Source organism: Primulina huaijiensis, chromosome 18 (genome assembly GCF_012295235.1).
Source record: "Primulina huaijiensis isolate GDHJ02 chromosome 18, ASM1229523v2, whole genome shotgun sequence".
Lineage (NCBI taxonomy): Eukaryota > Viridiplantae > Streptophyta > Magnoliopsida > Lamiales > Gesneriaceae > Primulina > Primulina huaijiensis.
The window spans coordinates 18,983,607-19,055,695 of record NC_133323.1 but is presented as its reverse complement, the minus strand read 5'-3'; the positions used below and the strand labels follow the sequence as shown (position 1 = coordinate 19,055,695).

General features: G+C 35.6%; 3 protein-coding genes across 3 annotated transcripts in view; 2 read left to right on the top strand and 1 right to left on the bottom strand.

The window, feature by feature from the left end:
* Positions 1-2,227: 2,227 nt before the first annotated feature.
* LOC140963984 (gibberellin 2-beta-dioxygenase 6-like) lies at positions 2,228-3,862 on the top strand. Its single transcript, XM_073423462.1, has 3 exons — positions 2,228-2,694; positions 2,922-3,264; positions 3,614-3,862. Exons 1-3 carry the CDS (start codon positions 2,228-2,230, stop codon positions 3,860-3,862), a joined length of 1,059 nt encoding a protein of 352 aa, XP_073279563.1.
* A 16,327-nt stretch (positions 3,863-20,189) lies between these two features.
* On the bottom strand, positions 20,190-41,097 carry LOC140964015 (nuclear pore complex protein NUP155). The gene is made up of 13 exons (XM_073423494.1): positions 40,690-41,097; positions 38,722-38,891; positions 37,709-37,835; positions 27,098-27,360; positions 25,202-26,867; positions 24,909-25,121; positions 24,475-24,722; positions 23,975-24,377; positions 23,587-23,792; positions 22,456-22,807; positions 21,361-21,579; positions 20,885-21,213; positions 20,190-20,739 (listed from the first exon to the last, which is right to left on the bottom strand). Exons 1-13 carry the CDS (start codon positions 40,849-40,851, stop codon positions 20,622-20,624), a joined length of 4,476 nt encoding a protein of 1,491 aa, XP_073279595.1. The 5' UTR covers positions 40,852-41,097; the 3' UTR covers positions 20,190-20,621.
* Positions 41,098-61,839: 20,742 nt separating this feature from the next.
* The window catches only part of LOC140964321 (RNA demethylase ALKBH10B), an 11,534-nt gene continuing 1,284 nt past the window's right edge, over positions 61,840-72,089 (top strand). Inside the window, exons 1-7 of the mRNA XM_073423990.1 lie at positions 61,840-62,674; positions 64,746-64,814; positions 65,188-65,297; positions 65,825-65,942; positions 71,514-71,633; positions 71,779-71,891; positions 71,963-72,089. The exon at positions 71,963-72,089 is cut by the window's right edge and continues 28 nt beyond it. Of these exons, the coding sequence (XP_073280091.1) occupies positions 62,158-62,674; positions 64,746-64,814; positions 65,188-65,297; positions 65,825-65,942; positions 71,514-71,633; positions 71,779-71,891; positions 71,963-72,089 (1,174 nt within the window). The 5' untranslated portion in view covers positions 61,840-62,157. The remainder of the gene's footprint in view (positions 62,675-64,745; positions 64,815-65,187; positions 65,298-65,824; positions 65,943-71,513; positions 71,634-71,778; positions 71,892-71,962) is intronic.

Sequence of the window (72,089 nt, the reverse complement as noted above, 5' to 3'; positions counted from 1 at the left end):
ACAAATTAAATAATAAATCTAGTCGAGTAAATTTTAAATTCATCAACAATAATTCAACTATTATTTCAAAAATATTTATAGTTGAGTTATTTTCTAAAAAAATCCAAACTCGACGTATTATTATCCAAAATCTTTAACTTTCCACTTGCGATTTTTTTATAACTCAATAATCGTATTTAAAGTCTAAGAAATTCCATATAATCAACTTTCGTCATTTTTTACTTGTACCTAGTCTTATTTTTAAGGTCGAACGCATCATACACTTATCCAAAATATACTTACAATATATGGTTGGAATCCTAATTTGATTTCCCACATTTTCTCAGACAACATTAAATTGAAATTCGTTCATTTTGATAGGCTAATTCGTACAATATATAAACTTTGTATAGTAAGTTCTGAAACAGATTTTCAAGTTTGTCACTTGATATATAGCATAAAATTCATGTCTCATTCATTTTGAACTCAAATCAAGTTCCACAAATTGGAAATGAAAACTAACTTAATTATTTTTCCAGTTGAAACCAATTTCCAATTCTCATATGTGTATTCCTGGAATTCAATTGAATACACTGGTTTCATTCTCATCATGGATTTCCATCAGCTGAGCAGTTTCAGGCAAATGCACATAACTCTCTCAATTCTTGATAGAATTAACGATTTCAGTTTCATTACGACGATTACAAATAATTCTACAACTTTTATTTGAACCACAACTCGAGAATCTTAGTGCACACAAATCATATTCCCAAAATACATTAAGTTGTTCTCAACCATAGACACAGAAAATAGTTTTGACATGCTTCAATAGAAAATTCATATCTAATTCATATGTTATTGGAATTAAGTGATTTCAATGTCTAAACAAAGCCAACATGAACCACGAAAAATTTTATTTGGGCTATAACTTCAAATACCAAATGTAAAAATCGCATGAGAATATAAATAAAACACATCACAAGAAAATCTAGTCTTGAATTCTCGTCCCCTCTCTCTCTTGTCCAAAAGTAAAAATCAGCCACCCCTTGAGAAGCACCTCACATCCGAGCACCACCTTCCACCACCAAACACTGTCATGTCGCCGCCGTAGTACAACCAGATCACCACTACCTTCCAATCGTGGATGTCAACGCAGAATTTCGTCTATATATCTAGTGTGATCTAAACAAGGGAAACACTTTTCAATCGTGGAATTAATTCGGAGAATTGCAGAAATATATTTGATCCATTAGATCGTTCGTAGAAATTTACAAAAAAAAAAAGTATCTCCATTTAAAATCAGGAATAACTTGATGTCAAGCGTTTAGAACGCAAAGGTAAATCATATAAACACCTTATTATTGATATATAATTCATATTGTTGATATTTGAATTATACGATGCCCAAGAAAATTTTGATTATCAAAACTAAAATTTGAAAACTTCCACTACGTCTTAAGTACGAGAAATCGTTACATCAACAAATGTTTCCTACGATTAAGACATCTTATAATAACTTATTAATTCTTACAAATCGTTGTTATCAATTTATATGTTTAACCAAGTAGACATATTCCTAATCAAAAGTTGCAACCACTATGATGAGAATAATGACAAAATATATATAANCTTTCTCCTTGTATAATTTATTCTTTATTATTATTATTACTTGCCGCCTCAACTACATGTGAACCTGTGTTATCTTATATACGTTGAATAGATCTCTTATGGTATTACGAATTTTTATATGTGAGACGGGTCAATCTTACCGATATTCACAATAAAAAATAATATTCTTAACATAAAAAATTATATTTTTTCATGGATGACCCAAATAAGAGATCCGTCTCACAAAATACGACCTGTGAGACCGTCTCACACAAGTTTTTGCCATATATGTTACTCGATATTAAATTGTGATTTATATTTAAAAAGCAAAAGTTTAAAAAACATACTTTTGGACTGAAATTTTACATCAATCATGGATTTAGATTAATAACTTTTTATTGCACGTTTGCTAATATTTCTTGAATTTTTATTTAATTAAATTAACAAATCCGTACCCCTTCAAATTTTTTTCTTGAACTTAGATCAGTAGATTTCTTCACAACAATTTTTTTTTCCTTTTATGGTAAATAATTTTATATAATAATGATTGAGAGTAGTCCGGCCTTTGACGACTTAGCCTACAAATTAAATACCCCATGAACACCTCTTCTTTTCTTCAAACTACCCGTGTGTTTCCAAAATGATTTACGAGTGTAATCATCCAACATTAGACAAAGATTTCAACAAACTACTACTCAATCATAAAAATGATTCAAGAAAACTAGTACCGAACGATATTAATAGCGATCAAATTTACGACGTTGAGGAGCTTCCCTTAATTGATTTGAGAGGTTTAACAAGTGGTGATAATAGGGAGAGGGTCGAATGCGTTGAAGCGATAGCGAGAGCTTCTTCGGAATGGGGATTCTTTCAGATAGTGAACCATGGAGTAAGTGTGAAGTTGTTAACGGAAATAAGGAGAGAGCAAATTAAGTTGTTCAATGCACCTTTCAAGACCAAGTCGTCCCACGGGCTGTTGAATAATTCGTATAGATGGGGAAGCACGACCGCGAATTCCCCCGAGAACTTTTCATGGTCCGAAGCCTTTCATATATCACTCACAAAGATTTCGGATCCAGCATGTTACGGGGAGTTCGACTCTTTAAGGTACGTAACATAAATAATGTTTTTTGTATATATATATTTGTCTGTATGGAGATCAGAGATACCTTTTATTAGACCATTTAACGAAATTCAAAATGTCACAAGTTAAAAGTACGTAGAAAATGAAAAAACCACTCGAGAATATAAGATAGCTAGCATGAAAATCATTGTAATTTTTACAAATGTATTGTTAAAATCGATCACACTTAGGCACTTGAAATATGTTTCAGGGAAGTGTTGGTCGAGTACGCAGCAACAATGCAGAAACTAGCTAAACAGCTGACTGGGGTTTTGATGATGAATTTGAGCAGCAAAAATGGAGGAAGCTGGTTCGAAGAAGACACGATCTCTTGTGAAGAAAGCACGTGTTTTCTACGATTAAATCATTACCCGATCTGCACTTTGTCCGCTCAGCAACAAGTATTTGGTTTGGTTCCACACACGGACAGTGATTATCTTACGATATTACATCAAGACCGAGTCGGGGGACTTCAACTTCTGAAAGACTCCAAATGGGTTGCTGTTAAACCCAATCAAGATGCACTTATTGTCAATATCGGCGATCTTTTTCAGGTACTTCTTTGCATGCTTGGAGCCATGCCAATTATATCTAGATTAAATCATTACCCGAACATGCCATTCTTAATAATTGCACTAGCTTGTACATGAAAAACGAGCATGTGGTATTGACTCAATTACCAATTTTCCGACCACCATATAACGGCTAGCTGAAACATCATGTTTGAAACGGTCTCCTGTAGAGATGGATATTGCTTACTGTCTTTAACTCTTTAAACTAATTATGGAACGGGGAGTATAAAAGATATAAAAATCAATTAATCTTATTTGCATTTAGGTATTTAATTGACAATATGATTAATTACAATCTGAAATTTAAATATAAACATATATATTTTTGCAGGCTTGGAGCAATGATATTTATAAAAGCGTTAAACACAAAGTGATGAGCAATGCAACTATGGAGAGATTCTCGGTTGCTTATTTCATTTGTCCTTCCTATGATTCTTTTGTTGGGAGTTGTAAAAAACCTTCCCTGTATAAAGATTTTACCTTTGGAGAGTATCGAAGCCAAGTCCAGCAAGACACCAGAACTATTGGCTACAAGGTTGGCCTTCCAAGATTTCGGAGAGAACATAATTCGTACAATTAATGTTTCATTATTCTAGACTCTCCATTAAGATGAAGTCGGATTTCCTGTGGTTGCACGTCGGCAGCGGCAGATGTGCGGCTATAGAAGGAGGAGCTCGGCCGTGGAGTTTGTTGGAAGAAAGGTGGTCGAGTTCTTCAAGTATGAGAGAGAAGAAATAATCAAGACTAGATTTTCTTGTGATCTTAATTGTTTTGTGTGTTATCAATTTTGATTATGCATATTTAATCTCTCACAATTGTTGAATCTCAATCCTACTATAACTATCTAGCATATTTTTACCTTGTCAAAATTTCAATGTAGTATTTTCAACTTTTGATAATACATTATATAATTAAATAAATATTATTTAATTAATTGATTATAGATATTTCTAGAATAACTTTGACTAGAATATTTCATATTTAAAGTTGCACCAATTGTAGGACTGAGCGCTTGTCGCTTTACCAAAAGCTATAGCTAGTAGTAATGGTGTAACTCAAATATTTTAAACCGCACAGCAGCTCAAGCACCACGGTTCGATCGCTCCACCAAGCAGGGACAATTATTGCACCCAACAATCTCCCTCTCAATAATTGCACTCCTTGCAATCAATGGGAATCGAACCCATGATTTTGGCTCTGATAAAAATTGTAGGACCGAGCGCTTGCCGCTTTACCAAAAGCTATAGCTAGTAGTAGTAATGGTGCAACTCAAATCTTTTAAACCGCACAGCAGCTCAAGCACCACGGTTCGATCGCTCTACCAAGCAGGGAAAATTATTGCACCCAACAATCTCCCTCCCAATAATTGCACTCCTTGCAATCAATGGGAATCGAACACGTGACGTTGGCTCTGATACCAATTGTAGGACCAAGCGCTTGCCGCTTTACCAAAAGCTATAGCTAGTAGTAGTAATGGTGCAACTCAAATCTTTTAAACAGCACGGCAGCTCAAACACCACAGTTCGATCGCTCCACCAAGCAGGGACAATTATTGCACCCAACAAAAATTAATACTTTTTCATAGATGACCCAACTAAGAGATCCGTCTCACAAAATACGACCTGTGAGACCATCTCATACAAGTTTTTGCCTTCATCATAACTCCAATATATGTTCATTAATTGCCTATGTGACGAGGGGAAAAAAAATTCGTTACTAGTGGCAGCTGCTTTTTTTGGAATTCTCTTACTAAATTAGACATTTTCACTATCCTCACTTAATTAATCCCCAAGCTAACTTTCACAAATTACAAATATGAAATCTACTTATAAACTCTTTTATAAGAAATATTTTTTTATCTGTATCAAAGTTAATCATCAAATTCAACTCGTCGAATTACTATCTTAATGAGAACATAGAATCCAATACTTGTTTAACACCCAATGATTCAGTGATATACCTAACTGTGGGTTCACAATTCGTGTGATTTAAAACAACATTTGTTTCTTATTTGAGCTTACCCTTGTTAGCCACATTTTGTGCATCGACCCCTTGATCACAAGAATGTCAGAACTCAAGTCTGATTCAACTCATCGGCTCATAGTAAGAGCGTCTAGTAGTATCTTCCCATGATCACTTATGTATCACTGATGTTGCCTGCAATAACCAATAAGATATGGTTAACATACAGTATGATCCCTTCAACACATAAATACTGATCGAATATGCAACTATTGATATATTGAGAATCGCATATGAATTTGATAACTATGTGATGTATCTTTGACTAATCATAGTGACATCATATGTGCAACTAAGGAAATACCTTTCCATAAAGTACATGTATTACTCTGCCAGAGATTCCTTATACTATTAACTCATCATATTGTTAGAGTAGGAAGCCGCAAGCCAACTTGTGGCTCAGGTTTTTATTGACTCTAATATAAAATAATATTTTTTAATAATATTTTACGATTTCATTCGATTATGACAATATAATTTATCTGTATACCATGCAAGCTGCATAGTTAAAGTCCTTGAATATAAAATAGGTACCATGACGTCTGCCTCACAACGTAAGATCATAACACTCATCAGGAAGTGTACTGTATATTCTAAACAGGTTCCTTGTCAAATCAGCCGCCTAAAACAAAGATAATGGTCGCTTGAGCTCGAGACTAACATCTGTGATGTAAACACCAAGTTTCATTGACAAAGGCATGGAAACGTCCATTCACACAGATGAGTGATCATATGATGATGCACTGAACAACTCTTCCTCGGACTCTCCAAGTGCTTCTAACCTATCGAGTGGAATAGTCCGTGGTTATGGTTGTGCACCATTAGTCCTATGACTCGGGACAATGTAAGGACTATACGTATTAGCATGAACTTTGATCCGTTTATCGACTCTATTGAGGGTCATCGGGTGGCAAAGTTGGGTGTAGTTTTGAAATACGTAAGAGAAAATACATTGTATTCGGGGATTCATCGTTTGCCTACGGATAAAGATATCACATGTAGTCTAATAAGTTAATAGTGTAAGGAATATCTGGTCAGAGTAAGACATGTGCAGTTTGGAAAGATGTTTCTTCAGCTGCGCATACCATGATACTATTACTCAAAGATAAATCACACCGTTATCGAATTTATGCAAGTCTCGATATACCAATGGTTGCAGATTTGATCGGGATATATGAGGTGAAAGGACCGTCCTGTATGCTAACCATGACTAAATGTTCTTGCAAGCACTATCACTGATATCTAGGGGGTCATGGGGCAATTCTACTAGCCGTTCTTACCATGATCTAATGGGTGCAATCAAAAATGAGTTCTGCATTCTTGATCAAGAAGTTGATGAAAAAATCGGGCTAACTAGGGTAAGCCCGAATAAGAATAAATGTTATTATGAATCACCTGGAGATGTGAACGCACAGCAAACTGTATCCATGAACCATTGAGGGTTACATAAATATCGGATTCTGTGTTCTCATTGAGATAGTCAAATTTCAAGGAGTTGAATTTGGCGACTATAGTTTAATTGAGATCAAACAAGAAGCTTATAAAAGAGTTTATAAGCTAATTCCATAATATGGAAGAAATGAAAGTTAACTTAATTGTTAATTAAGAAAGGAGAGTGGAACTGCCTGTTTTGTAAAAGAGTTCACTAAAACTAGGAGTCGTCCAATATGGTAAGTGAAAATTTTGATCTTCGAAATTTCATCTTTGATATATCGGCACTCTCACATCGTCGATCGGGGTTATAATGAGTTCGAAATCATTTATTTAGTGAATTGAGAATTGACTAATTAAATTGTTGTGCTAGTAGTATTGACTATTAGTATGTACAAATTCCTATAAATAATCTAGAAGAGTCTAGAATTAAATTAACCAATGAGTTAATTTTATAAAATAAATAATGGTTATATAATTTAATTAATGTACTTATACATGTATATATTTTATATGGTGATATAAAATATTTGTATATATATATGGTATTAATATATCATATATTATTAAAAGTTAATAAATACATTATATATTAAATATATGGGAGTTCAAATATAATAATATATGCAGAGTCATAGTACCACAAGAACTAGGAACAACTCACGGCCAACTATAGAAAATTGGAGCAAAAATTTTCGGCCATATAAGCTTCCATCGTCGTCGCGCCGCCGTCGCTGCACCGTCTTCAGATTTTAGAAATTCGGATACCATAGTCTCAACGCATGAATTGTTTGGAATTGCTAGTGCAATCCAAGAAAGGAACTTGGTTTTCGATCGTGGACCTAATTAGGCGATCAAAGGAGTAATCCGTTAATTCGTAGAGATTTACAAGAATGACTATCTCCGTGTAAAAAGCGAAATAGTTTGGAGTCCAGTGTTTTATAAGTGCAGGTATAAATTCTAAACGCCATATGAATAGTTTGTTAAACACACGACGCCCAAGCAACGCTTCGATTGTCGAAAAGAAAAAATTTAAAACTTCCGTTGCGTCTTGGGTGCGAAAATACGATGAACCAACACAGATCACATAGGATATCCACAGTCGTAGGTAAGAGGTGAATCCTCGACTACAAAACATCGGCTCTTATGTATATCGGAACTACACTCAACCTCGCCACTGATGACCCTTTTGGAGTCGATAAACGAATTGAAGTGTAGTGCTAGTACGTAGAGCCTCCACGTTGTCGCAGGTCAAAAAACTAATGGTATACAACCATAACTACATACTTAACCACTTGACAAGTGATAACCACTTGGAAAGTCCAAAGGATGGTTACTCTGTGATTCATCATATGATCACTCATCAATATGTTTTGACATTTGTATCTCCTTACCAGCGAAACGTGGTACACCATAACACATATATTAGTCTCAAGCTCGAGCTAGCTTTATCCTCATTTTAGATGACTGAATCGACTATGAACACATTTAGAATATACAGTAACTTATAAATGAAATTAATGATCGTCATCGTATGTATTACCTCATAGTACCATATTATATTTAAAATATTTATATATGCATCTTATATGAGTATACAGTTAAAGTAAATGTCATGATTGGATAAAATTTTAAAATATTATTTTTACATAAGAATCGGTAAATCTCAAGCCACATGCTTGACTACTGGACACCAACTTTAACAACATATATTTTTTTCATCTATTTGTTGGTGTAAACTTGGTAAACAAAAATATGGGTCAATGCATTTTTTGCTTCATTGCATACGTTTTTCTAGCTAGTTGAAATATCTAAAACTTTTAGTAGAAATGAATAAAATTAATTTTATTCAATGTTTTATATTATATATTTTTTTATTTATTATTTAAGTTATATTATTTTAGAAACATATTTTATGTGTTTTGGGTGTTCAATTTATTTAAATTTTTTTTTGTCAAAAAATAAAATTAATTTATTAATATTATTTAGTTGTATTTTATTCCAATTCTTTAGACATCTTGAATAGGTTAATATATAAGTCAATTTATTTTTCTAGCTAGTTGAAATATCTAAAACTTTTAGTAGAAATGAATAAAATCAATTCATTAATCTCTTCCCCACCCTCCTTACGGTGGAAATCCCAAATTAGTAGTTATGAACAGAGATTTTTGTACTAACTATTCTTCATCTTATTGTGTGTTAGTGTTGCCGTAGAACGTGGATGGCAACCTAAAGAACCAATCGAGAGTTTGATCACTTGCTTCTTGAATCTTTTGAGACCTTTCCCTAAAGGTTTTACTCGTGTTTGCTAACGGAACTACACTATTTTTTTTTGGAGAATTTTAAAGAAATGTCTTGGATTTTTCTATTGACGTGGAAATTGTTTTTCCTCTTCTTGAATCTTGATATCGATTTCTTATGACTAATGGTTTTCAACACTATTGAATAAGTTATTTTGCGTTGCGGGGAACAAGAGTTTCATTAAGAAATTTTAAAACAATCTATTTAAAATCGGAATAAATTGTTGGAACAAGGTGGGAATAGAATTTTTACTTAGAGATTCATTTTTTCCCTCGAATGTGAGAACGAAACGAAGAAAATTTGGAAAACTGTCATTAATTGTTCTGGTGTTTTGTATTTTCTTGATCAGGAATTGATTGGATAAGACTGATCGGAAAAATTCAAACTTGAAAGCATATTGGTTCTGGTACTAATAAATTTCTTAATCCTTGAACTAGAACTCTATATATTATTTCTTTTGTAATAGGATGATTGCAGGATCAGCTGAGTGTTTAGAAAAAGGGTTGAATAAATACTAGACACAATTTGTACTTCTATTTTAGTTAATTTAGCTGGGTTGGTAAATAAATTATATATTCTCGAATGTGTATGTCAATTAATTAATAGATAAGTGCGGAAAGAAGCTAAATTGGCAGATTAGAAAAAATCACACAAGGGGTAGTCCGGGTAAAATGCACTGTAAATATACATAGGTTTATTTCTGGATATTCAGATAACTGAAGCTCCTACGTCATCCATTCTTCTTTTCGGAAGGCTCACACTAGAAGACTTTGGATAATACAAGTAATTTGCAAGATCTAAATTCAATTTGGACATAAACACTGTCAAACTGAAACCTCTATTATATCTCAATTGATAATGGACAGTATGCAAACTGCTATTCAAATGTAGTGAATTACAATACTATCTTAGCATTTAATTATCCTTACATGATCAGATACAATTCTTTTTAAGATGTGCTTAAATGACTGAGTTTCTTTTAGGTATATGAAAGCTTTGAATATTGAATCTTTGCAGTAGTAAGAATCTTTCCTATTTGGCTGAATACCTTCTCTATAGATAGTTTCTGAAATAAAAGACGTGTTCACAAAGAAAGCGTATGTTGGCTTATTTTTAGTCTATGTCAACATTTTTTGGACAATAGTACATGTAGCGATCAGTTCTGTATCGTACACTGTTTTGATCAATTTTTTTACAAACATCTTTAATTAATCATCAATTTAGTCTTCTGGTGTAAACTGATTCTAGATAAACTGAAATCCTTGAAACTGAATGAAGAAAATTGATAATCTGATAAGAGCTATTTCAGTTTGGGACCGTATCAGTTTTGTTCCACTAGATCAGTTCAGTTAAAGTAGTTTTTCCTTAATTATTTATTAACACCAAAACATATAAATTCTTGATCCAAAAATTTCTCTCTTTTTGGTGTTTGACAAAATAAAGAGAATCATCCAATGTAGGCTACTAAAACTGATAAGCAAATTCATAAACTGATAAAACTGATAAGAGCTATTTTCTGAAACTAATAAAAGAAATATGATAAAACTGATAATTACTGCTATCTCTTGTCTTCATTCTTGGATTCTGTTTCAGACTTTTCTTCCCTTTTTTTGTCAACACCATGAATAACTTCATCAGTTAGTTTCTGACCTATCTTGACTTGAGATAGAACGGCGTTTATTCTAGTCAGATTTGAAAAGATGTTGTCCATTGGAAAATCATCTCCTATCTCTAGTTTCGGTGATTCGGCAGTGACATGTGCTTTTGGATAAGAGAATACGGTCAATTGGTTGTTTGGCTCAGCAATGTCAACTGGTTCAACCACCTGAGCAGCTTTAGTTTCAGTCGCTTGATATTCCATCTGATCTGCTGTGGCAACTGAGTCTTTGATGATTGATGAAATTGAAGAAAGATGGGTTTTTAAAGATTCAGTGATGAAGAATGTCTCTGGAATTATAACTTTGGTAATTTTAGCCGACTCTTCCATTTTCGTTTCTTTAATTATCATCATAGTGGCATAAGAACTTTCAATTTTTGCAATTTTGTCAGTCATCAGTTTTACAATTTGATCAACATCAATCAGTGGTGCTTCCTCAACCTTGCAGTTGGCAACTGTATGTTTGAGGTTAAATTGATTGACAATTCAGTTGAGCTGGATGAAAGAACTAATGAATTCTTGGTTTCCGGTTGTTGATCTTGATTCAGTTCTGTCTAATTTTTGGTGGATTTTTTACTCTTTATGTCAACTGAACTGAACAGCTATTGCTCTGTCTCCCAGAACTTGACTTGTATTTGAAGTTGGCTCAAATCTACATCCAACTATGTAAATGTAGCTCTATAATCTTTTCAGTTCTTCACAAATCATATTCAGTTTCTTAATACGCGTGAGATCAAAAAAGTAGCACCTTATTTTCAATACATGAATTACTGACACAGCTTTCACAGGTTTTATTATCATTTTCTCAATAACAATAAATTTATACGGCGTCTCTGTTGGAATCAGAATTTTGGAATTTAGCAAATTGAGCATTTGAAGATTACCGAACTGATCAACTGAACTGAACGCAACGTAACTTAAATTATGTAACTGAAGTTGCCCGAACTGATTATTAATGCACTAAAAATCAAAGGCAACTGAACAGATAAAAACTAACTGAAACTGTATAGTTAACTGGATGATCAGTTAAGACTGATCAGTTACACATTCAGTTCATCTAATCTGCTATAGATTCAACTGATAAATCAGCTTGACATGTCATCAGTTATGAACGTAGCTAACAACCGACAGTTTGTACAAAAGCAACCTGAAACTTGTAGTGGGAACGCCGCATATCAGAATACTACAGTGTACTAGTGTCAGAAGAGTGATGACGTGTCTACTCAGGACAAATCAACAGATATATGATATTTAAGCATTCAATGTTACCGTTGGGAGCAAAGCCTATAAATAGCCGAGAAGTTCAGCTGAGAAGAATACTTTGCTCGCACATTCATTCTGAGTAAACTCTTGAGTTAAAAGCTTTCAAAGAGCTCACGCTTATCAGATATATTTATAGCATTCATGCTATATTTTGAGCACTAACACAAATACTTATTGTTGTTATATTCGATCTATTTTAGATCAGTTGTGCTTAGAAAAACACATCAGTTGCATACTGATAATATGGTATTGATACTAACAGTTTCAGTTTGGTAGTGTTAAGTCCAAACTGAAGTGGGTTATTACAGTTGCTGTAATTTAATCAAAGTCTTTTAGTGAAGATCTTATCCTTGAGATAGAAGGGGTGACATAGGAGCATTTGAAGTCTCCAAACATCCATAAATCTTTGTGTTCTTTGTTATCAAGTATTCAATCTGTCATTCAGTTTATTTCTGCACTATTTCAGTTAACTGATTGACATTGACTTCAAGATTCGCGAATTAAATTTATCACCAAACTGATTCATCCCTTAAAAAAGATTTGAAAATCTTGATGTCTTTATTCAACTCTCCCTTTTCTAAACATTTTCACTCATCCAACCGATCCTAACAAGTGATATCAGAGCAGTTTGAATCTTGTTCCTGAATACTTTTCATCTATAAATTTGATTATCATGTCTTCCTTCAATAAGATCTTAATGTTTTCAAGAGAGGAATTCGACGATTGGAAGATCATAATGCAGGCTCATTTAGCTGCACAAGATGATGATATGTGGTACGTCATAACTGGCGGACCAATGAAGATACTGAAAGAAAATACTGTCATTGCCTTAACTGATGGTGCTCCCCGTCACATCGAGAAACCACGAGAAGAATGGACAACTGAAGATAAGAAGAAAGCCAATCTGGATAATGTGGCTAAAGATATTTTGTACAAAATCTTGGATAAAATCACGTTCAGCAAAATAAAGATGTGCAGAACAACAAAAAAAATATGGGAGAAGCTGATTCAGTTATGTGAGGGAAATGAGCAGACAAAGGAAAATAAACTCTCAGTCGCAGTACAGAAATTTGATAATATCAAAATAAAGCCTGGAGAGTCGATGAATGAGTACGAAGAACGAGTAAGCAACATTATAAATGAACTGAATGCACTTGGGAAAGTGTATTCAAACAAAGAAATTGCTTTAAATGTAGTTCGAGGTCTTCCCAAAGAATGGGATGTCAAGACCATGGCTATGAGAGAATCTAAGGACCTGAACAAGGTTGAGTTACATGATTTTTTTTATGATCTCAAAGCCTATGAGTTTGAACTGCAAACAAGAGAAGGAGAGCCATCTACTCCACAAATCACAACTTCCTTAGTGCAATCAAACTGGAACCAACTGGTTCAGTTCAGAAGACTGCAGAACAACTGAGTAATGAAGCCATGTCATTATTTGTCAAGAAATTTAGAAAACTCATCAGAAGAAATCAAGGTTCCTTCTAAAGGCATTATCAGAAAAACAACTCAAAAGAAGAACCAAACTCTTGCTGCAACTGTGGCAAATCAGAACATTTCATTGCTGATTGTCCGAAGCTAAAAAAGATAGTCGAAATTAAACTGAAAAAGGAAAGAAGTCAGATGAATACAGAAGACGAGATAAGAATGACAAAAGATCATTCAAGAATAAACATAAAGTCCTGTTAGCTGAAGAAAGCAAATCAAAATGGGCAGAGACTGACAGTGAAGAGTCAGAGTCTGAAGAGGAAGTAAAGAGCCTAATGGCAGATGATGCAGAACAGGAATCAACAAATGAATAGGTATTTGATTTCAGTTCTACTGATTTTACACGAGAAGAACTCATTTTCACACTGCATGACATGGTTAATCAGTATCACAAGCTTGCTCTGTTATTTGAAAAAGCCAAAGCTAAGCAAACTGATCCACAGAACAACAAAACTAAAACTGATGAGTCAGTTGAATTGTTGTGTCTAATAAGGGAGATTGCGAAGCCAAAAGCTGAAATGACAGAAAATCAATCCTTGATTCAGCAGTTAAAAACTGAAATTTCAAAACAAACTGATCTGATTCAAGAATGGAACAAGTCATTAATCACTCTGACTAAAATGCAAGGTTTACAAAAATCAGTTACTGACAGAGCTGGTTTGGGCTTTAACAGTCATGATGAAACCACTGCAAGCGATATAATGCCAAAGTTGAATGAGAACAAAGGGAAGTACATTACTTTTGTGAAATCAACTGTGGTACATGAATTCTCATAACCAAATAAACATATTGTCCAATCGATTGAAAAAATGAACAAGACAAAATGGTATGGAATTGGATATAGCCCTGAGAGTCCAACTGATTCACGAAGCTGGTCTCCTAAACGGTTCAGCTACAAAAATCAGCACTCTAGGAATGATTATTACAATTATTACAACTGTAAGTCAGTTGAAAAGAGATATAGGAAGAACAATCAGTTGAAAATGGTTAACAATCATATTGTTTCATCTACACACAACACACCTAACACACACAAGCCGGGGGAAATCATTTAGAACACAGCGACTGAAAAGTCAATTAGACTGATCCAAGTTTAGGTTCTTAAAGGACTAATCAGTTCAGGTCCCAAATATATGTGGGTGCCAAAATCATCTATTGTGTGTGATTACAGGTGACAGGTACAACAAAAGAATCAATCTCGTATTTGGATAGTGGATGCTCGTGACATATGACAGGGGATGCAAATTTGCTATCCCAACTGATCAAATATTCTGGTCCAAACATCAGTTTTGGAGACAACTCCAAAGGTAGAATTGTGGGTAAGGATAAGCTTATCCGTGGTAATATTATCATTAATGATGTCTTAATCGTTGATAATTTGAAGTATAACTTAATTAGCATCAGTCAGTTATGTGACAATAATTTTTCAGTTCAGTTCAACAAGCACACGTGCACAGTTAAGAACTCAACTGATGAGATCATTATAGCTGGCAATCGTTGTGGTAATACTTAAAAATTAAGTTGGACTAATCAACCCAATGCACCTGTTTGTTTTAAAGCTTCAAAATTTTCTAAGAACTGGTTGTGGCATAAAAGATTTAACCAATTGAACTTAAAGTCCATCGCTCATCTGAGTAATCATGATCTTGTAACTGGTCTTCCTAAGATCGATTTTTCAAAATATAAAATTTGTTCAGCATGTCAGTTTGGTAAACAAATAAGATCATCTTTCAAAAACAAGGGTAGTAAATCTTCCTTCAGTTGCTTAGAACTGCTGCACATGGATCTTTCTGGTCATATATCAGTCATGAGTTTAGGGGAATGAAATACACCTTGGTAATCGTTGATGATTTTTCAAGATTTACTTGGGTTATTTTTCTGAAATCAAAAGATCAAACTGCTGCACAACTGATTAATCTTTTCAAAAGATTATTAAATTCAAAAATCAGTTGGAATTGACATAATAAGGTGTGATCGAGAGACTGAATTTATCAATTAAAATTTTTCTCAATTTTTAGAAAATACTGAAATTAGGCTTGAGTTCTCAACAGCTACAACGTCTCAGCAAAATGGTGTAGCTGAAAAAAGAAATTGTACGCTTAAAGAAGCAGCTAGAACAATGCTTGCCGATTCTGGTACATCTCAAAGATTTTGGGCAAAAGCAGTATACAATGTGTGTTATGCGAAGAACAAATCAATGATTAATATGAGATCTGGCATGGAAAGAAAAGTGTGGTGTCCTACTTCAGAATATTTGGCTGCATATATTTTATTCATGGTAATGGCAAAAATATTTGAAAACTTTTGATGCTAAATCTGCGGAAGGAATATTTCTGGGTTATTCATCAGTCAGCAAAGCTTACAGAGTTTTTAATAAGCATACTTTAAATGTTGAAAAATTGATTCATATAGTATTTGATGAATTTGCACTTACTGATAAGCCGACTGACCCAGTTTAGCTAACTGATCGCTTTACATAAATCAGTTTGAAGGATGATAGTGATGAATAAGTTCACATCAATTGAAATATCCTTCAAACAGCAGAACTAGAGATAGTGGATCAAACAGTTGAACAAGAAAATATTTCTAACACTCAATTGGTGGAGCAACGCGATGATATTCAAATACCAACGGAAGCTGTTGCAACTGAAACTGATGTTCAGTTACAAACTGAACCAGTTGTTGATATTGATTCAACTAATCTCAATTACAGATGGAAGAAATCACATCCACAAGAATTGGTGATACATAATCCATCTGATCCGGTAAGAACTGAAAACCAAATGTTTAATTTATTTGTTCATTCAGCATTTGTTTCTCAAATTGAACCGAAGAAAACTGACGAAGCTCTAGCTGATCCTAACTGGATAAATACTATGCAAAAAGAGCTAAATCAGTTTACCCATAACAATGTCTGAAATTTAGTTTCAAGACCAGTTTCTAAAACAATTATAGGTACAAAGTGAGTCTACAGAGACAAACTGAACGAAGATGGTTCAGTTGTAGCACAAGGATATAAGCAAGAAGAAAGAATTGATTACGATGAAATATATGCACCAGTTACACGACTAGAAGCAATCAGAATATTCCTCGCCTATGCATCCTTCATAGATTTCAAAGTATACCAAATTGATGTCAAAAGTGCAATCCTGAATGGTCAGTTGCAGGAAGAAGTTTATGTTGAACAACAACCAAGTTTTGTAAATCACTTTCTTCCTGATCATGTTTATCACTTGAACACAACTTTGTATGGTCTGAAACAAGCTCCCAGAGCTTGGCATGAGACTTTATCAAAATTTTTATCTGATCATGATTTTACTGTTGGAACAGTTGATAAGACTTTGTTCAAATTTTCAAAGAAAGATCATATTTTACTTATGCAAATTTATGTTGATATTATTTTGGGTCAACTAACCCCAAATTATGCGAGAAATTTGTCAAGTTAATGCAGGATAAATTTGAGATTAGCATGATGGGTGAACTGACATTCTATCTTGGTTTGCAAGTGAAGCAACTGGAAACTGATATATTTATCAGTCAAAAAAATATATACGAAGGAACTGCTTAAAAAGTTTGGCATGGAAACATGTTCAGCTGCAAATACTCCCATGAGTTCATCGATTAAATTAGATAAAGATGAATGGAGAATATCAGTTGAGTTGACAATCTATAGAGGTTTAATAGGTTCTTTACTTTACCTAACTGCTAGTCATCTTGGTATCGTATTTGCTGTTTGCATGTGTGCTAGATTTCAAGCTGATCCTAAACAATCGCATTTTTTGGCTGCCTAAGAATGTCATAACTCACTTCTGATTGCACCCATCGACTCGCATTACCATGATTCCCTAGATATCAGGGGTAAAGTCTACAAGAACCAGTAGATTATGGTTAACGTGCAGTACACTTCTTTCATATCACATATCCCGATCGAATCTGTAATCATTGGTAATCGAGGGTTGCATATGAACTCGTTAATGATGTTATGTACATTTGAATGATCATATTGGCATCGAATATACAACTAGAAAACCTCTTTACATTCAAGCACATCTTACACCCTGGACAGTTCTTGCATTATTAAAGCATCATATCATATAGAATATCAACACCCATAGGCTAGCAATGAATCCTTGACTACAATGCATGGATTCCTATGTTTGCCATCAATACACCGAATCTCACCACCTGATGATACTCACAGAAACACTAAATGTTTCGAAGTACGTCATTAATTTTTAATCCTCGTGTTGTCCTGGTCGTAAGGACTAATAGTGTATAACCATGACCGCTGACTTATCCACTAGATAAATGATAACTAATTAGAAAATACAAGGGAATGTTGTTCAGTGAACTCATCAGATGAGCATCCATCTATATGTCTCAACATCTCTATGTCTTTACTAATGAAACGTAGTACACAACGTCACATATACTAGTCTCGAACTCGGGCGATTTTTATCCTTCTTTTATGTGGCTGAATCGACTAGAAACATGTTTAGAATATGTAGTGATCGCCATCGTATTACGACTTCCTATTTATTATACTATAATATATTCAAAGTATTTATTTATATAGCTTGAATGAGTATACAGATAAAGAAATGACAGAATGAATAAAATGTAAAATATTATTAAAATAAAGGTCGTTTCATAATGTAAGTCGATAAACCTCAATCCAACAGTTGGCTTGCGGGGGACATCTACTCTAAGGCATAGTTTGGTACACATGATAGGATAACCATGTGATATATAATATAAGGATAAGTTAAGGATAAATAAGACGTAGGATATTATATTTAATGTTTGGTAAGATTTTAATAAGAGTGATTAAATTTATATATTAGATTTTAATGACAAAATTAACCTTATCATAATAAATTTTATAATTTCAAAGTTGTTGCTTGAGTTCATATTTCTTATATGTTCATGTGCCAACAATGATTGCATGATTTATTTATTTTTACCGAATTTTATAATTATATAATATGATAATTGAGCCCTTGATTTTGTGAGTTAAGTCAAATATCAATTTTTAAGGTTAATCGAGTGATACTAATAATTTTATTGAGATTTATAAAAATCATTTACATAATTATCTCGAGTTCATTTATATAATTATCATATTATATAATATATAAAAATAAATAAAATATTTATTTGATTTTAATTTCTACCTACTAGCAGAGATTTATAAAAATCATTTATAGGGTTTATGATTTTTTATATTGAGGACAATTATGTCATTTGTGGTGTTTTTATCATTAAATTAAAATTATCACATCTCATAAAAAAGATATTTTATCATTGTATAAAATTATTTCTAAAAAGATACTAAACGTGGGATAAGGAGGATTATTTATCAATCCCTTTCTTATCAAGTGTACCAAACTATACCTAACAGTACTGAATGAGATATCCAGCTGAGTATGCATTCTTATGTGTTGCATTTTATTTATCATATGATGCATGTTTATTTTCATATTATTTTATTCAGCATTTACATCTTGTAGAGGCTTGTGTCTTTTGAGATACCCTTGTTGGCTAGTGTCGCTCAACACTCTTTTTTGGACATTCACTCCCCGTAAGTTACCAACAGGATCACAGAACAGTTTGCGGTAACTCAAGACATTACATGTCCAATATCTTTTTGAGTGTGTGAGGCACCTCTGAATCAACATAATAGTGTGTGCATACTCTGGCGTCCATACACAGATTGAGCAAGTGTTTCCAATTTGATCATTAGTCACTAGTTCATGGTTCATGCATGTACATATATGTTTGTATATTCATAAATTATATATTAGACGATTTTTCGCTCATGTCCTTGCTTGTTTCTTGGAAACCTTATTCAACGGGGTAAGCCTCAGATTGGATGGGCTTAGAGAAGTCGGTGGTGGCCATTAGAGATTGGTGCCTTCAGGGAAGTTATTTCAGAGTTTTCCGCCGTTGTTTATTTGGATTTTCCAGACAAATTCAATATGGTCGTATAATATTGTTATTTAAGTTTACCGCTTGTTTAGCGGGGATACAATAGTTATTTTTATTCCATTAATTTAGTATATTTTCCGCATATTATGGTTAAGACTCTAATCATGTTAATTAATTTTTATTATTGCATGCAAGTAATTATTTATTGTAGGCGTTCCACATTAAAGTTGTATCAGAGCATACAAAGATTTTTGGAACAGTGATATTGTTTTGAATTTAGAACTTTCCTTTGGTTTCCTTCAAGATATCAGGAAAAGGAAACCATGGTAAATGTAGCAGTCATGATTAGCGTTGGACATGAACATCACGAGGAGGATTTTGTGCCAAGGATGCCAAAGAAGTCGGGTGGATATATTTAACTTAGTCAATATTGGACCTCCACCTTTGACAGGAAGAGAAATTGCCAAGGGTGCAATGCTCTGGATTGATAAGATGGAAAGTGTTTTGTTGTGTTTGGCTATGGAGACGGAAAAAAGCTCTTAGTTGCCGATCCACTCTTGCGAGATAAAATTGGATAATGGTTGTAGTCCACCAATGTTAAGTTAATGTATCATTTTTTCATTCCAAAATACAGCAGAATTCAAAATTTTTGTTTTAACAATCAAAATATTACTAAGACACTCAGTATGATTTCAACACATTGAAGGCCATGCAACGCCCTTGCATTCTGAATGAGAGTGAACGAATCAATGACTTCACCATCAGGTAACCTTTGTTGTAAGCCCTAATCCACGGAATGATTGAAAGAGATCAGGAATGAAAATAATCAAAATCATCACAACGTTCCATTTAACTTGTTCCACAACATAATATCTTGTATGAGGATGAAAATGGGGCGTGACGATACGGGTTTGTCATCTACATCCCTGCAACCATACCCGCTCTGATCCCCACTTTTTTGGGTTCGGGGGTTCGAGGAACCAATTCACCGCATAATTGACTAATTAAACTGAAACTACATTCCACATGAGGTTATCAAATATACCCGGTTTCTGAAGGAAGCAGTAGAGAAACTGTTCTGAATTTCGGCATACTCTTTCCGCCCGCTTATCTTCCCGAATTGTGCTGACACATGATATAATTGAAGAGGATACTCTAATTTATATGATGTAATTACAGAGGAAAAGACACTGTTATGGAAAGGGCCGTTTCAGCACACACTATTTCACATAATCCTGTAAAAAAACGCTCAAAACCGATCAAGGGGGAAAGGGCTCGCGAGTGATTCTTCGAGCTCCTTGAAACCACGGTAAACAGCCTCTGTTTGATTTTGTGGAAGGGCCAACCTCCGCACCTCGGTCATATACCTGTTATTTTAATGATAGAAGTGTTACATGAATAAAAGGATAAAAAAAAACTCACAATAAGTGCATTCTGAAATCACCGATGACATTTAAAAAAAAAAACAGAGAGAACAATTGAAAGGTAGTACAGCTTGGAAGAAAAACAAACCTATTTGCCGAACTGCTGATCTTATCATGAATCCCTTGATTTCTTAATGTAGTTTGCCCCATTGAAAATGGTCCACCAAGAATCAAAGAAGCTCCAACAGCACTTGTGCCCATTTTCTGTGCAAGAATGGACATTGCCCACTCGCGAAGAAGAACGAGAACAGACCTAAGAAGGCGTAACCTTAAAATTGGAGATGGTAGAATAGCTCCATTCGATAAAACCTGATCATAAGTATTCAATACAGGCTCTATTGCACCCTTGCAAGCAGCAAGAAGAGCCCTGGCTATATCTTCATCTCCGACGAGTTCAACCCCTGAAACCACACGCTCCTACAGAGATTAAGAAAAAAGGTTAGCATATTAGATGCTGAAATTTTGCCAAAGCTACGAGGCATATAATAATTGTCTTAAAATTACAAGTAAAAATTAAATCACACATAATACACAGAATGAAACAGCTAAGAATAACATTTTTACCTGTGCAGCTTTCTCAAGGTGAAGACACAGTGTATCTAATGGTAAGATAGCTCCATCGGAAGGGAAAACATGGGAACCAGCCCTCTTCAGCACAGTACAAGCTTCAGCAATGCCACCTCTTGAAAGAGCTTGATCAATGAGCCTAGCCCAGGTTTCTCTGACAATGCTGCTATCGGCATCACCAGAATAGCTTGCAAAATATAGCATTTCAAGACAAATCTGGAATCAAAGGAAAATGAGATTGTGGATCTTAAATATGAGAGGTAACAAACAGAGATATGACTTGATGCACGGTAGAATTTATATCCAGCAGTATCTAGCAGAGATAATCAGAAAACTGAAAGTGTCTAGTACAAAGCAAACAAATACACAAACCTAAATATGGCAGCATGTATGTTAGCAGAAAAAGAGAACTAATTTTGAAATAATAGTGAGACGTCACAGACCAAGCAACAGAATAAAAAAGAACGAGCCTATTTTCTTTTCCTTTCTTTCACCTATAGAAATCCCACTTCTCCACATTTCTTCTAGAACTCGAATAAGAAACTCACTTTTTTATCCTGGTTCAACTCTCAGGAATCTCATATTTCTACAATTGTGATACCCAACGACCAGTTCCTTGACCTACTTTAAACTTTGAATTCTATGAGACCAAAGTTTAGGGAAACCAATTAAAACAAATAAACAGCAAAAACAGCTAAATGCATATGAAAGTAAGATGATAAGCAGATGCCTTTGTTATCTAGGTGATTGTGCCGTGGAACCTAGGACATTATCACAATCCCTGAGCAATTCTATAAGTCAAACAAAAAGTTCACAAATAGAACGACTGAGGAGGACAATACCTAGAAGGAAATGCTGCATGCTTTCCAGCTAGAACACAAAAAAATGAAAACTTGCCTAACAAATAGATATAGTTTATGTCTCATACAAAAACAGTCAACCTTCGCCGACATTCTAACATAATGAGAGGCCTAGGTCATAATTTCACAATGGAGCCTCATTAGTTTATGGAGTTTTACAGTGATGCTAAAGATAAAAAGGATGATTGAGACAATGGTAATTTCTTCACAGCGGTAAACGTGAATTACAAACCTCCCAGAGTTCAAATGGCACAGCAAACTCATTATATAATTGAGTGATGGTCTTTAAATCCACTGATAACTCTTTTGCCTTTTCTCGAACGGAAATCACAAAAGCAGCGTCACTGGGCGGATCATTAGCAGGCGATGAACCATTCATGTCGAATTCAGATGTGCTAGGAGAAGCCTCCAACCTTGAAGCCAGCACCTCCAATTCATCTTTAACCTTTATCTGAAATTGAAGAACAGCGAGCTTGCCTTCAAGTAAGTCAAGAAGCCCATTGTCAATAACACCCCGGACAGAAATGTTGTCCGTCTCATAGGCACTCTTTGCCTGCAGAACAGCATTACTCAGGTATTGACGCCTAACATCAAAACAACAAGACGGCTGACTGTTAGAAGGAATCAGATGAATTATCAACTGAACCAAGACAAGGTCCAATCAACAGAAAATAATAACCATGTGCATGTTAAAGATATACGAATGTGAAGAACTGAAGTTCTTGTTTATAAAATGGGACGTCAACCATTAAGAACAAGGTAAATATACAGAACAAAACATGGAAAAAGGGTGGCAAAGTTGAACCTATAAAGACCTGATCGATAGAATAAATAAACAAAACTGGATAGTTAACAATCAATACCTTTTGTTTTGGACTAACTTAATAGTTATAAACTTATAGTTCAAAATGAACACATAATCTCCTTTGTTGCGTGACTGGATTATTTATGACCACCACAAAGATAAGTTGATGACTGTGAGCTGGTAGTTGATACATTCAAGTTTCAAAACAACATTCAAGTCTAATTGACAGGCAATTTTTATCGATATAAGGTGGCCAAGCAACCGATCCCTTTTAGTAGGAGAGTAAATTGAAACAGCATTGCATATATCTTTTGCAAATTATTAACAGGCCATGCTGTATGTGGTGGTAAGTGGTCAGGACATTTCAATCACAAAAATCACATGCAGCAACGTGTTGATAATGCTGGGGATCCAGCTCCATATATGCACATGATGATGATAGTAACCTCTCATCATACAAATTCTAACTTACACCGACAAATCTTCAAGCAACTTGCATCTGGTACTCATTTTGGTCATTTATCCATGCAACAAATGAATTTAGGCAAGAGTGAGAACCTTTGTTCAAGAGTTGGTGTATCGCCCACTTCACTGGATCGTCTTTCCGCCAGCCTCACTAATATTTGAGCAGAAAATACATGCTGCTGCTTTGACACATAATAACGTGCAAGAAGCTCAAAGTATTTTATCTGATTAGATCGCATAGGAACTCTTGAATGACCCGTTTGCGGAATCAATGATAAAATAGAGGAGACAGTCCGAACCTATAACAAAATTACGAGACTGGTTAATGGAAGGGAAGATTATACCCATTGAAATAGATTACAAACTCCTAAGTGAGAAAAACAATGGCCGTCCAAAACAAGAGTATTGATAATGATTTCAAGAAAGATTGAAGTTCAATAATCACAAATAAATAGGGTTGGGGGGGGGGGGGTTGTCTAACCTCATCACGTCCTGCATTTTGCAAAAACTGCACCAAGTCTGGACCGCCATATTCTAATAACTCATCTTCAAGGCCTATGTCGATCAATGTTTGATACAAGTACTCATGGAAAATTTTATCAGAGGATTGAACACTGAGTTGAATGATTTGACATATGTACTTTTTGCGAGAGGCCAGATCAAGAACAGATTTAGAAAAAGTCCTGGTTGACGATCCAAATTCCTTTTCTGAAGCTTCATCTTTAAGAGAATGCAAAGCAGCAGTGACAATCTCATAACACTGCAATCGTTGAGCTAGGGCATGTTCCCGGATCCCTGAATCTACTTGATCATTTAAAGCATCACCGGCCGGATCAAGAGTCAGGGCCTTTTGCAATGGTAATCGAACCACAGCTTCATAGAATCTGCAATTGCACTACAGTTTTATGCTTGAATCATGATAGTCTAATAAAACATGGCATAAATAAGAAAATTTTGAAAAAAAGGTCCAACATGACAAACCTCAAATCTTCAAATCGCTTGCATACAGTATATAAATCCGCAGACTCTGGAATTTTACTTAAACTGTTGAAGGCCTCCCTTGCAAGATTTTCCCGTTCTTCTGTGTCAGGAGTCGCAGCAGCTCTCTCGAGGCATTCAACAGCTAAGTAGAACTTGTAGTCAGTTTCTTTGTAGTAGCTTGGACAACCATCCCTCAGTCTACTACTAACATCATCCACCGTTCCCCTGCCACTAGGACCAGTGTAATGCTGGAGAAATTAAGGAGGCTTTGATATGAGAGATGTGTATATATGGAGCTTTATATGTTGAATAAAAGAAAGACGGATGATATAAAGAGAGATTAAATGATTGAAAGGGAGATGGTGATCATGGTCATGATCTTGATCTCAAAGTTCAGAGTATAACAAATGATTGTGCAGCAAATATCTTAGTACCTCCATTAGACCAGAAATAAGCCTTGTTGCCAATCGATCTCCATCCTCCGAACAAACTAAATGGTAGAACGTCAACTGAACTAAAGCCTGCTTAGTATTTGTATCAAAACTCTGAACCAAGCGTGCTACAATGTGCTGTGAAAGTAATTGAAGAAGAAATAAAGCTTCAGCGCATCTAAGAAGCAACTGCCTTACACACTCCATCGCTCTCACCTGCGAGACGACCGAACAAATTATCAATGGTATAGTATACGCTCACACAGTCACTTGACAGGACTAAAATCTTGTATTACCTCCATGGCCGCCAGTTCCCCAGAACTATAGGGAAGCCGCTGCCTTTTATTCAATGATCCACTCCCACCAGAGCCAGCATTCTGAGAATATGAACCAAATAAGTTCCAAACCATACTTCTGTCACCAGCACTCAGATCAGATCCAGTACCGATTAAAATTGAAGCACTTATATCTCCTAGACCAGCAACACAACCATAGAGCCCCCGCCTTTGATTCTTTCTGGACCTTAAGAACTTCTCTAGAGAGCGAATTTTGTCTTCAAGGACATGCATTGCCCCAACAGAGAGTCTGCAAGCTATAATCCCATCTTCAGGCATAGCATCTGAAGATCCCGAGCCACCTTTGATGATGAAAACAGGAAGGTCCCACAATGGTAACAATAACCTTGATGAGCACAAGCATAGGCCTTCATGAGCACCTGAAAATATAGGCTCAGCCTCTTGAACAACCTGCCCCATGATGAAACCACTAGCTGCAGTTCTAGTGTTGGACAATGCACCACTTCCTTCGAGTTGTGGCATTCCAACAAGTCTGGGGTCCTCGAATGCTTCAGCTGCTTTCTCAGAGGCAACATTGCTAACAAGGGTATCAGTGTAGACAATCCTTGCAGCGAGCATCAAGCACATTGCAGCTGACTCTCCAGCACCAAAACGATTGAAGAAATTCTCAAGTAATGATCTCGGTGAGCTAGATTCCAGCAATCTCCTCAGGATATCAATTGGTCTGTTGAAAACTACTTCCATCATGCCCATGGTACTGAAAATAACAATTTTTCTTCTTGGTAAAATATGCTGGCTAAACAGATCTCCTCTTGCCCATAGATTAACTGACGTCTTTTCAAAAGATTCCCATGAGTTATGAAATCTACACAGTTCTAATCCTGAATATAGTGACTGTATAATTGATGCAGTTTCTGGCAGGGGAAAAACATCTGCAACAAAAAGCATTCGGCCTTCTAAAGGTAGAGATGACACTGATTCTCTAAGCGCACGAGAACCCCTTTCCCCTGCTCCCAAGGTACCGGATGAAGCAGACTGCATGCAGGGATCCCTGTTCACAATTAGAAGTGATGAAGCTGAAGATGGGGATGAATCAGAAAGGACGAGAACTCCGGAAGAATAAAATGTTGATTCAATCTTCAGAGATAGATCATCACTCTGAGATCTTGCAGCAAGAGATAGCGCCCCAAGGGAAAGGCTGCCTCCCACACCTATGGGAGGTGAAGGCCGGGTGGTTACAACTTTTAAGCAGCTTGGTCTTTGGTGATTGGTTCCAAGCCCACCCAAACCTCCAACAGCACTATTAGTTCCACCAGATGCAGTAGAAAGGTACATCCTCCGACCATCTGACAGAATAGCAACTAGATGCAACCACTTTGATTCCAAAGTAGATAAAGGTGAAATGCAAACTATAGATGATTTGGTGGATCGAGATGGAGCTCTTGTCCCTGCAAGTTGTCTGCCACTGTGACGAGAGTCCCTCTGAGTGATCAAATTTCTTTCTTCAGCCACCTTCTTGAATGGACCATCTCCATTTGGTCCAAGAGAGAATAATTGTATTTTCATATCTTCTGTACGTGCATATAAAGCATGCCTCTCGGAATCAAGTACCATTTCAACAATTGGGTCAGCCGCTCCAAATTTAAACACATTAGGGACAACCCACCTGAAAAAATAAAATAAATATGCAAACTAAGAAATGCTAGATAAGCAAGAGATTAAATTTCAGGTAAAAATTAAAACACGAAGGATCATGATAAGATGAAAATCTTTCTGAAGGATTGAATCATTTTACACCATGGCAAGTTCAGAAAAATGCTAGCCAGAAAACTCTGGAGGAAACAAGATTTTACTGAACACGATCACAAGCCAAACGTAAAAAATGAGAAAAACTACCTCGAGATGACACTTCCAATGCCAGAAGTTAAGCAAATTTTACGACAGCGTCTGTGCCAACCTGAACCAGTTGTATATTGCATTTCATAAATGTGGCCATCACGCCCAGCAAGAAATATATGACCCTTGTTGGTGCAAGTGATGCAGGTCATTGTCACTCCATCTGATGGAATAGAGTATTCTGGCAATGGTTGAAGCGAAATCTCTGCATAAGGATCAGTACCGTCACCTTTTGCAGAACAACATACTCCTACAAGGATCAGCTGATTGACACAGAGAGCATCAGTAAAAAGAAAGTAAAAGAAACCCTTTATTTTTTAAAGTAAGGGAACGAGGAAATAACAAGCAAGAAGACATCATATCTCAGTGTTCTAAATGGCGGTCGATGCTACCGCCCCGCCTACGCATGAGGCAGCTGTTTTAAGCGGTCCAAGCTATACGGCGCTCAAGGCGGGTGGAGCCGGCTAGCAAGCGAGCCAAGCGGGCCAGGTGAGGCAGTTAACATTTTTAAGTTGTAGTCAACAAATTTTAAAAATCTAATCAAAGTCAACTAATTTTAAAACTCAAAACCCTAGTTATTTAAATCACACCCCATATTTTTTTTTTAACTTTTTTTTTATAAGAAACGTTATTTTATTAATGATATGATAGAACAAATTACGTCAGTCGACTAGTGGTCCACTACATCATGAAGTACATAACACCAAGGTTGTTTTAATGATACATAAAAGCCCAATCTCGCAATATATCTGATATCGAGACATTCTTGGAAGTCATCATGAGTGCCAATCCACATAGCAACTGTGATCTTGATTTTTCCCAACATTGTTCTCTAGTTTCTTCCTTGTCATCAAAAATTCTTCTATTTCTTTCCAGCCATACTATCCAGCATATGCAATGAACCACGACTTGCCAAAAAATTCTTCCCCTCTTACCAGTTAGTTGTTCTAAATCCATAGAAAATAAATCCCCTGTTGACTTCGGCATCACCCAAACCAATCCAAGTTCTTGCAAAGCTGTAGCCCACAGTCCGGTCGTGAATGGACAATGGATATGATCCTGAGTTTNAAAAAAAAAAAAAAAAACCAGAAGAATCCCCTCTCCACACACGGAAATCATTTACCCCTTCAATCAACCTAGTTCTCTCTAACACACCTAATAACTCGGACAACTGAAAAAGCTCTTCATCTCTGACTGCACTTCTAAAATGAAAGTCCCATGATTGAGTAGACGAGGCGTTGTCAAAATGGACAAAGTGAGAAATAGGCAAATTATGAACTGCTGATAACTGAAATAAAGCTGGAAAAAGTTCTTTGAAAGAAGAATCCCCCCACCACCTATCTTCCCAAAATCTCGCCTTATTACTTCCTCTCACCTCAATTGAGACGCGTTGCTGAAAAGTCGGGTATATTCGGGAAATAAACTTCCTAGTGCACTTGAACGTAACGTTTCTTGCCAACCCCGCATCCCACCCATTCTCTTGTAAACCATATATACTTACAATAATTTTCTTCCACAACGTCCCATCTTCCGCACAAAATCTCCACCACCACTTCCCCCAACACGGCCTTGTTTCTCAAGATAATATTCCCAACACCAAATCCACCTTTTTCCTTAGGTTTGCACACATGCTCCCACGCGACCAAGTGGCTATGCACATCTCCATCCACTCCAACCCAAAAAAAATTTCTTGAACTCTTCTCCATCAACTCCGCTATACCTTCAGGCACCCTAAAAAGAGACATGTAATATATCGGAATTGCATTTAAAACCAATGATATCAATGTTAATCTTCCCCCTCTTGACAAAAAAGTTTTTTCCAACTTGCCAATTTTTTCGACATCTTAGCCACAATGGGTTCCCAAAACGATGCTTTTAACGGATTTCCACCTAAAGGCATTCCAAAATACGTAATTGGCCAAATCTCCTTACCACATACAATTTGTTGTGCCAACAGTTCAACTTCTCTTTGTTCACAGTGGATACCCAACAGAGCATTTTTTTTCCCAGTTGATGTTTAATCCAGACATATGACAAAATGTTATCACAACTTGAACCAAAAACCTGATATGTTCCTCATTCCTCACAAAGAATAGTGTGTTATCCGCAAACTGAATGTGAGATATCTCTATCTTGTCTCTACCAACCTCAATCCCCCTTATAAAATTCATTTCCTTAGCTTTGTCAATCAATCTCTCCAGCACATCCACTACCAAATTGAACAATAAAGGAGACAATGGATCTCCCTGTCTAAGCCCTTTATGTGCCTTAATTTTTACCCTTGGCCGCCCGTTAATCATAACAGAAAATGATACGTTCGACACACATCCTTTGATCCACTTTCTCCATCTCCCTCCAAACCTTTTTTTCATCAAAACAAAATCCAGGAATTCCCAATTCACATTGTCGTAAGCCTTTTCGAAATCCACCTTAAACAATCATCCTTTCTTCTTCTTTCTCTTTCTCTTTTCGAGTAGTTCATTCGCTATAAGGCCACAGTCGAGTATTTGTCTTCCCTCAACGAAAGCATTCTGAGTTTCTGATATTGTCTCTAATATCACATTCCTGATCCTCGCAGTTAAGACTTTTGCTATTATCTTATACAAGCTTGTTGTGAGGTTAATCGGTCTGATATCCTTCACTTTGATAGATTCTTTTTTTTTCCGGATCAAACAAATATATGTTTCGTTGGTTACACCATTTATGATTCTGGTGTGAAAGAACTCATCGAAAACCTTCATTATATCTCTTTTGACTATATCCCAACATTCTTGAAAAAAAGCCAAAGTAAACACATCAGCCCCCGGACTCTTACCACCATCACACTGAAAAACTGCTTTCTTGACCTCCTCTTCTGAGAACTGCTTCTGTAAATCTCGACTCAAAACTCAATCAATGGGGCACCACTCCACTCCTTCAATCCCCCAACTTCTCGCATCTGTCAAACCATACAACTCCTTAAAAAACTTCAAAATAATGAAGACAATTTCATCTTCACCACTCGTAATCGATCCATCATCTCTTTCCAATATGTTAATGATAGCCTTACTCATCCGCTGATTTAAAAGTGAGTGAAAAAATTTTGTATTCTGATCCCCTACTTTAATCCATTTGATCTTGCTTTTTTGATAATTGATTTGATTTTTTCGACATATCAACTCTTCTAACAACCATTTTGTTTCTCTTCTTTCATTTGATACTTCTTCCGATCCCCGATCCTCACTCTCTAATTCATCCAATATGCTGATTTTTCGTCTTTAACTCTGCTAATTTCATTTCCACCATCTCATAAACGTCCTCATTCCATCTTCTAATTTCAACCTTCATCGCCTTGAGTTTCATCATAAATCTGTATCCCTCCCATCCTTGAATCTCCGCATTGTTCCACCACGATAGTGCTAAAGTTTTAAAACTTGTCCATCAACCACACGTTCTCGAATCTAAAAGGCGTCGGACCCCACTTACTTTTTTCCAAATCCAAGACCACCGGGAAATGATCTGAGGTGATTCTTGGCAAGATTGTTTGTCTATAAGTGGATAAGTTTCAGTTTATCCTACCGTGAACAAGAATCTGTCCAATCTGCAACAAATTAGTGAATCCCTTAAATTCGACCACGTGAACTTTCCATTCAGTAAAGGTGGATCACACAACTCCAATTCTAGTATCAATGTATCAAAACAGAGCATGCTCGAAGTCTGTGATCGACTATTCATTTTCTCACTTAACGATCTGAACACATTAAAATCTCCCCCCAAACACCATCTATCTCCACATAAAACCCTCAACCCGGCCAATTCATCCCAGAAATTATTTCTCAATCTTGGTTTACATGGGCCATATACAGCCGTAAACCACCAATCAGTGTACTCATACTTTTGAATATGGACTGAAACCGAAAATTCCCCTATCAAGTTATCCTTAACTGAAATGAACCTTAGATCCCACATAATCAAAATTCTCCCTGACCGACCAACTGCAGGTAAAGTAACCCACTCCACAAACCTTGATTTCCATATACTTGCAATAAAACTCATATCCACCACCTCTCTTTTGATTTCTTGCGGCACAACTAAATCTGGTATTTCTTTAGCAAGGACGGCACGTATCAATCCCCTACGTCTAGCTGAACCCCCAGCCCTAATATTCCATGAAAAAACATTCATCGATTCACTTCATCAACCCTCGAACTTTATCTGAACCTACACTTTTGTCTTTCCACCATCCTTCCCGTCTTCTTGATAATCCGAAAATTCCACTTTTCCTACACCCATCTTAGATAGACACTCATTTTCAACCGCCCACTTATTTTCAAGCATCTCCAGGCCCTCACATCTCCTTCCCGCTTCCATCCCATATTGCTGCCCTAAGGCGTTGTTCCCTGACATACCCGACTCTTCAAACAATGGCGAATTCCCCACCCCTCCTTTATTCTCTACCCCTCCCACCAACCCCACATTTGAGACAGACAAAAGAATAGAATGGAAAGAATTTTGATCAAGATAAGAAAGATTGGGTACAGTGAAAATCTTACTCAGAGATAATTCAAAAAAGTCCCCTAAATCTTCGAGTTCCATGGAGTGCGGAGTCGACTCATCTGAAGTTACTGAAATATGACTGTCAACTTCAATGGATTCGCATCTTTCGTCTGAGATATCATCCCTTACTTCTTTTGTTAGTTTGTCCTCCCATTTCCTATCATCTCCATCCAGTATCTCTATCCCATCCTCAATGAGTGTCTCTGTCTAGAGTTAAGTGACTCATTTTTTGACTTCAAAAATTTCCTACGATAAACGAACTCAAACTTTTTTCTTTTGGACTAATCTCCTCCTCTGTGTGTGCATGACATGCCTCCGTGATCGATAAATTATTCACCGATTTAATCGTCTCTTTCAGAAATTCACCATCTCCTTTCGGCCTTAACTTCTTAAGAATCTTGATTTGTCGCCCTCGATACCATGGTTCAGAAACGCAACCACTTCTATCTGAATTTTGTAATGTGCCCTCTATCTCTTGTCCTTTGGATTGAACCGTGATCTCCGACCTCAATTTTTGACCTTTCTGCTTAAGCTCGCAGGATCCTTCTTCATTTCTTATTTGCTGAAGTTTGTGTTTATCTGAATCCATTTTGCCAGTGTCACTTGTAGGTACTACATTGTTACCGTTCCCATTGAATCTTTTCGCTATACCCCATCCCGTCAACACTCTAGCACCATTAACCACCACTTGTGCATAAGATCTTTTTTCATAAGTTTCATACGCTGCTATGTTGACCGAATCCACTACAATGCGAATAATCATAGGTCCTCTTTGAGTTGAGATCTTCATGTTTCTATTGATGAACCCACCTTCAAGTCCCACCACTTTGATTTTTGCCGCCGACAAATCTTTTAGTTGAATAGTGTCTTGATGATGCTCAACAACCTCCACATTGCTCTCCTATGTTTTTGAAAAGAGCAGTGGACCATAAGTCCCAAGGTAACTCCAATAAACGCACCCAACTATTACAACATTCAAACACTTCATCTTCACAGTTGATTTGCTGCCTCCATCTCTCAAATGACAAGGTAACTTTTTTCTCGAGAAAGCATTTCTTCATTCGCAGATAAAAGGAGGCATCTTTTTCTTTGTGTGGCCACCATATTGCTTTGTTGGCTTGAAATGGAAATATTTCAACATTCCTCTAGACCGCCTTCCCAAGAGTGAAGCGCACCAAATCCCACAATGTATGGACACATTCCCTTGTGATGATGAGAGCTTTACTCCAATCCTTAACCATACATACTGGTAATTGATCATATGTATCAGCTTCTATAACCCCCTGTTTAATGTGGTTCGGGCACAATTTTTCAAGCTTTTGTGATTGTTCCATATGTTTCTTTCCTTCACTAATGCGCATTACATTATCCCATTCTTTTCTTCATAAATCTGGACAGATTGTGTGCCACCCATTTCCAACCCCAATCGAATCGCCCACTTGGTATGATGATGCGCTGCCTTTGTCCCTTCCAGATAAATTTAGAGACTTCGAGGTAGCTTCCTCGGCCATTCACAATTTTCTGCATAGATATTATTGCTTCTCTTCCTCTGAATCTATTAAACTTAGAACATGATTTAGGTTTGTTAATGTATTCCCACAATTTCAACAAGATCCAATCTAAGCTTTCCAAATCTACTTCCAACTCATAGCTCGCATTTCTAGTTCTCTCCGTCATACACACAGTAAAGCCCCTCCTACCACTGCTTATTAGAAACAATTTTTGCTCTATTTTAACCTCGCAAACTGTCTTGAAATTAGCCCGATTCGTCCCTCTGTTCATGACTGATGTATTAGCTGTGGTTACTGAACTGGTGATCGAAGAGGTTAGAAGGTTTTTGGCACTGGAATTTCATGACAACAATAAATATCGGACAAAGAGTGTAACAGAAAGAAAAGGAAAACGCAACTGAAATATGTTTTGAAATGGCGGTAGGAGTTCAAATAAGTTCGGTGATGTTCGGTGATGAGACTAGGTAGTCGGACAAGATAAGAAGAAGAGATGGCTGCCAGCAAAGATAACGAGCAGGGAGCGAAGCATTTTCAGAAAGGAAGGCGAGAAAATGTGTGAAGGTAGAGGCCGCCGACGGCCGACGGCCGGCGCCAGTGACTGAGGGAAGGTGCGATCGACAAAACTCAGGAATTTAATTCTCGCTCTTCACCATCCCCATTAGAGAACTTGACGAAGATTTAGATATATCGGAGGATGAGAATGAAGAAGATGTTGATTGAGTCCGATGATGAGAGGATTATGAATGTAGTTGATGGTGCATATGCAGATGATTTGGAAGATTAGTTATGTTTAGTCTAGTACTTGTTCTAATGATAGATTGAAACTTTTAATTTTAAACTTAGTTTTTTGGTAAAGGTAATTATATTACTTTGTTAGCATAATAGCATTAATATACTGATTAATTTTTTATTAATTATCTTGTTAGTTTACATTTATATATTCATTTGCACATTATCTAGATGATATTATATGGTACGAAGCTTCTTTATGTTTAAACATTATTTAATTACACATCTTACATAAAAAAAATGATGACTATTCATTATTATATTGCATGATTATCTATAAAAAAATTACTTAAAAAAATTCAACCGCCTAGCATCGCCTGGGCACCTCCTAGGCGGCTGAGGCGGCAGGCCACACCACAGCCTCCTGCCATTTACAACATTGTCATATCTTTGTGAATGAACAGGGACACACGTTAATAAAGCAACTAGTCAAGAATAATAACATGCATCATATGATGAAACTCGAAAATTCCCATCTCCAATTAGCCTCAAATTGTTTTTCCCTATTTTTTAATTTCCAATCATTATTTACCATAAAAAAATTTAAAATTGCAAAATACTTTCCATATTCAACTATAATACATACACGGATATCACAGAACTTAGGCACAAAGTGCAAGACGAGGCAAGTATATTAATCAAGCGAGGAGCCATGAAATACTATATATTAAAATCTTAGCATGTAAAGGCCCAAATTTTGTTTCAATGCCCCGGAAATTCAAAAATGGAAATAATGAACGTCTGCAGTCAGGAGATAAGTCATCAAAAAAGGTGTGATGTCTGAAATGCTAATTGTTTAATGGACAAGGTAAGCAATTGGGAGCTCAGCCATCTGCAAAGTAGTCTGGCGATCGGCTAGATTCATGTAGAAAACTTGAAACCTTGAAAAGTGAAGACGCCAACAGAAACGATATGGATTGTCTAATAATGCCAAGGCAGTTAAGGATGGCCCAAACTGCGAGAAGGCAAAGACAGTCCAAACAGCAAAATGCAATAAACGGTAGGGAGAAATACAAAAATGTAAGAGTGCAAGCTTTGCCAATAATTCACGTCACAAAGCACGTGCATCAAATTTATAAAATCATAATCCTTAACATATTGTGAAAGCTGTGTTTGAATTTTATGAGATTGTGCAGAAGCATAAAATAATATAACTATCGATATGCCAGATTTTATTTTCTAAAATTTAAGGGATTTATAACGTAATTATGATAAGACAATACAATAATAAATAAGGGGTCTCAAGTAGAATTTAAGACAATAAATTCAGTCTTAAAATTTCAAAATAATATAAATGGTCTGTAAATAGCATTGTTCTATGGTCTTGGTGAGCTAAGGAGTAGAATTGCAGAGAGAAGTTCGGTTTAGTCCAGAATATAAAATTACGTCTAAACATTTTGACTATATTCTAAAGATTTTTAAGCAAATAATTCAAGAATTTATTGTAAAATTCTTTATAAAATCATGTTCTTTTTTTATAACGGCCATGAAGCTCTATTCTGACTGAGAAATATATGAATTAATATTTTATTTAAGCCCCATTTAAGAATGAAGCAATGTTTTAACCACATTTTTGTTAAGAATATTCCAAGCCCTAAAACATTAAATTGGCATAGTGTTGACTGCTGACAAGACCAACTACCCAAATGACATTACAAGACAAAAAAGGTTGAAAAGTTTAGGCTTCACTCGGTCTTCCTTGCACCTTTTCTCGTCTAAAAATTCTTGAAATCTTCAACTTTGCATTAGTGAAGCTCAAAGTTCAAAACAAAGCAAGGGAAAAATAGGTGGGCCGTGGGGCCCTGATGGAAAGATTGATTCCATGTAAGAAATGAACAAAAAAGAAAAATAAGAAANATATTATAATAAATGTCTAAATATATTTAATTCATTATTAAAACTGGATATTAATGTTTGTGTGTATAACTTCTTGAAAATTAAATCTTTTCTTGAAATTACAAACCAAATTAAATTACATTTCAAATTTCAAATCCAGAAATTAAATTCCATTCTGGGAATTATAAACCAAATTCAAATTGTTATTCAAAACTTAAATATGAATTCTGAAAATTTGAAACATGTTTCAAAAATTGTGCTCCGTTGAAATCATTTTAATAATTTAAAATTAATGACACATATATATAGATGTAAGGTTATTATAATTAAAAAATTTCATCTATATTTTAGATGAACTAATTTTTAATTTGATTTTATTTTTGAGATCTAATATATTTATTTCAATGATAGTATAAAATAATTTTTCTCTTCAATATATCAACTTTAATTTTAAACCAACAATTCATGTATTAATATAGATGATTAAAAAATAATTGTATGTCAATTTAATATAAACTACCATTTTATTTTTTTTTATTCATGCAAAATAAACAAGGAAAAATTGTTAATTAACATATTTAGAATTAAAATATATGTATGGAATTTGACATACTCAACATACCAATTTTGTTAGTTAAATTATTTCAAGGCCAAAATTGATTATGAAGTTGTATAATAGGCTATTGTTAATAATCCGTGTTAAATAAATTTATATTAAATATCAATTACTATTTTTTTTTTACTTGAATAGATTTATCTTGTGAGTTATCATTATAAATGTTTCTTTTAGAATTAGTTCCATTTATTTTAATTATTTTTTGTTGTAAATATTTAAACAGAAAATATGGATTTGAGACCCAGAGTATCTAAACAATTTAGTTTTCATGGTTCATTCAAGATGCTGATTCCAATATCAATATCTCCGTTAAGTGATATTACAAATGGTATGATTTTTTTAATTAAATAAAGTACTTTATCTCAAACATAGATCATTCTCTTGGATTATGCAATGACACTAAATTGATCGTGACAAGGCTCGGAAACCATGTTATGGAAGGAAAAATTCTTACTGGAAGTAATGTATGTCATAAAGTACTTATTCCAAGAATGTCATTGACGCCTTCTAATCTAAGGCTTCCTTTTAAATTTCAACAAAGACATTATCATTTGATTGTATCATATGTAATGACAATCAACAGAAGTCTAGGGCAATCATTGTCTCATGTAGGACTTTTTTTGAAGAACCCTGTTTTTAGTTATGGTCAAGTGTATGTTGCTGTATCCAAAGTTACGAATCCTAAGGATATAAAAATTTTGATATGTGATAGTGATAGAAACCGAAAAAATTCAACGACAAATGTTGTATTTAAAGGAGTTTTTCAAAATTTGTAATTTGTTTTTGTTTTCTAATCATATGATCTATAATCCATTTAGTTTATTTGTATTTTAATTTAAATTATTTATTGAAATTAAAACCACATTAAAAGTTTGTATCATGTTTATCATTTTATTTTTTTACAGTTATTGTTTTCTACATATTACATAAATTTATATGTGAGTACAATATAATTGATAATCACATTATGTCATTCATTGTCTAATACAAGCGTAATATTAATTTTCAGCCGAAATACAAAAATGACTCTTTTATTCAGTGTTTCATTGTTAAGATCTATATTATGAAAGTCACGTTATAGAGAAAGTAAACAAATTAACGTACATACTAATTTTAATAATCAATTAGATAAAATAATTGTCCGTGCATCGCACGGGTGAAAAAGTAGTGGCATAATCATGAGAAAGTTTTGAAAGCTATGTTACCAAAAATTGTAGCATTCATAAACCATATTACTAATAATCAAGGGCAGAACAAAGCCCGGCTGGGGATTGGCCATCACATCATTGATAAATTTTAAAAAATGTGGAGAAAATTAACTACCTCAACAGGAGTTGCCAAAACTAGTAATTGTTGAATGGATTCAACAAAAATGCCAGACTTGGTTTTGGCCAGACCAACAGCGCATATAGCTTGTTCATCCCCACTATATTCTGGACATTGACCGTCCCTGCATGCAAAACTGAGATGAAACATGCGTGGAAAAAATGCTTGGTACAGAATAGTAGTAGTCAAACAGAAATGCGAGACAAATACTCGCTGGGGAACATTCAGCAGCTCTGCGCCAGGTCCATGCCATTCAAATGTCTCCATATCAGTTAATGCTATGGATTTGTGATGTCATTTAAACTATTTAACCTAATTTCTTATGCAAGTATAGGATCATGTCTGTAATAAAATTCAGTAATTGTATTCAAAATCCATATCTAATTTAGTAATCAGACTCCAACGCTGGAAACCTAAACCCAGAGTCCCAGCCCAACTTATATGATTTCATATCGCTAATATGGCTCCACCATCGCTTTTTCTTTTTCTCCTGCTAAGAAATATAAAATTTTGAATTTGTCCCCTAAAACTTTTTATTTCCATATTCCACAAAACTGATATTCTGCACCTAGAAAATTTCACCCTAGCAAAAATATTGGCTCCACACTGGATCCTTATCAGTAATATTATTTTAATGCAATACATAAAAACTAGAAATATTCTAATAGGGAATGAAAATGATTTCATACCAGTTCTAACAAAAAAATAAATCACCCACTTCAGTTTGGCTAACCTTTAATTCTTACAGTCCTTTTCCATGCAAGAAAAACACATGCCATTATCCCTCACTATAGCCTCAATTCCATAGCATACTCTGAGACTACGAAATCTCTCTTAGTTTGATGACAGCATGTAATACAACAAATTTTGCAGAAAAATTAGTTTTACATAAATCCAATGAAGATAACATCGTGAAACTTTTATAACAATTTCTTTATGGGTCAACAACAGTTTATTCACCACAATAAGTGGTTGTGAACAAGTCTAGATGACGACTGCACAACACTCACCACTTATCAAAACGCCAAAGGAATATAGAATTATCCACCGATGCCCATGCCCGCCGTATTTCTGGAAATATTCCACATAAAGCTGTTCCCTCTCCACCGGCTGCATTGTATCTCTCAATCAGCACCGGAGGCAGCTCCCAAGTGTCCACAACTTCAACTAAAGGAGGCCACTGAAATCAAAGTGTGAAAGCTTAAAAGCCAATAATTTCCAAATAAAGAAAACATATTTGGCAAAACATCATAAGATTGCTCAATGACCCACAACATGCAAAAAAAAGTAAAAAAAAAAAAAGACAAGATTAACAATATACATGATAATGAATATGAAATTTCAATGATGGGAATGAAATTAGTAACTAGAAAAGTTATCATAGAGCCTAGACACAACTCACAAGGAGATGCGAGCTCTTTATTGAAGCGAAGCGCCCTAGAATTATATGCTAAAATATCAATATCTAAATAAAATATCATCACATACAATTGGGCATGTATTTTACAAATTATTAAAGGATAATAAAACATTCATAGTATATAAGTGAAAATGCATGTTTTTCATGTCGCAATTCATTATGAACCTACAATCTTTGCATAAAGACACGCTTAAAAATGGCTTGGAGCCTTTAAAGCACACCAAGGCTTGGGCTTCATGGTCAAAACTTGCTCCATTCAAGGGTGGCCTTACCTTGTGTCGAAGAGCAAAGATAAGAACCTCGATGAGCCTTGAGCCTAGGTGAACGCCTTGTGGCTTTTAATAACTATGGTTATTACCATTTGTCTTACAATATTTATCATGGCAAACCTTTCAAAAACATTCACAAACATAGTAAATCAACAGCACTAATGTCATAAAAAAAAACTTAAGAAGTAACCATACTTATTGTTTTTTTTTAAGTAACCATACTTATTGTTACTTTTATTTCATTTTTGGTTTTAGCAAGGACTTCAAACACAAAAAGAAGCCCCTTCCCCATCTCCAACGGTCTTCTATTCTGCCAAAACCTAAATTTTAAGCCACGACTTTATCCATAATGCATCCTTTGTTCACACTTCACATGTGGCCCACATTCAAGTTTCCACCACAAGTCTCCATCGTTACAAACCCAGATGTATGGGTCCTAGATAACCAATATCATTTTATTGGGCCCAAATATTTTAGAAAATGTTACTTGGAGAAGGAGAAAGGGAGAAGCTAGAAATCAGAAATATATAAGATTATAGTTAGTTGGGAGAGGGGGTATTCTAGCAGATTGTTGTGCGGCTAGCCTTGTTCTAGGGTATGGAGAGAGTAGTGTCTTTCTTGTAAAGAATTTAATCATTGGCTGGGTGTTGCACTCAGATTAGTGTAGCTTTAATGCTCTGAGTATTAACAACTTTATATATATCAGTTTATATTCTCTATATTTTGTCTTGTGGTCATATCACCACCACACACCTTAATCACTGTTAGATACACAGCATTCTTCATGCAAAAACCTAATAGTTAAGCCACTGCTTCATCCATTAATGGCACCCTTATTCACAGTAGCATACTCTCAAGTCTCCACCACATACCTAAGTCACATTTATATAGACAGCAAAATAAACATAACATTTGCTTTGCTCTTTTTCTTTCAACAATATTCCTCCAACTAAACTCAAAATAAAATCAAAGTGAAAAACTTTATAACTTAGACCACACTCTGCTCGAACACAAGTTAAACAATTTTCTTTGCCTCAGAAGTTTAGCTGTAACTGCACATTCTTTGTCTTCTTATGAAAACCAAACACCATTTTTCCAACATTTTTTCAGCAATTGATTCTCCATCCAATTAATATTCACACAAAAATAAAAAAATCAAACTAAATAAACTCCAAAAAATTACCACAAACGCAACTATACAACACAATCTCATAAATATCTAACCGCATAAACCTTTCACGAAAGTATTCTAATCAGTAGTTTCTTTAACAATCTTACAGTACACATACCTCACGTGGGTGAGTGGAATAAGGATGACTAATGTATCTAGAAGCTTCCAGGGCTTCTTCCAGATCCATATGCCCAGCCACCTCCCTTCCAATCCTATCGCTGACCACTAAGCCGGCATTTGTGACGTCGCGCATCACAATTCCGTTTCCCCATGCTGCCATCTTGAGTTGGATACAATTGAACTTTGTTTCTTCAAAGGCCTCAAGAAATTCTGAATTTCGAGGGAAGAAACGGTAGATCTTGAAATTTAAAAATGAGAAGAAGAAATTACATGCCTATAGTTGATAATACATTGAAATTAAGAATCCAGAAACGCGAGAATTTGGGGTTTTTGGGCAGAAAAGGGTTTTGGACGGCAAGTAATTCTAGGGTTTTAATAGGAACTCCGGCGGGTAAATTCAGCCAAAATTTTCAAATACTTTTTATTTTTGTATTTGTCTTTATATTTTATATATTATGGCTCATTTCTTGTTTAAAAAAATGTTTATTTTCTGTTAAAAACCCAAAAGAAAAAAGAAAGTCAGACTAATAGCAAACTCGCACTCGGTTTTTAATTTCTACAAGTAAATCTATGCGTATGTGTTGTTAATATCAATTGGTTTTTAATATATAAAATATTTTTCTTAAACATGGCAATGTTTTGGGTTTGACTCGGATATGAAGCGGACTCGGCCCGTGGTCAACGTACTGATTAAATGAGTCAGCGGATTTGACCCAAAATCGTGACGGTAACCTCCTATATGTGTGCCGGTTACGGAGTTCGGATCTAAGCATCATCGACTCGGTGGATCGACCCACCAAGTTGGTAAAAAAATTTAAATTATTTTTTAAAAAAATAAAATGGATGAATGTTGATATTGGTCATATTTACATGTTTATTGGTTTGTTTTTCAGTTTATTTTGAATGAGTTTGTGTGTGTCGAGTCATATTTAGTTTATTTGAGTTTTATATTAGGCATATGGCACTCCTAATGATTGGTGGTGGTATTTTAGGTGAAAAAGATGGATTTTTTACATGAATTTCGACGAAGTGGTCGAGCTAGGGCAATCGAGAAAGAAGAAATTTGAAAGTTGAGGCGGTGAAGCTCGAGCTAGCGCGGTAACTTTTCCGGCCCTAGCGCACTTGAAGGATTTTGAAAGAGTTGAAACGGAGTTATTCGCGCTAGAGCGGTATCTTTTTACCGCCCAACGCGCTCGGGAGGAGTTCAAATGTGTGGATACAGTTAAGTCCAAGCTGGACAGTAATTTCCAACTGCCCTAGCGCGACTCGATATGAAAACATTTTAGCGGACGATTTCATTCCCTCTTTGGATGATAATAGGGTTGAATACCTTAATACACGACTTATTCATCAGACTGGAAAAAAACTTTCATTGAAGAGCATATGCGAGCATGAGAAAAGCCCGGAGTTGAGGAGGCAAGCGATGAACTCGGTTTTTTTACGCAGTGTTTTCTTTCTTCTTCGTTTTTTTAGTATTTCTAGTTGTTGTAACATTTATGTTTTAGTGTTAACAAATGATTTAAGGCAAATCTAATCTAAACTAAACTGAATAAGGCTAAACTAAGTCATCTGAACTGAACGGCACTGATTATGTCCACAAGCTAAACTGGTTTGTCTAAACTAGACTGGTCAAGAAAAATTGACTCAAACTTAAACTGAATTATATCAATCACTTTTTATCAAGTTTTCAGTTTTAAGATCATTATTCATTCTTAAGGAAATAAGTTTACATCAGAGGGCTAAACTGATTATTGGATAAGTTTTTCATTACTTTGTTGGCGCATTCAAATCCAACCGCACTACATTTTGTAAGAATGTAAGAGAATGATGACCTGTATCTTTCACATCTAGTGAGTCTAATGACTCATCAAGCCTTAACCATGGTAGCAAATAATGCGTATACATCCACATGCAATAGTGAAAAATAATTTTAATAAAATAGTTTTAACATGAACGTGCATAAACTTAAACATTTCTTTCATCATATACTTTCCCTTCATCATATACATGTATATTTCCCTTTTGGGTGAAATCAGTTCATTAATTGTGACAATACTTTCATCCTTCGGTCGATTGATCAATATCAGCTGTAATCATGGTACCAGGCGGCGAGACAATAGTAACCACTTTTCTGTTATATGCTTTGGCCTATAGTTGGCGGGGAAACCAGCAACCACTTTTCCGTTACTGGCCTTGGTCTATGGAAATTCGGTGTTGGGTTCCCACGGGGCTTTATCCCGTAAACGGGTTCCACTGGGGCTTTGTCTCTCACGAATCCTCATTTTCTTACCGTCACAATCAAGTCACTTCATTCAAAACATTTTTATCATTTCCATCGCTTCATAAAAATACATGCATAAATATCATTTTCTTTTAAACCAAACATGCAACACGTTTTTTATTATTTATCGTTTTCCATAATAAAATTACATAATCTTTCAAATTAAACGGTTTAACAGTCATTAAAGCCTTTAGGACACTGCCATGACTCCTAATATTTTTCAATTGTAAATGACTGTTTCGCCCCTGAAATCCTAATTTTCTCATTTTACCCCTGGACCTTAAAACTTCGACCTGAATCTATCCAAACTTATCATAACACCTTAAAACACACCCATGAACATTTCTTAGCTGTAAAATCAAGCCCCTTGACTAAATTTTGCGATTCATTTTAAAAATTGGACCGGAGTCTCGGTTTTAACCTAAATCAACCTGAAACTTAACCAAACATTAACCATAGCTTCCTAACACCTAACCAACCCCTTTTCAACTCAATTCAAGCCATTTAAAACCCTTGGAAGCCCTAGCAACATACTAAATTTTTATGTCCTAATCCTTCAAACCCTAGCCCAACCAATCCACGAGTCCTTCGATCCTAGCCTAAAACCAATGAGACTAGACCCTAACCAACCATCCTAGGACCTAGACCGAACCCCCATGCACGAGTACGTGCATGGTTCCTCTCCCAAGCCCCTATAGCCGTGCGTGGACCACTATAGCCATGCGTGGACCACCATGGCTCTTTGCTAGGACCCTCATGAGTCCAACTCCTCGCCTGGACAGCAACCCACACGGCCTCTATTTTTTTCTCCAAAATCATGTGCCCTAGCCTGCATGCCTTCCATTCGATCGTTCCTTCCCTTGCCTCCTTTCAGCCTTGACCAACCCCATCTAGGACTCCTAAACAGCCCCTAAATCATGTCCCTACCATCCCTAACCTGGCAGCCCCCTTCTTTTTAAAAAGAACCATCAAGAACATGCACAAAACTCAAGTTTTTCCATGTCTAAACCCTTAAAAAGAAACTATCATGAGTCTTTTAGATTTTTCATGCAAACAAATATATTCACACATAATATGGTATGAACGATGAGAAAAAAGGAATAAGGTGTGCTTTTGAGTGATTCACGCACGAATATCCGAGTTTAGACACGAAAGAACGTTGCCAGAGCGACGGGGATAGCCCTTCAAAATCAACGTGTAGAAGCCTAAACGTGTAGGTTTGTGTGTGTGTGTGTGTGTTGCTAGGGAGAGAAACCATAGGTTTCTTATGTGTAGGCATGAGTTTTTATGGAGATTAGGGCTTGGAAACTCAAGTTTTCAATATAAATATTATGGTAGACGATTGGGCCCAAAAACCTTATATAATAGACCAATTAGAATGTAGGAAAAATATTTCGTTTAAGAAAGTTTTCGAAAATATTAACCGAGTCTCCAAAAAGTCCCTATTTTTGTCAAAAATCGATTACCGGTTTAAAATACGACTCGACACGTAAAAGTATCTGAAAAGACACCATTTTCGAAAATTACATACTAAATATACCATATATTAAATAATTAAAAATAATCATTTAATAAAAATATTTGTCATTTACAGTCATTGGTCTCAGTTCCTCGGCCGCGTCTCGAATAACTCTTGAAAACACTGTTTTATGCATTCTAATGGAAAATCATATTTTAAACATGTAAACATGCCTACCACATTTAATTGATACGATTAAAATGATTTAGTTAGGCATTTTTCATTTTTTCTTAGATTTGCATGCAGTTGGATTACGTTGTATTATTTTTTACCATACATAACTGATATCTCAAAGACAAGTTCGGAGAACTAGTTCAAGACCAGTTGAATGACCAGTAGAAGACCAGTTCAGCTGATCAATTCAGAGCATCAGTTTGGAGTAGAGCAGTTCACAGATCGCAGCTAGTTTTTCAAGTGGAATCCAGCTTTGCACAAATGTTTAAACAATTGTACGTCAGCTCCGAACATCAATAAACAAATTCTATCTTTTTTTACTTGTTTTGCATTTTATCTGTTTTAAAACTGATTTGATTAGTTTAATTAATCTCAGTTCAGTTCACACTATAACTTAACTGAAAAAAGCTCGAACTAATCCTTGCTTATCTTAAGTTGTTCTAAAACTTTAAATGTTTTATTTCAGTTTTCTTCACGAAGGATTATTTCGAGTATTTTTCTCTTGGTATGAAAATAAAAATCGATTTAATTCATCGATTTTAACATTCTTAGAACACGAGCTATTGAAACTTATTGAGAGAATTATGTTTGAAACACCAATGTTGGTGTTAAAACCGATCATATCACCATTTCTTCTTAAATACTTCAACTGATCCTATTAAGTAATATCAGAGTAAGGCTTATTCTCGTCTCTGAACATTTCCTAAAATGGATTCATTCAACAAGATCATAATGTTCTCAAGATAATAATTTGATGATTAGAAGATAAGGATGCATGCTCATTTAGTTGCATAAGAAGATGATATGTGATAAATCATTACTGATGGACCAATGAAAATTATGAAAGCAAACACTATTGTTGTTATAACTGATGAGGCACCTCAGAAAATTGAAAAGCCCAGAGATAAATGGACAAATAATGATAAGAAAAAAGCCAACCTCGATAATGTGGATAAAGACATATTTATAAAACTCTTGACAAGGATATTTTCATCAAGATCAAGATGTGCAAGACAACAAAGGAAATTTGGGAAAAACTGATTCAGCTGTGCGAGGATAATGAACAAACAAAAGAAAACAATCTTTCGTTTGCTACACGGAAGTTTGATAGCATCAAGATGAAGCAAGGAGAATCAATGCCAAATTTTGATGAACGAGTAAGCATCATTATCATTGAACTGAGTGCATTTGAAAAAGTGTACGGTAACCGAGAAATAATTGTGAAAGTAATGTGTGGAGTGCTCAAGAAGTGGGATGTGAAGACAATGGAAATGAGGGAATCAAAAGATTTAATCAAGGTGGAACTACATGATATGTTCGCAGATCTAAAAGCTTATGAATTTAAGTTGCAAATTAGAGAGGATGATCATTTTACCTCTCAGTTGACCAAGGTCTTAAATTCAGTGAAACTGGAACCATCATTTTCGAGTGAGATGTTAGCCAAGAAGTTGAGCAGTGATGTCATGTCACTGTTTGTGAAGAAGTTTGGAAAGTTTTTTAAAGGAAGAATCTAGGAAATTTTCAAGGCTCTCACTGAAGATCTTATTAGAAGAGGGAATCAATTGATGATTCCAACGCATGTTTCAACTGTATCAAAACTGAAAATTTATAGATGAATGTACCGAACCAAAGAAGCATGATAAGAGATCAGTTGAGAAGGGCAAGAACTCCATTGATAAAGTAGATCCAAAAATGAGGAGAAGTCTTTCAAGAAGAAGCAGAAGGTGTTGGTGGCCGAGGAAAGCAAGTCAAAGTGGGTTAATTCTGACAGTGAATTTTTTTAGTCAGAAATCTCAAGCAGTTCAAGTGATGATAAAGAAGTGAAGTACTTGATGGCCAATGATGCTAAACTGGAATCTACAACTAAACAGATATTCGATTTTAACTCAACCGATTTCACAAGAGATGATCTTGTCACTGAGCTTTATGAGATGGTATATGAGTTCCAAAGACTTTCTCTCTCACTCGAAGAAGTGAAAGCTAAGAAAATTGATTTTCTAGACAACAAAACAGAACCTAATTGAGAACCTTCTAGTGAAATGTTGAGTCTAAAAGCAAAGATTTTCAAGCTTAAAACTGAGAATGATAAGGTACATGATGAAAATCAGAAGTTAAAATATGAGAATATGAAGCTAACTAAACTAGTTTTATCCTAGAACAAGTCTTCAGTTTCCATAACGGTAATGCAGGAGTTGCAAAAAACATTTGGAGACAAAACTGGTATTGGTTTTAATAACAATGAAAGCATTTATGAGCTTAGCACTCAACCAAAGCTAAACATGTGGAAAGGGAATTACATTCACTTCATGAGATTTAGTTAGGTATATGAACACAATGAACTCATCCCTCAAGTTGCAAAGCCCGTTGAAGATATGAGTAAAGATAGAAAGTTTGTTGTTGGTTACGTGCCTGAGAGTTCCAATGCTAAGCCAAATTAGAAGCATAACCAATCCATTTTAGCTAGGCATAACTCGATGAAAGACAGGCCTAACCAATACTTTAACAACGAGAATGTTCATAAATGAAACAGGCAGATCAATGAAGTTGGAAGGGCCAAACAACATATTGTATCTAATGTACACAGAACACATCACACATGTATATTCACAACCTCTTTGGAACACAACAAGTGGTCGGTCTGTTAGACTGATATAAGTTTGGGTTCCAAAAAGACTAATCTCGTGTGGACCCAAGTAAGTATGTGTACCAAGATTTATTCTTCATTTGTGATTGCTGGGCACGTGAACTGAACTAATGATAGGATTAGTTGAAGTTTTTAGAAGGAGGGTTGAATAAACACTTACTAAAATTCATTTTATCAAAAGTTAATTCATTTTGGTTCGAAACTGAACTTGATAGTCTTGATTGTCAATGTCAGTAGACTAACAAGATATGTGCGGAAAGAAGCCAAACTGACAAATTAGAACACGTCAAATAATGGCTCGACTAAGTAAACTGAATGGTAGACTGAAAGTAAAATATACACAAGTTTGTTTTTGGATGTTCGAATAACTTAATCTCCTATGTCACTCCTTCTTCCTTTTTAAAAGGCATATATTAGAAGACTTTGATCTTTACAAGCAATTTTGGGAAAGCATAATTCAGTTTGGACTTAGTACTAGCAAAACTAAAACTCCTAGTCAACTCAACTGAACAAAGAAACAATTTACGTATTGTTCTCGAATACAGAGAATTACAAAGAATACATAGAACTTAATGATCCTCAATCAGATACAATAATTTGTAAATTATGTCTTAGTGTATGAGCAGTTTTGCTTTAACTTTGAGACTTGTCAAGTGTTCTTGAAACTTGAAAATTTCGGTAACTTGATAACCTCTGCTCAACTGAACTACATCTCTATTTATGGATTTCGAATTACAACGGTCTCATACTTCAAAAAAGATCTGTTTCATATAATTTAGTCATTGTTGCATCTTTTTTCCAGGTCATCATTCCCGACATTGTACAGAATATAACGCAGTTGATTCTGGTTGTGCCAGTAAGGTACATAAAAAATTATCCAAAAATCAGTTTAGTCCTCTGTTGTAACCTGATGCCTTGAGATTGAATGATGATAATTGATCTAGCTCATAATGTGTTCAACTGAAGTCATATGGGCTGCCATAGTGTCTAACTTGGCTAAAAGTTGAGCGTGAATTTAAACAATCTTGGAATTCAAATTTTCATGAGCTAGATCCATCTTATGAGTGAGAGCATGATGAGAACTTGATAGTTGTGACGTTTAAGTACATTTCTTTCTCATGGAGTCTAGATGGATGAACATGGAGTGGAAATCTTTGGATAGATTCTTGAGATCATTGGCCACTTTGTCTTTGAAGTTTTCAATATCAGTATCAGTCAGTCTCTGACATGTCTTGACTTGTGATAAAAGAGCGTTTATACCAGTCAAATTTAAGAGGATGTTGTCCATTGGAAGATCATCTCCTATCTCTAATTTTGTTGATTCAGCAATGATATGCTCTTTGGGATCGAGAAAGATGATCAACTGGCTGCTTGGTCTAGCAACATCATTGGCTCAACTGCTTCAACAACTTCAATTTCCTGAATTACCATTTGGTTCACTGCTACAACTGACTCTTCAAATATTGGAAGGATCGGATCCAACTGGTTCTTCATAGATGCAGACATGAAAAATGTTTCTGGAACTTCAACTGAAGGAATTGAACTTCTACTGACTTCACCATTTCATTTACATCTAGATATGTTCCTCAGTTTCCATTTTTGATGAAACGATCATCTCAATCTCTTCATCATGGACCTCTTTAATGGTTTGAGTTACTGTTTTCAAGATTTCATCAACGTTAACCATAAATATCTCCTTAACTGGTTAAGTTGAATTCTGATCTTCTAGTGCTTGAGTGATTGAAGGTTCAATTTGGTTTAAAATTTTCTCAGATGAACTGGTTGAGGGTCAAGATTTGCTTGATTTTTGTTCAGTTTGATCAATATCTTCCTTCAACACTTGATCTGAAGATTCCTTGTCATGTTTTTCCTCTTCAGGCTTTTCCTCTTGTGCTGATTTTTCTTCGTTGAAGTCCTTGGTGGATTTCTTGCTCTTGTAATCCACTAGAATGTATAATTTTTGATCCATTTCCCAAAAGAGAACTTAAATCTGTATCCAACTAAGTGAAAGTTATTTTGTCATCATGAGCATTTGGGCATGTAGGATCATAGTTTTTCTTCAGTCTTCACATATCAGCGTCAGCTTTTTAATTCTCATAAGATCAAAGAAGTACGCCCTTATCTCCATAACGTTAGCCATTGTTACTTCTTTAACAATCATCAAAAAAATATTTTCAAGAGCAATGAATATCTTCAATGTCTCTTTATTTTTCATTTTCCTTGCAAAAGTGACTTAATTTTGGTCAGTTCAGTTTACTTTGCCTCAACATTTTTCTCTTTCTTATTCTCTGTTATCTTTTCAACAAGCAGAGGTGCAAGTTTGCTTGGGGTGGAAAATGGTTTCGTGTTTGTTGTTCTGGGCTTCTTTACAGGCGAAGGAGGTATCTTGTCAGGATCACTTTCATACGTGATTAAATTTCTTTTGCCTTTTGGCTTTGGAACTAGACTGATTTTGCTAGTTACATCCTTAGACTTCTTGGATGGAGCCATCTCTATTCCTATTTCCTTCTTTACCTTCAACAAACTGGCAGCTGAGATGGTTGAGGCTTGACTGTTTGGCTTCAAAGCTGAAATTCTTTTTGCATTAAGCATCCTAAGATTGTGGAGAGTCATTGCTTTATTAAGTGGAATACCAGAATCTTCAAACAAATTTCTCAATTGAACAGCAAAACCAAAGGATTGCTTGGTATGTTGCACTATACTCTTTAGAGTGTTGAAAGGAATGAAGGACCAGCTGATCTTTATTCTTTTGACTATGGCTGTCATCACCTGAAAATTTTCAACTATTAGGGCATCAAAAGATCACGCTTTAGCTATTAGCCCTTGGCCACCACATTTGACAACAACTGATATTCTAGTTTGAGTTCTTTCTTGGCATCCAAGAGTTTGACAGCCTTCTACGCATTTCCTCCAAGTCATTAGTAGAAATATCAGAGAAACTTGCGATTCTTTCGGAAGGTAACTGAAACAGGGTTGCAAAGAAACCCTCGTCTATTAGCAGTGTGTGCCCGTTGATGTTTATGAAAATTTTCCCTTTTTCATTGATTGTGCTCTTCTCGTAAACACTCAGAAACTTTGTCATGAATATATCTGGGGAAGAAGTTGAAAGAAATCCCCTGAGTCTAGATGATTCTAATATATGGAAGACTCCTGAGATTAATTCATCTTCCATGGCATAAATCAAATCAAAATCAACGATAATAATGTTCAAGATATAAGCTGGTGAAGACGATGCCATTTTGAGAATACATCTAGAAATTTTATAATGAAAAGAGTGATTGCGATGAAAATCAAAAGACAAAAGCACAAAAAGTTTGCAGAAAGTGTTTTGAAGTAGGAAAAGAATGAGATAAACTAAGATTCTTATGTACGGTGACTTTTTGAATTTTCTCTAATAAGACACGCGACATTCTGTCATTTGAAAAAAATATTTGTGAAATATTGATAAAATGATTTTGAGAAAACTAAATATTCAAAATTCACTTAAATTTGATATGGAACTAAACTGAATTAAGAATCTGTCTACTAAATGATAAGGTTAGTTTGTCAAAAGTAAAAAAGATCAGTTTAGTTTCCTAAACTGACATTCATTTGAGTTCAAGGTAAACTGACTTATGTCATATCAGTTGACTTTCTTAAAACTCAATATGCCCCATAAATTAAGCATTACAATACATCAATAATCCCTAAAATAGTTCTAAAGTAAGAAATTTAGTCTCTGGTATTGGCTTAGTGAAAATATTCGCTACTTGTTGATCATTTGAGACATATTCTAGACTTATGTCTTTCTTTAATTGAATGATATCCGATGAAGTGATGTCTGACATCAATATTTCCGCCACAATCTCTCAAGTTTTGTTGTATCTAGAGCAGTTGGGCACATCATCTTCAGCAGCAAAATACTCTACTTGTGGATGTTGCAATGGAAGTATGTTTCTTGTTAAACCAAGAAATCAGTCTCTCTCCTAAAAACTAACATAATTCACCAGTAATTTTTTTTATCAAGCTTGCACCCTATATAATTTGCATCTGAATATCCAAATAAATTGAAATAAGAGTCTTTAACATACTATAGACACATTTTTTTTGCCTTTAAGATATTTAAGAATTTGCTTGACAGCTAAGTAATGAGATTTTTTATGGTCAGACTGAAGTCGGGCACATATACGGACAACAAATATACTGTTAATTCGACTGACAGTTAGGTATAATAAGGAACCTGTTAATCTTTGATACATTGTTACGTTAACTGATATCCCACCCCTTCATTTTTTTCTAGTTTAACTGATGAGCTCATTGGGGTTGCTGATGCGGAACATGCTTCTATTCCAAATTTATTCAGTAGTTCCTTTGTGTGCTTAGTTTGACTTATGTTAATACCATAATCCAATTGTTTCACTTGCAGGCCAAGAAATAAAGTTAGTTCACCTATCATGTTCATATCAAATTTTTCATGCATCAGTTTAGAGACTTTTCACATAGTTTGGGATTAGTTGATTCAAAAATATTGTCATCAATATGAATTTACACTAATAAAGTGAAATCTCCTTTAGTAAACTTAAATAGTGTCTTATCAACAGTGCCTATATAGAAATCATGTTCAATAAGAACTTAGATAATGTGTCATACCGAGATGTTAGAGCATGTTTTAGACTATATAAAGCTTTTTTCAGTTTGTAAACATGATCAAAAAATAAATTGTTGATAAAAATTGATGGTTGTTCAATATAAACTTTTTCTTGAAGTTTTCCATTCAAGAATGCACTCTTTACACCCATTTGATAAAATTTGAAGTTCTTTTAAGAGGCAAAGACAAGGAATATCCTGATAGCTTCCAGTCTAATTACTGGAGCATTGGTCTCATTGTTAGGATCAAAAATAAATTTAGAGGAAGAGTGAATAAATTTATCTCAAAATATTTCGGTTGCGTTAGCACACTGAAATTTTATTCTTATCAATTGGATTCCCAGTAATTCAATCAGTATGAACTGTACAGAAATATGCTTATTGAAACTAGTTGAACAAATTGTTTATCAAGAAAATCAGTTGGGATTGTATGAAGAGTAATAAGGTAGGTAGACTAAAAAAATAAATAAGCACAAGGTTGTTTTTGGATGTTCGGATATTTTAAGACTCCTACGTCCACGGAAGGTTTGCACTAAAATACTTTGGTAATTACAAGTAATTTGAAATAACCCACTTCAGTAGAATTTAACACTGCCTAACCGAAACTTTTAATAAAACTTCAATCTTAAAAGTATCAGTAAGACTTCTTACTCTCAATTACACAGATTTCACAGAGAAATTGTAAGCACAAATTTAATCAGAGATAAAGTGTGACTATCTAACTTTTTGAGCTTGTTCAACCGATCTATTTATAGCTTTAATCTGCAACGGCAATCTTTTCAAAATATATATGTTTCCAAATGCAGATATCATTGTGCTGGATTGTGTGCTGGGCACCAAAAGTGCTTCAAACACAATATTCTCCAAGAGCTGCAATAGCTCGTGTTATAAGAATGTTTACACCGATGAATTAAATCTAGTTTGGTTAGAAATCAAGCGGAAAACACTCGAAGTAATCCTTCGTTAAGGAAACTGATATATTTTATATATTGTGCAACTGAATAACTGATTAAAGGGTAGATTAGTTTTTGCATTCACCAATTCAGTTATGGTGACAACTGAACTGATGAATACCTTTGTTAATCCAGTTAGTTTGAAAACAACAGTTGATCAGTTAAATACACAAAATATGTTTATAGATGTTCGGAGACTTCAATTGCTCCTACGTCACCCCTTCTACCTCCACGGGTTGGATACACTAAAAGACTTAGATTTATACAACTACTTGTATAAATCCTACATAGCTTAGAACTTACACTACTGCCTAACTGAACTCCTATTCTAGACTGAAGGCAGCACCTTCCAGCCAACACTTCTTTAACGTCTATGTGTCAAAGACTACATACACAAGTTTATTGTCTTTGTGCAAGACTGTTGTAACGCCCGAAAACCCGATCACACTGACCACATGCATGCATGAAAAATTCATTTGAATTTATAGTCTAGAAGCATGCTTAAGTATTTGCATGGTTAAATGATTATTTAATCGAATTTTATGAATGTGAACCTTCTGTAGTCGAATTCACGATGTACGGCAAAGGCGAGAGAACCGGGGACGATTTTGATAAAGTTTCTATTTTTAGAAAGTTATAAATATAAATTCTATATTTAGAAATTCTAAATTAGGAAAGCGGAAATAAATTTATAGTAAGGGACGAATTTAATCGGTAACGAACTTTTACGAAGAAAATGTGTAATGCCTGAGATTTATATTATGTTAATCTGAGATTATTGAGTATAAATTGATGTGATTATAGATGGAAAGGAACAAATCGAGGAAAACAAGAGAAGAGATGAGATATGTGCGAGGACAGAACCCCTCGCGCATATGCGCGGCACGAGGCGCGCATATGCGCGAGCATGGCAGAGAACCTCGCGCATATACGCGAGAAGAGGGCGCGCATATGCGCGAGCTGTGCGAGAAGTGTATTGCCGAGGCAGAAGACCTTGCGCATATACGCGAGAAGAGGCGCGCATATGCGCGAGGAGGGCAGTAACGAAGATGCTGGAACAGAACATTGCGCGCACATGCGCGGCTGGAGGCACGCACAAGCGCGAGATGATGAGGTAAGCATCATGCAAGACAGAACATCTACCGCATATGCGCGAGACATGTCGTGCATATGCGCGAGGAGGTGAACAGCAAGGCGTCCGGACAGAACTTCCGGCGCATATGCGCGGGCCTTGGGCGCGCATATGTGCGTGACATGCAGAACAAAAAATCAGCACTTGTCACGCCATGCTTGTTGATATATATAATGTTCATCTTCCTTCAAATTCTTAGCTGCAAAACCGAGACCGTCCCTGGAGAATTCTCAAGTTGCATAGTTTAGAATTTGAATCTTGTGCTAGATCTAACCGTCTGATTTCCGATCCGAGTTCAGTACCGGACTCCTCTCGACAAAGGCTTCACACATACGTACGTTTTCTTATGTTTTGATATGATTTGAAAATATGATATTGAAGGAATCAAATATGATTAATATATGGTGTTCTTGAGATATTAGACATCGTATAATCGAAATCGAATTGAAGAACGGATACCGTATGAAATTGTTATGATTTTTCAGAGTTGAGTTGATTGAGATTATACAGATTTGATATGGGGTTATGTTTGTCGATCGATTATGAGTTGAGATTGGCATTTATTGATATTTGTATTGCTGGGTACATTGAGATTGTACATTTATGCAGTTGAAACATAATTAGATTGAGTTCTGATTATATCCAGTATTGATTTGAGTGGTATATTGATATTGTACTCCTCCATATTGTCATTGCCAAATTGAGTATTGACAGGCTTCGAATTCGAGACTTCGACTTCATCAGATTGACAGAAAGAAAGGTATAAGTCAATGTTGATCTGGGAGATGACTTGGACTTGACTTGAGTTTCCCTAAATCACATACTCATTGGTTATTGTTTAATACCTTTGTATTCTTTGAATGTTTATGCTTATTCTATTGATTTATAGAAAAACAGAGAACATAAGATAGATATCGTGACATAGATTGGCAGAAGTGCCAAGTCACTATATCGTGTTAGAGTCTTTGGCAGAGGTGGCAGGCAGAAGTGCCAACAGATGGCGGAAGTGCCAAGATGGCGGATATGCCAGATTTGGCGGAAGTGCCAAATCACTGGACGTTTGGTATATCGATGTGCTTAGGAGTTGGAGTAGACCCTATTGCGGAGTATTCGATATAGAGTAGACCAAAGTCCAGAAATAGGGACGTACCGCCACCGCGAACAGGATTGTAGATGGGAGATTGTTACGTTCTTATTCACCCGGGATCCCTAGATAAGATAAGAGTCGATAAGAGTTGGACTTAGAGTCAAGTCAAAGATTAAGAGCCAAAGAGTTTGATTTTATAGATTTGTATTGATTTATGTTTCGTAGATTACGATTTATGCTTTCGTATTTGTTTATATGAAATACATGTATACATTGTTTATACTGGGAATATAATTCTCACCGGAGTTATCCGGCTGTTGTTGTGTCTGTATGTGTGCATGACAACAGGTGGGACAGGATCATGGTAGAGAAGAGGATGAGAGATCAAGATTGGCGTGGAGATCCGGGCTCAGAAGTAGAATGATGTCAACACGTGATATGTAGTTGTTGAACCTTAGTTGATATGTTTGTATAATGAGTAAGGTTGTATCTTTGATTAGGTTGTAGATATTGCACCTGATCTTGTATGTAAATAAAATAGAGTATGACTTGTTTTATAGATTCGTACACTTGTTTATTGGCTGCGCAATGAAAAAAATTAGACCCAGGTTATTTAAATGATCCCAATGATTAAGAAATGTATTAGCGTCTGGGTCCCCACAAAATGTGTAGCTTCGGGCGTGCAATATTAGAAAAGAGTAGCACCAAATATTTTAAATATTTTTGAGACTTTTAGTAAAGATCAATTAAGTATTTAATTAATTGCTTAATTGGGCCTAGAGTAGGAAATATTGAATTAAATAATTAGGGTCCATCATATAAATTAAGCCCAATATTAACTTATTTAAAAGAATCCTACCCTACCCCTCCCCATAACCACACGTCTCCCCCATCCATCAGCACACACTCACACACACTAGAGTCCTAGGAGGCCGAAACCTAGAGAAAGCAAGGAAGGAAGGAAAATTCGCACCCCGTTCGTCTCTCGTCGCGCCTTCTCTCATATCTAGTAAGAAATAAGGATCAAGGCATGTTTTCAAACACTTCTTGATGCACCATTTAATCCATATTATTGCATGTATTCTGATTTTGTGTTCGAAGTTTACAAGGATGATGATTTTCAATTTCCTACATGTGCATCTCATGTTTTTATAAAGATTTTTGAAGTTTATTAAACTGTTAAGAGAAGGATGCAAACCAAGGTAAGAAAGGGCTGGTCTAGATGTTTAAGAAGAGGATTTAAGGGAAAAAGGGTGAACCAAGAAGCCACATAGGGTTGTTCATCCCTGCACACAAACGTGCGCAGGCCGTGAGATGGAAGGGGTGTGGCTTGGGGCTCCTCGGCCATGAGGGGCTATATGGTGCCTTAGACACGGTTTGGAGGGTTGGGTTAGAGTCCTAGGAAGGTCTAGGATGGGTTTTGTTAAGGCTTGGACGTGCTGGTTTAGGGCTGGAACTAAAACTCCATAAACATACAATTTGTGGGCTGTTTTGGGGCGTGAGGTTCATAGGGGCTAAGGGGATGGTTCAAGGGCTGGACCAGGGGCTATGGTCGTGCTTTAGGGTCCTAGTGAGGGTCTAGAGTGAGCCAAGGGTCTAGCCAAAGGCTGCAACAGCTGCTGGTGCGTGCAAGAGCTGCTGCTGCGCAAGGGTGCGTACGCCGTGCTGCTGGTGCGTGGTGTCTAGGGATTAGGGCGTTGGGTCTATGTAAAATAGGGCCTGATCATGGTCTTATTTAGTGTCTAAGGAAGGGGTCTAGGGACTGGTTTGAGGTCTTTCGAGCCGTGGTCTGTTCGGGGTCGTAAATTGCCCGAACATGTCAAAATAGGAGCGAAGTAAGCCTAGGTTAAATTCTAAATCCTTGTTTCGGTTTTTCTTGGGTTTGGTGACTTCCAGCAACTTATATTGAGTCTTAGGATGATAATAAAGGTTGGATCTCGGGTTGGTTCGAATCGAGAGGGTAGTTTGGTCATTTGTTTTACCGAAAACGCAAAAACGGTGGTAAACGATCCATCCGATAATCGAATTGAGTCGTTTTTGAAACGTAGGACGTAAGATTAAATTTCGAGAAAGCTACTAGATATTTTTGGGTATTTTTAAAGTTTTAAAATCGAGTTGTCTCCTTGAGTCAAAGTCTAGGGTCGTCCGGGTACGTATAGCGTAGAAACGTGTGCGGTCGGTTTGAGGAAAGTCGAGGGTGGTTTGTAACTTCCTAAAACAATTCCAAATCATGTTAAATGTTATTTTAGAAGTTTTAAATTATATGCATGCTATTTTCAGAAGTTTTAACGTATTTGCATGTATTTGCTATTTTTAGCAATTTCGATGTATACAAATGATATGAGCCATTTTTGGGAATATTAAAGAATATGGAAAGTCATGAATGTTTTATGAAATTAAAAGGTAAAGGAAAAATATTTTTGAGGAATGTGAATTGATCGTGACGAAAAGGTAGTAAGGGATCCGTTGAAAACGTGAACGGTGAACTTGCAATGACGAAAGGGAGTGAACCGTCGGAAACGTGGGTGGGAATCTCAATGATAACGGATCCGTTGAAAACGTGAACGGTTAAGTTATGTTTATAATAGTCGGTGGGATCGTCGAAAACGTGGACGTTGAACCCGGCAGCCTAGTACTATGGTTTATAGATTAATCAATCGAATAAAGGTTGTCACTTTCGAGGATCAGACTTCACATAAAAAGGATAATCTTAAAAGGAAAACGTTCATATTTAAGCATGGTTTCAAAAGTTGCATATTTTGAAGGTTTTCTGATTGCATAGAAAAATCTATTTTCAGTAAAAATAATTTTTATGTATGTGATTGTATATTTATGTACTTGCTATATGAGGTTTAAGCATGCTGAGTCATTAAGCATGCTGAGCCATTAGACTCACTATGTTTGAATGGTTGCAGGTAATGATGATGTTGAGTCTTGAGGTGTGTACTATCGAGTCATCCGGAGGGCGCTGTGCATACCCGAGGACCTAGAAATTCCGCATATGTCAAAGACTTTTGATGATTTTATGGATTATCGCTTTTATTTATAGACTGTTAGGGTTCTAGAATTAATGAGCTAAATTTTAGACTTTTAATGCTTAATTTACTTATTCCGCATGAATGATTATGGATGATATGGAGTTTTGTTTATTTGATTATTTATGCTAGTTTATTTAGGATGAAATAATTATGCATGACTTTACAAAAAAAAAACTAGTGTAAATTAAAATAAATTAGAAGTTAGGGTCGTTTCAACTGTATTTGAGTGTTGGTGTGTGTGAGAACTGAACAAAGGGTGTTCTCACACACTAAGGGAAAATAGCTTCTGTACTAAACTGATATCTCTTGAATTATTCTCTCGCAACTGGGTGTAATGCTTTTGAAAGCTGATGAATAATAAGCGTGCCCTTCTTGTTTTGCTCCAACCCCAGACATAAACAAAGACAAGGATAATCAGACACTCTCTCTATATATCTTTTGCTTATGGTCTTGGCATGTATTTATAGCAGCAAGATGACAGTATACCAAGACTCAGTGCATGTGACCGTTGCAGCTTGAATGCATTCCTTGAAGTTTGTGTCTCATCTTTTTTCGACATCTTTTATGGAATAATTTGTCGTTAAGCTTTGCTACTCGGTCCATTATTGTCCTTTGACTGGACAAAGCACACAGCTGGATTCCAATAATGTTGACTGTCGTGTTCTGCAACTGATTGCTCCTGACTGAATTTCTGAACTGGTTAATTGAACTGGTCTACAGTTGAAGAGGTAAAATCAGTTGGCTCGTCAGCTGAACTGATTTCACTGGTTCAGTTGAACTGATCAGCTGAGATCTTCATCAGTTGAACACTTCATCAGCTGGCTGGGCATCTGAAGGTTTCCTGCTAAACTACTTTTCAGCTGGTTAGTCAGTTGAACTGATTTAAGATACATCAGTTGGATTTTGTTCAGTTCAAGAGATCAGTTGGTGCGCTCAGTTGGCGTATCCGATAGTCTTCAGTTTGGGCTATCAATTGATTATTTCAGTTCCAGTTTTCTGCGCACTTAAGGTAGATTATTAGAAACACAATAACAAGTTTTGTTAACATCAAAATTAAGTAAAGATTGTGAACATAAAATGTTCTAACACATTGTTTCCATCTTATCGTCCATTCTGACAGGTTCTGGTAGACTATTCAAATTGGCAGGCCCGTCAAGCCGGCCTGCCCCGCTGTAAAAATTGAGCGGGTTGGGTTGATAAAATAGCAAACTGTTTGGAGGCGGGACAAATGGGCTCAGTCCATTTGGGTTGTGAGCCAAGACGGGGCTGGCCCGCCAAATTAGGGTAAAATTTTATATTTTTAAGTGTTATACAAAAATTGTCTCCTGCGCCTCCATCACTCTCTTATCTTATTTCTTCCTTATTTTTCTCCTGCGCTTCGCCTCCATCACTCACTCTGGTAAAATCTGAATCTCTATGCTAATGTAGAAGATCAAGATTGAATGGAATTTAATGAGAATTGACTTCATAGTATTTGTTTAATTTCTTCATATTTGGTTTAAGCACTTAACTTCTATGCATTATGTTGTATGCTTTCTTAACTTCTTATTCAATGTTTTTAGTATTTTATGAAACTATTTGACTGAAATATATTTTTCTTCTATGTTTATTGTGATACTGTGTAGCATTTTTTTCATAAAAAAATAAGCGGGTCAGTCCGTCTAACCCGCGGTCCAAGTTGGGTTGGGCTGGGTTGGCCATTTAAAAGCCCGCCATCTATCCCGCCCCGCCTAATGGCGGGTTGCGGCGGGTGGTGGGCTGGCCCACCCCACCAACCTGTTTTGACATGTCTATGTTCTGGTAGTGCGTCGAAATATGACATTCTATTAAGGTTCTGTGACTGTTAGTACGGAAAGCTTTATATGCTATTTCAACCGAGCACTGACCCTTAATCATTGATAATACTGATTCTTCTAGGAATATATGGATTTAGACTGACTGATCGACTTATATATTTTAAGTCGGTCTTCAACTGTCGAACTTGAATTTGTTTGGCTATCAACATTCTTCTTATGTTTTATCAGTTTGGCTTTGAAATCAGTTGGGCTTCTTAGGAGACTTCTTATGACAGTTCAATTTACCTTCTTGAATTCAGTTCGATTAGGTTTTGTAATTATCCATTAGATCAGCAACTTTGTTCTATCACCAAAACTAAAAATATTCCAAAAATTTCTCCTTTTTTAGTGTTTGACAAACTTATGTCAAAAAAATCTGAATTCATTTATTCTTAGCAATATATACAACTTAACGATCTGACAGACAACATGGATACTGTTCTTCAATTATCATTTTCTAAACTAAGCAGAGTATTTGTTAGTAGGTTAATTCTGCTCATTAGTAGATTTAGGTAGATTGGAACTAGTTGACTTCTTCTCTTCACCCTTTTTGTCAACACCCGAGGGTAGCTTTAGGTAGACAAGAATAGAAGCTTACTGAGAACTCGCGTCGTCGATCTTGTCATTGATGTTTGCTTGTACTTCTTCTATCTTGGTGCAAATTTGAAAGTTATTGGCTTGAATTTGCCCATCAAAATGAGTAGCAGTGGCTGTCTGTGCCTTTTTTATATGCTCTAGTCGATCATGCCTCTGGATAGATATGAAACCTCTTTGATCATTTTATCTTAGAAAGATTCTAAGGCTTTTTCAGTATTCAGATTGCTTTTTTTCAGAACTGTTATAGAAGATGAGATGACAGGGAGACTTGAACTAATATGATCCAGAGTTGTTTCATCAGTTAAGTCCAAATCAGGAGATGAAGGTTCTAATCTAGGAAGTTCTTTGGATACGACAAGCGCTAGTAACATTTTTATCTCTCTCCACATCTCCTCCATCTCTGGATTTTTTCTCACTTGGGAGGGGCCGCGTCTCTTCGACCCTGCTCTGACGGCCCTCCACATTCTTCTCTTGTTTCTGGCGAGTGGCCTGTTCTTCGGCAAATATAGATTTTTGGTTCCTCTTCATGGCCTCATCTACTGTCTTGTTAATGAATTGGCCTAACTGTTACAGGGTCAGGTTCCCCACATTCTCATTGGGACGAGGTCGCTCGGCCCTCGTCTTAGGACGAGGTTGTTCCTGTCTCGTCTCAAGACGAGGTTTTTCCTGTCACGTCTCAGGACAAGATTGTTTGGGTCTCATCTGAGGACGTGACGATACTGAATTTGTTTTTCTGCTTCCTTTTCGGCCTATCATCTCTACGTCTCAGCTCAAAATTCCCACAGACGGCACCAAATGATATTCGCTGAAAATTTAGGGTTCGGTTCCAGCAGGTGATACTGGTCCGAGTGCAGATCTTGAATTTAATCTAAGCTTGAAATAAAAAAGGAGACCGTTAGAAGGGGGCTGGGAGGATGTCCCGGTGTAACCCCTCCGACGCTCAAGTTAGGGACTGAGAATATAATGAGAGAGCAGCTAAGGGTGCTGCTAAAAACCAATATAATGAATAATAAATTAGACACTCAAACCTATATTTATAGAAGAGTACTTGGATCGAAATGAACTTGAGATCCAAAATCTGGATTGAACCTAATCTTGATAGGTTCATAAATCGAATCTACAATAATTTTATTTATCAAAAGTTAAAACATCTCAAATAATACATATCGACCATCTATAACCATGTGAAACATCTCAAGTAATACATGTTGACATCACGTGTACAAACTTGAGAATAAAAGAGAAACAGTGAGGTTACTGTAAGCCACCAAATAAGACCACACATTATTCACTCGCGCTTCACAAGCCATGTTTCCTCATTCAATTCCCCCCTCTTCACGTCACTCTCAGATCTGAAATCCACCTCCCAGCTCGCATTTTCGCTATCAAATTCCATCATATTTACCCATCTACCTTGTTTTCTCAGATCTGATCCATATTTAACCAATGTGCTGAGCCTAGTCATCCAATTTTCCAGTTTTGATTACGTCTTGTTTCTTATATGTTGCGATAATTACTGTTTGTTGTTGGGCTTTCGATTGTTGCTACACAGTTGACATTGTGTTTGTTATACAGTTTATATGGAAATGCAATCAGGGGCAGTGGTTGTGCCGGAGAAAATCCCGTGGTACAACCACCATCAGCATCCGATGGATGAGAAGGAAGGGTTCTTGATGTGGCTGAGGGGCGAATTTGCTGCTGCGAATGCGATTATAGACGCACTCTGCTACCATATGCAGGCGGTGGGGGAGCCGGGAGAGTACGAAAGTGTGATGGGATGCATTCAGCAGAGGAGGTGTAACTGGAACGCGGTTCTGCATATGCAGCAGTATTTCTCTGTGGCCGACGTGATTTACGCGTTGCAGCAGGCGGGGTGGAGGCGGCAGCAGAAAGTGGTGGGGTTTGAAGGGGGTGGGAGGAAGGAGTATAGAAGAGGAGGGAGGGGGTATAGAGGAGGTGCCGAGGCTCATGGTTTTGGAGGCGAGGTAAATGGGAAGGTTTGGAGTGTAAACGAGAAGAGTAAAGTGTACGCGAATGGGAAAGTTATGGAGGAAGAGGGTTTGGTGGAAGTGAAGAGTGAAGAGGACGATAACGAAGGTTTGTTTTCTCGTGTTATTGGAATTTTATATTTTTATATGCAAAAAGGTCTCATGATTGTGTTCTAAGAGAGATTATGGATATGCTTTTCTATTGTTGATAATGAATTACCATAATTTGATTACTTTCTTGTATTTTAGCTTAATTAATGGGAAGCTACTAAGTTTCCAAATTGGACGTGCTTGGGTTATTTTTGTTTTTTCAGTTTACATGTAGTAAATTTGCATTTATTGCCCAATTACAACTATGTGATGGTCACTTGGTGGCAGGAGGGGTATTACTTGGCAATCGTTTGTTTATTTTTTCCGTTGGAACTGTTTGGCACTTGTGATTAGGCTGTGTATTGCATTATCACCACTTAAAATCCTTGATTTTTAAATAGTACAGAAACAATCATTTTTTAAGTGGTAGGCCGAATTTTAGAATACTGCTAGTTCAAATTCAATTACTTTATAATCCTTGATTTTTAAATATTATCGAAACAATCTTTTTTTTTCTGCCTAGGCGCTACTCACCGGCCGACCGCACCGAAAAAGTGGTAGTCGGCCAGCGTAGGCGGTAGTATGAGAAGTAATATGGGGAAAAATGATTGTGCTTGTTATAACAGTTGTCGTCGTTGCTCCGACTTTGGATACGGATTGGAGGACTCCGAACCTGAAATTTGAAGCGCGAGATTGGAGGACTGAGATTTCTGAATCTACTAGACTAAGTATTTATTTGTGGGTTAACGGGCTTGCGAGATTGGAGGACTGAGATTTCTGAATCTACTAGACTAAGTATTTATTTGTGGGTTAACGGGCGTGCTAATGGAATAGGCCCATTTAGATCCTATCTAGTTGGAGAAAGCGTGTAAGTTTAAAACAATTCTTATTTTTAATGATTAATAACACAATTTTTATTTTTATCATGAAACCGCCTAGCCTAGCGAATTTTAGAATCTTGTGAATAAGATAAACAATTCGTTTAACCTCAATTTCCGGTGACCGTGGACTCAGTTGATTTTTCTATTGTGGTCATCTGAGGAGAGGGTGGAAAAGCTTTGGAAGACATACAGCATAAAATAGGCACATCCATAGCTTTTAGAATTTTCCTTAGTCTTGGGTGCTTTTGAGTGTCCTGGGGAAATTTTCTTTTAATGATGTGGCTAGTAGGAGTTCATAATAAATTGTGTTGCTTTAACTCAAACCTGTCAAGCTCGAGCTCTTTTATGAGCCATGCTTGAGCTATAGCTTGAAGTATCATTGTTTGAAATTTGGGCAAACTTTGTTAGTTTTAATTATTGCTTGTTTTTTTGGGGGCTTGTGATGATATTATCTTGTTAATAAGGATAACTTGTTTTGAAACGACAACTTATAATAATATTATTAAAAACGATAGTCAGAAAAACCATATATTATATGTTGATGGCCTCATGTTCAAGCTCAAGCTTGATCCATAAGAACAAGCTCTTGGCAACTTGGACCCACATACATACACGGTCGATAGTTAAAACGAATTGCTCGCATGCCTGTGTTAAAGTAGCTATTTGGGATTGCAACATGGATACTGAAAAATGTTAAAAACTCGATTATGATTATATTCACCTGAAACGTTCTTTAGAGTCTTGTCCATCCTACCTTTCCTCTTTTGTGATTTGTTTTTTTTTTTTTTCAAAAGAGTTTGGGATATATAAAACCTAATAATTTTGAAATTTAAACTGGATAAAATTGATATATTTGTTCAAGGTTCTCAAACCCGATTATATTTCCCTTCACACCAAAAGAGAAAATTGTCAAGGGAGAGGGATGTATTTAATACATTAACTAAACCAAGTTGCTAGAAAGGTTTGCCATGCTTGCATTGATTATTTTGCACTACTTTTCTTGTGCAAATGCTTTTCTAGTGCTTTCTGAAGTTTTAAGTACGGAATGAGTTTTATTTGTTTTATGTGAGGATATATATCACGGCCAGCTGGTCCTATTTCTGGCAATAACAGTGAGGTTTCACTTGAAATCAACTACATTGAGAATTACTGTGCCTGGTATGAGAGGATCTATTTTGCCAGTCTTGTTGCTTATCTTTGATTTGACAGAACTGGATGAAAAATCTGAAGTGGAAAACACCCAGGGAGCTGTTGTTCAAGTGGAAGACAAGAGAGAAGGTGTGTGATCAAGATGTTTTCTCACCCTTTTGGCCATAGATCTCCCCTCATCTGCTTTATTGTTTTGGAGGACCTAGACTTTTAGTTTCATACTGGACTGGTTTATTCCTCTGGTTTGTAATGTATTATTTTGGGAATGAACAACTGTAAATACTAACATGATCACTTTCACATTGTTCATTATTATGTGTGGTATCTCTTTTTGTGATAACATATTCAACTGCGTTTTTCTAAACCCTATTTATTTCTAATGATTAAATGGAGTAATGGAGTTTTTGACTTGAATCACATCTAAAAAATAATTTACATACAAGGAAAATTTCCAGCTGAACTTCGGGACTAAGTTTCTTATCCTGTTTGCCTCCTTTCTCAGGGTCTAGCAATGTGGATGAAGCTGGAGTACTTCAGAAACTGCCGGAGAAACATAATCTTAGAATCAGTTCGAAAACTTTTGTTGCTACTGAGATATTTGATGGTGAATCGGTAATTGTTTCATTCTTACATTTTTGGCCGAATTACAAATAAAAAATCCTCCAAAAACCAAATCAAATAATTTTTAATCTTGAAACCTGTTCCCCTAATTTTTACCCTGCATGTCAATGTTGAGTGATTCTTGTTGGCAAAAAACTGATGGCTATTTTGTTATAAGAATGTCTAATTTTTAACTAGAAAATTGGTTAGCTTAATTAGGAAAATCGTTCAAAATAAAAAATTAAAATAACAAGACCGTCTAAAGTATCATTTTTAATGTTTCATATGATTTATAATAATTCGATAATAAAATATTTTGTCAATTTTTCTATAAAATAAACCAAGGGGAGTAAAGGAAAATAATACTAAATTTCAAGGGTCACCAATGAAATAGTATTTTCTAGTTGAAATGCATTTTCTTGGTTTAATCCGATACATATGATTTCATTTTAGGTGCTATTTGGTAATTTCCCATATTTATTCTTAGAACATTTCTTGATTAAAGTTATTTGATTCATGATCTGGTTCAATTTCTACAGATGAATGTAGTTGATGGAATGAAGCTTTTTGAAAACCTGTTCGACATATCAGAAACTTCAAAACTCACCTCCTTGGTTAATGATTTGAGAGCAGCTGGGAGGAGGGGAAAGTTGCGAGGTTTGTAACTTTTAGCCATTTATGTATCTGGATCGGATTAAATGAAACCATGTTTTGTATTTAGTTGTGTTTTCATTTACATTTCAGTTCTACATTTAATTTTCCCATCAAAACAAAAGGGTCCTTGATGGGAGAAATGTAGGATAAAAAGCTTAACCAGCACTCACAAACATTACTCTTGTGCTTATTTAGATAATAGATTTGCGAGTTAATAACACTCATAAAGTGAACTGAAAAGTATAGTTGCCCGCCTACTTTATGTTTTATTGGAATTTCTTTCCTTATCCCTGGCGTGTTCTGGTCAGATAAAATTAGTTTTTGGCTGTCATTACCAGGAAAAAGGATATTGTCTGTGTAACACTCAATGAATGGCTATTTGCATGTGTTTCCTGTTTTATGTGGGACTATTATGGTTAAAGTTATATTGGTTTGATTTCCTTATGTTTAAGTTTTAACCAATCAGGAACATAACAGTGTTGTGGTATTGGATTTCATGATGGAACAATTAGAAAATACTAATGAACGCATTTTCCTTTGATTTTAAAAGGAAGCACTAAGGAAATAGCTGCACAAATATGTTGTAAGTAATATATTTGGCAATCAAAATTAATTTATTTTCTTGTTTCATCATATTCAAGCACATTATAACTTGTATAACTTGATATCAGCTTTACTTTATATTGATTTCCTATTGAATTTCCTCATTAAATTCTGGAATAAAACATATTTTGTCCCCTAAACAATCTGTTTCATTCTTGTGAGTGATCACGTGATGATTTATTTGACTTGACTTCTGGATGTTTTGAAAGGATAAGAACGGAAATGTCCCTTGTTATTTTTTAAACCGCCTCGATTAACAATGTTGAGGTAGAAAATCTTTTAGCATAAAGAATTTTAAGTTCCAACACAACTAATGGGTGGGAAGATTATTTGGATATGGTTCACAATGGCTTATCCATCTCCTTGGTTAATGATTTGAGTGCAGCTGGGAGGAGGGGAAAGTTGCGAGGAGTGTAACTTTTAACAATTTATGTTTCTTGATCAGATGAAACGAAACCGTGTTTGTAATTGTGTTTTCATTTACATTTCAGTTCTACATTCAATTTGTCCATCAAAACAAAAGGGCTCATATGTCCTTGATGGGGAAAGTATAGGATAAAAAGCTTAACCAGCTCTCACAAACATTACTCTTCTGGTTATTTTGATAATAGATTTGTGAGTTAATAACAACAATCATAAAGTGAACTGAAAAGTATAGTTTCCCGCCTACTTTATGTTTTATTAGAATTTCTTTCCTTATCCCCGGTGTGTTCTGGTTGGATGAATTGGTTTTTGGCTGTCATTACCAGGAAAAAAGGACATTGTCTTTGTAACACTCAAGAATGGATATTTGCATGTGTTTCTGTTTTATGTGGGACTATCAGGATTCAAGTTATATTGTTTGATTTCCTTGTGTTTAACAAATCAGTAACGTAACAGTGTTATGATATCTGATTACATGATGGAACAGTTCGAGATATTAACGAACGCATTTTCCTTTAATTTTAAGAGGAAGCACCAAGGATATATCTATACAAATATGTTATAATTAATATATTTGACAATCAAAATTAATTTATTTTCTTGTTTCATCATATTCAAGCAAATTATAAACTGTGGTAACTTGATATCAGCTTTACTTTATATTGTTTTCCTATCGAATTTCCTCAATAAAATTCTGGAATAAAACATGCTTTGTCCCCTAAACAATCTATTCATTCTTGTGAGTGCAATCATGTGATGATTGATTTGTCCCTTGTAATTTTTTAAACCGCCTCGATTAACAATGTTGAGGTAGAAAATCTTTTAGCAAAAAGAATTTTAAGTTCCAACACAGAACTAATGGGTGGGAAGATCATTTGGATATGGTTCAGCGATGGCTTATCCATCTCCTTGTGTCTTTATTTCTAAATTGTACGTTTCTTTTCCGGCAGTAAATATTATAATCATAGCGTATACCTTCTAAATTTCATAGGAGTGCCAAATTTTATTTAGAAGTGCAAATTTTATTCTTCCTTATTAAATCACAATCTGTGGTGTATATGACATATCCACAACTTTATGTCAATTTTTCTTGATAGAATTTGCTTTAACCTAAATCATAATTTATAGGTAAAAACACGAGTACTATGTTGAACCTATATGAACTATGAAGTGTCTTTTCATTTGGCAATTTCCTTAGTAGCACCAGACTTTATGTCCAATCATTGTCAGATCTTTGTTTCTTTACACATTTTTTGCAATAAAATTTGAAATTTGGTATGCCCATTAATCGATTTCATACGTACTTGTATTCCATTTGCATATCATTACTCTTGCTCAATGTTCTAAAAAGTACCCATCAAGCGCGAAACATGTTAAAAAAGCTTCGATCCGAGGAAAAAGGAGAAAAAGTAGTCAACCATAGGTTGACCACATTAATCGAGAAAAATAAACCTCAAGGGTACCAATAAACCCTGATGCTGTAATGGACAATATGGAAGACGATATAAATGAAGAAGATGATAATGAATTATAATCCGACAAAGAGCTAAGCAATTAGAATCAGTGCAGAGAATTATTAATATTTGTGATTTTGAAACTTTTGTGTTTTTTTAGAACTTGAAATTGCATGCATTTATTCTTAAATCTTGTATGTTAATATTTTTATTTAAGCTATTAATTGACTTAATAAAATTAAGAATTATAGTAAAAGCTAAAACTTTTTTTTTTCCCACTCTTAATCTCGTACTAAACACGTTGAAGCTTGACCGTAATGTTTTGTAACTCTTTGATTTTTTTAGAATCTTGCTCTTTCTTATTTGGTTATTTGTTTATCTCCTTTGGAAATTCATTGTCGTTTGAAGGGTCATAAAATTGAATAGTGAAGAAGAGAGAAGGGATAATAGAGTTTTCTGCCGATAGAATCTGGATTACTCCTACCTATTCTTCTTTTTTGTCGCTTGCATTGTCTTTGATGTCCAATAGTTGTATTGTACGTATACAGATTGGTTTGAGTTTATGCAGTGGCAACACTCTTCTCATTTTCTATGTCAAGGAAATCATATATTGGAAAACGGTATACCCTACTAAACAAAAATTCCACTTTGTAGACTATGAATTGAGATTCTAATCTTTTTTATTAGAAATATTGATTTGAATCCATGTATAGGTTGCATAATATCATAATATTTGATGGATTAGTTTAAAGCATGAGTTTAGATGCAAAGAAAGGTCGAAATATGCTGGATAACACAGTTTTTAAAAAATAGCGAAAGATGATATTCGAAAAATGAAAAAAGATGTTCACCAGGCGCGAGAAGTAAAACGTATAATATGTCATAGGCAAAAAATAGTTTAAATTAGTGAAGACTATTTTATTCTAGCGATGCCACTGAAGAAATTTGATTAGTCGTACTAAAAAATTAACAAAAGACAGAGACCAGTAACATCACTTTTCCGAGAATGGGAAAATTAAGTAGCATTTGGTTGGGGTTTGTATTATTTCCTACCCAAAAGTTAGAAAGTTTAAAATGATGCTTGTTAATTATTTGAAATTGTGTTTGGTTAGTTTTGGAATATGAATTCAGTTTTTAAAATTTGAATTTGTTAGTTGGATATGTTGTGTTTTGGAAATGACGTGGTGTTACATAGAGAAATATGTTAGTATAACAGGATGAAAATAAGTTATGGATAAGCTTTGGAGTGGAGAAATGTCTATTGAAAGCCAAACTATGATAATCTCAATGTTCTATTCCCCAATGACAAACAATTTTCGTATCACTTGGAATGTTTTTTCAGTTGTATATTTTAAATATAGCCTACTATTGGATTTTATCTAATCTTAGAAAGCTTTGAGGTGTGCTGAATCCCAACTTTTAAGCTTGTGCAAAGTAATACATGCAAATATCTTACCTCAATCTGGCAGTACAATTTTGGATGCTATGGACTAATGAATATAACGTAGGCCTATCTGAGTTAGCTAATTTTTGTGCAAGGGAGAGAAGGGGGAGAAAAATATACATCTATGATTTATATTGCGTGGGTAAGAATCCAAGCATTTATAAAGTATAAACATTAACATACTCATAACTAGGTTGGTTTGCAAACATATCACTCAATCAACTACTTCTGTAACTTAAAAGATATGTACGTTCTCATGATAGAATCTTATTTATGATTTTCATGTAGGCTTAGTGGCTTATTAGCTACCAACCATAAAATCGTTTCTCGACTAGACAAAACAATAATAAGAACTCTATAAGTTTTAGTGTTTAATATATTTATTGTAAAAATTATTGAAATTAATATTAAGAATTGAACAATGAAACAGTGTGATTTTGACTTGTAAAAGTGTACTAAAATGTTATTGAATTTCTGTGACACTGATTGTATGCAATTCAATACCGTGGGAGTGCATGTACTTCAAAAACCTTTTTTGAATACAGGTATTTGGATAATCAAAAAGCTCGTTGATTTAAAGTTCCATTAATTGATTGTAAGAATCATCCTAATGAAGCTTAAATAATTTGAGAAGATAGATTGGACATTATCTTTTCCTGTAGCACAGAAAGGGAATGGGAATTTTGGCCAAAGCTATAGTGTAGCGATACTTCTCAATATTTGTTGATTAAAATAAATGATTAAACAATACGAAGAAAACAATTGAGAAATGCTTTGTGAAGCGTGCAGATAAGATTTTTGTATTTTGTATATGATGGCATATTTAAAGCAAGAGAGGATGTGAAATGTAGGGTTCTGTTCGTCGTGGTGGTTGGGGGGTGGATGATGTTATCTAAGATTTTCTATTGAACAAATCTTGAAAATTTGTGGCTTCCCTTGAATTTATCAGTCAAATGATCTTGAATGGTTTCTTACCTGGGATGGATTGTTTACAAGATAAGTGCTTGGTTAACATTACCAAAATCGATAACTTGTTGTAACAGTACAACTCAATCTTTAAACCATACAGTAGCCTAAGTACTGTTTCGATCATTCGCCCGTTATTGATTCACATCAATTCCCATCCCTATAGTTTTCAGCTTATTATAATCCTCAACTCAGCTACCATTTGTAGGACCGAACACTTGCAACACCAAAAACTTTAACTAGTGATACTGGTGTAAGTGAAATCTTTTAAATCTTGTAGCACACCCTAAGCGACACATTTAGATTGCTCTTCTAGCAGAGGTAATTATTGTTTTACAACCATGAATACCTTGTAGCTAACACTATTTTCATTTTGTACTTGTGAGAAATTTGTGTTGTCTATTTCCGACCTGTCTGGCAGCCATATTGATAATTTTTCTGTTGTGTTAAATAATGTTCAGATGTTGAAGCTTGTTCAATATTGTCGAACAATAATGTTAACTTCGAGAATATGTTGATTTGTCTGTTTTACAACAGTGTGAAAGATTTGATTAGACTATGCTTTTGGTTAATCTAAGATTCTGTCAATTAATTATTCTACTCTCAATTGAAGCAAATGCTTTATGTGTGGGTGTGATCCATTTACATGTGGAGTTTTGTAAGTAATCATTGTGTCTTATCCAGGTCAAACTTTTGTCATCTCAAAGAGACCAATGAAGGGACATGGAAGAGAAATGATCCAGTTAGGTGTTCCAATTGCAGATGCACCTCGTGAGGATGAAGCTGCTGCTGGAACCTCTACAGGCATGTTGAAGGATCAAGGAAATTATTTAACAATTTCTTTTCTTTTTTAGGGGGTTGGCAGAATTGGGTCAGAGTGCTCACCCTCTCACCACCATCCCCTTTTCTTATTGGACACATTTACTAGAATTACAAATAAATTTTGCAGATCCCAAAGCAGAGCCGATTCCCGCCTTGCTGCATGATGTTATTGAACGGTTGCTAAATGTACAAGCTTTCAGTGTAAAGCCAGACTCATGTGTCATAGATATATTTAACGAGGTTTCCCCTGATAACTTTACTTTCAAGAATTTGATGGTTGGCAGATCTAACTTGTTTTTTCATACTTCAAGGGTGATTACTCACAGCCTCGTATCTGGCCACAGTGGGTTGGAAGGCCTGTATGTTTACTGTTTTTGACCATTTGTGAGATGACTTTTGGTAAGGTAATAGCTATGGATCATCCTGGGGATTATCGAG

Bases quoted from the DNA above. Each gene is read 5' to 3' on its own strand.
- LOC140963984 (XM_073423462.1), top strand. From the start codon at position 2,228: ATGATTTACGAGTGTAATCATCCAACATTAGACAAAGATTTCAACAAA. The intron at 2,695-2,921 runs GTACGTAACATA...AATATGTTTCAG, and splicing joins GGGGAGTTCGACTCTTTAAG to GGAAGTGTTGGTCGAGTACG. The intron at 3,265-3,613 runs GTACTTCTTTGC...ATATTTTTGCAG, and splicing joins ATATCGGCGATCTTTTTCAG to GCTTGGAGCAATGATATTTA.
- LOC140964015 (XM_073423494.1), bottom strand. From the start codon at position 40,851: ATGGCAGCATGGGGAAACGGAATTGTGATGCGCGACGTCACAAATGCC. The intron at 27,361-37,708 runs GTAGTTAATTTT...TGTGTCAATCAG, and splicing joins TTTTGGCAACTCCTGTTGAG to CTGATCCTTGTAGGAGTATG. The intron at 24,723-24,908 runs GTACTAAGATAT...TAATTTCTCCAG, and splicing joins TTATTTCTGGTCTAATGGAG to CATTACACTGGTCCTAGTGG.